Genomic DNA, 69,715 nt, shown 5'->3' on the forward strand with positions numbered 1-69,715 from the left:
ACCCTGCCCAGGCAGGGCCACAGAGCTGTGCCCAGCTTGGTCTAGTTGAGGAACTTCAGCCTCATGACTATGCTATTTGTGTAATGGTTAATTTAATGACCCAGTGTCCAATAAATCTGACTTCTCAGCACTCTGCCATCTCTCACTTACAGCTTTCTCTGTTTAAATTACATTGTCTTCTGCTTCTCACATTTTCTATCCCTTGCAAACCCCTTTCTAAGACCTGATGAAGAATTTATGTTTATAAACAACCACAGCAGAGGATGTAAACAGTGTGCTGTAAAACATTCTTACAAACTAAACAAATAAAACAGTGAATTTATCATGCGGGGGTTTCGGTGCAGCATCTTATGCCAGAGATAAATATTTGTAAGGAAGGGATTCAGATTTTTTTTTCTCCCTGACAACAGCTACAATAAATATACTGCTAGAGAAGATGAGAGAAGTAGATTTTCACTGAACACCAATAAAACATGTTTGGACAGAGTACTCGCGGAAGAATCTTAGCTATAAAAATCTGGAGCTCCAGCTTGCTGCCTGTGTTAAAATCTCAGAACAGCACGCCCTGGGTGAGTCCTCCTTTGAGACGCACTCAGATGGAGTTTCCAGGCTCCATACTTAGCAACAAAAGGGAGAGAAAGGAGTTCAGGGAGGCTGGTCCTTAGCTCAGGAGCTGACTGGGCATCACTCTACCCATGGGAGGTGGGAGTGGTTGTTTTCTTTCACTCTCCTTCCACTTCTCATTTGCTTATTAAGCAATTTTTATATCAACCCAAAATGTGTTTGGTCTTCCCTCTTCCTTTCGTACTCCTAAGGAAGAGCAATTGGGGTGCAAGTGAGTGAGAGCATGGTGCTCAGCCCTCTTCCAGAGTTAACCTGCAGCACCCACCTCTACACTGTGGGACAGGAGTTTGGTCTGCCTGTTGCTGATGTCAGGTTTAGGTGCCTCTAGTTTAGATAATCTCTCCACATACATGGTATAGTAGCTGGCGTGAGCTCGTCACTTTCAACCTCTATGCTGCAGCTCATCGTCACACTGATTTTCCAAGAGATCAAAGCTGTGCTTTCACAATCATTCATGCCACATTTGGGTAACTCCTGCTCTCCCAGCAAACAACTTCAGTCCAGGCAGGGTGTGAACACGCTGCAGCCCTTCTTCTGCTGGACCACTGTACGAGCACAAACGTTTAAGGATAAACAGTAGCTGCTGTGCCATAGCACCTAGCAGGGTGAAGGTATCACGCTGGCATTTGCACATACCTATGGATTAGCTACTTGAGTTTACACTGAACCACCCTGCAATTCTAAGGCTACCGCATTCTGAGTTCGCGTTACTACTTGTTATCAAATGGCAGCCTTGAATGTGTTAAAAACGATACCTTCTCTCTTCTTCATTCCCATTCCATGAGAAATGTTCATCTATTGAAACATCAAAACCAACAAACACAAGTGAAATTCAAAATTAACTCACGGTCCAATCTACATTTCAGTTCAGATTTTCGTGTGAAAGTACTTCACTCAGCAGAGGTATTGTTAGAACTGTCCCATAATAGGAGGAGGGAAATAGTACCCTTGTTATAAACCCTGAGCTTGTGATCTCCCAGAAGGATTCACTTCCCCACTGATCTCCCTCCAGCTGCCTGCACCAAGTCTCCACATCTTCTCCCACTCTCTTACACAGGAACAAGTTTTAACACCTTTTTTTCAGGACACAGGAATCATGTGGTCTCCTCTTCAGCTTGGGTCAGGTGTGGCAGTTCAGTTATCATCGTGTTAAATAAGACTCAAATCGCAGCCGGAACTCACTCTAAAGCAAATATGATCCAATTAACTCAAAATCAAGAAGTGCTGGCATCGTGGCACCTGCCTCTTTAAATCTCAGGAGAACCTGGACCTGAAAGTTTGGGTTAATCTCTTTCAAGGTTAACCTAGGCTTGCAAGAAAAGCACTGCTGCTCTATGGAGGACGAATGCCTCAGCAACCCATCGAGATCTCTACAGTGTCCAAAATGCACCACCGAGTGGCAGGGAGCTGCATCTGCATCGAAATTCTGCACAGCACTCCAGGCACAATGGGTGCTTTCTACAAGCCCTTCCTTTTCCCACACTTCTTGAGAAAGATGCAAAAACACGGATTTTTTTATACTGCATCATGCAGGCTAATCACACAAAAATGATGAATACTCCAGAGCCTAAAAAATAAAAATAAAAATGTATACAGTTGTTACAATCAACATAAATGTTTCCCCTAAGATCTAACGCATTTCTTCCAAATCTTCTGCTTCTTCTCGGACACTACAAAATTCCTCTAATCCAGATTGCTGTCAGTAAAATCTCTTCAATCCCCATAGGCAAGAGAACAGTTTTGTCACTGCTGTATGTGGGAAACAGAGCATACTTGGAATAGTGTGCAAGGATCAGATATTACCACCTTTCTGCTGTTAGGAAGTGCAACGTGCTCCCATAACCTCATGGGACAGCATTTCACTTTGGTTTGAGAAAGCCCTTCATTAGAGGTTCTTACAGGAAACGAACAGAATAAAGTCGGAATGATGTGCAAATAAATCATTGACTTATGCAGCAAAATAAGGCTTCTGGCAGGATGTACAGTGATCTGTGCTGATAATATAAGTTGTCCGGAAAAAGGAGTGAATATCATGATGAGTTTTGCAGAAAACACATTACTATTCAGAATGAGCAAGTACAACTCTGCCAGCAAGAACTACGTGTGGATTTCAAATTTCTTGAGTGATGAAAGGTGGGAATTATGTGCAAAATAAAGCAGGTGGAGGGGATTATTCTTTACTATACAGAATCATAGAACGGTTTGGGTTGGAAGAGACCTTTAAGATCATCTAGTTCCAATCCCTCTGCTAGAGGGAGGGACGCCTCCAACCACACCAGGTTGCTCACAGCCCCATCCAGCCTGAATGTGGGCTGCATCTACAGAGTGATGAGCTATATATCTATATATACACACACACACACACAGAGTACCAGAAGAAACCTTGGAAAAAATTGGCTAGATCTCTGAAAATAAGAGTTCAGTTATAACCCACAGTCAAGAAGTTAGGAAAAATTAGTTACTGTGGAAGGAGTCATGAATCCTGATTTATAAAATCCACGTGGCAATTTAACCTTGAATAATGAAACCCTGGTAACCCTGACTTATTGAAATACAGTAGAAAGAGGAAAAAAAGAAACTGTGTTCGATGAACATGTGGTTTGCTGCCTTATAGCAGCTAGGTTTTTAATCCATACAAACTGCACTATTATATGCTTGTTATATTAAAGACACCAAACCCATAGGAAATGCTAGGAATTGTGGTGAGCGTATTTCAGCAGTTATCCATCCATTCCAACAAGCTGCCTCGACCTGAACCTGTTAATCTAGACAGTCTGGTTTTGAGTGGCCTCTCTTCTTTCACAATGATTACAGCCCAGGGCAGTAAGAATTCATAGATAAGCAAAATTTCAACAGTAGGCTGAGGATGAAAGAAACTGAAGACTGAAATCTTTGCTACCATTTTAGCCTATGTAGCACAGAAGACACTACAGAGAAACATGCTCTGTCTCTGACAAGGGATCTGCCCAACTCACTGCAAGCATCCAATGTGGACACCTACGTAGATGGATTGGTGGTTGGACTAGATGATCTTGGTCTCCTCCCACCTTAATGATTCTATTCTGTGATTCTATCTGAGCAAGCTGCAAATTGCTCCACTGCAAAGTGAGCCCAGAGGACTTCAGAGACTACATTCAGAAGAGATCTCACTTCAAGCACACGTATCCAACACGTATCCATCTAATTCACAATGTGAACCCTGCTGCGTGTGAGAGCTGAGGGAACTGGCTCAGATGTGGAATTATCAGATGAGTTGAGAACAGCCCCACACCAGGTTGCTTAAGAGATGTGATATGTGATACTATCAGAGGAAGTTATAAAATGGGCTGCAGTAGGTACACAGTAACACGTAACACCACTGCTGGATGCAGCATCACCTTCTTGGAAGGCTGGCAGATTTGCTAGAGCTTTCTAGAAAGTGCTCAGTGCCAGTGACTGCAACGGGGGGAAGTACCATTTCCAATAGTAAACACTGATGTACCAAGAGTAACAATTCTCACAGTGGTTTACTTCTAAAAGAAACAAATACAAAACTCTTTTCATCAGTTCAATTTATTGTTCTCGAGTGGCACAAAAAAAAATTTCAACTTCTCCTTTTCTTTTGCCTTGCAAAACAGCAGAGTACAATTTGGAGCCATCAATCTACAATTAACACATACTTCAGATGGTCTCCAATTACATTTTCACACTTCCTGATGATAAAAGAGGCATGTGTGCCAGACAGCAGCTGAAATTAGAAAAGCTGAAGCAGTACTTGCTTAAAAAGCTGCATTGCTATTTAAGGCAGATTTGGTGAAAGTCTGACAGGCAATTTCCTCAGGAAATGATAACAATTTTGCCTACAGCAATACATTAATCTTGATTGAAAAGAGGCTTTTAGAAAATACTTCACCAGTGTGAAATCATATTGGTATTAGACATTTCTGAATCTTCTTATTTAGAATTCAGGCCATTACCTTGCAGGAATGGTTGTATGTGAAGGGATTACAGTGATGGTTTACCATCAGAAAAGCCAAAGCTTTTCAGAGAACTGGTAATTCAGGCAACGCTGCCAGCTCCACAACTTCTCAAGCTGTGTTCTCGATGAGAAGAGCAATACCTTGTCCACCTCCAATGCAAGCTGACCCTACTGCGTATTTCCCACCACGACGCCTGTGCCGAAAAAGAAACAGTGAAAATGACTTGTACTCATTAAGCCACAGTAAGAGTGGTCCTGATTTTATAAACAGAAACTGGCTATTGACATTTCAAAGGTACTACTAATGATGAGGTTTTGTATGTGTATGTTCTTTTTTTTTTAGAAAAATATCACAAAGCCTCCACTGCTGCAGAAGTATTTCTGTAAAAAAAAAAAAACAGAGTTCTAGGTCTGGGCCTTGGACCTTTTAAAAGATGGTACATCATATTGATCTTAGATGTACTAAATGGCAAGGAATACCATCAGGGGTACTTACTGCTTTAACTCAGATACTACAAAAGGCAATAATTCAAGTAAAATTATACTGCCATGGGAGTTTTTAAAAGCTCCTTCTTCTACAGCCACAAGCAAACATTTTTTCTTTGCAAGTTGCAAGTTGAGGCTTTATGGCTGAACTCTTGTGAGTGTTGTAAGCACCAGCAAAACACTCATAGAATGAAACACAGAATCATCGAATGGCCTGGGTTGAAAAGCACCATAATGATCACCTAGTTTCAACCCCCTGCCATGCGCAGGGTTGCCAACCACCAGACCAGGCTGTGCAGAGATCCCATTCAGTGATCTCTGCTCTGAAGATAATGGAAAGTGGAAAGAGAAAGAAAAAAATTGGAAAATTCAGGCTAAAATTGTGCTAAGCATTCCAAAACAATCAAAATTTCTGGAAATGGTCTAAAGGAGAAAGGTGATAACAGGGTCAGTGGACTGGCAGATTTTTAGCCGCACAGTATCTGTGTTAAAACTCCTCTGCAGCTGTAAATTCACTACCAGCAGCTCTAAGTCATGAACATACCTTAATTCATAAACCAGGTGAGCTGTGATTCGTGATCCTGAAGCACCCAAAGGGTGACCCACAGCAATAGCACCTCCATTGACGTTGGTTTTTTCAGGGTCCAGGCCCAACACTTTTTCAACAGCCAGATACTGAGGTGCAAATGCCTCATTCACCTGAAACGTGGGAGAAATGACACAACTGCTTGCACAGACTTCCCACAAAAGCTTTCAGCAGTGCACACACAAGATGAAATGAGATGCACTTCTCCAAGCCATCCTGATTGAAAAAATATTAAACGTTGTCTTTTGACATGTATTCAGATGACATATAAATCATCACGTCAACAAAACGAATTCACATCCTTCTGGCATACTTGATACAAAGCAAATATGTATTATACTTCATTAAAAAAAGGGTTCTACTGCATGTGTTTATGACATACAGCCAACAGAACAGCCTCGTGTTGTAGCTTTTTTCCTACGGAATGCTATCAGGCCATTTTCAGTCTTCACATGTCTGCGACTTTAGTTATGACCATGCAACTGCGTGGCTGAAACAAGCTGGACAAAGGTCAGACAGGCAAGCAAGGACAGGTGGGCTGCAGGCATGCATAAACACCTACCTTGTGTTAAATGGAAACACACTGAGTGTAGCGTTCCTCCTAAAAAGACCAGCAACCCCGCTGTCCATATTAAAGACTCTTACCTCTACCAAATCCATGTCCTTCAAAGTCAGTCCTGCTTTCTTCAGAACCTCAGTAATTGCAGGAACGGGGCCTGTTTGGAAAATGGTATGCATAGTTAGTTAAATGAAACATAAATAAAGCCTTATAAACATGCTACACATAGGATAGCTTCACAAGGCCTCATCAGACTGCCTCTCATAAGTGCCTGCAAAGGCAGTGAACTCTGGATACGTCACTCACCTGCTCCACTATTGTGGTAAAAGAACTGAAAGATCTGAAAACTACGTGGCAGCCTCACCCACAAACTGTTGAGGAAAGCAAGGAGCACCCTTACTGCTGAGCTACACTGTTAGACACACCCGTAGGTTTCAAGTCAAGAAGCCAGCCACTAGACAAAAAAGACCTCAAGAGCATTGTGAGGCAACTCCCCCTCTCCAGTACTCCTGGCTTCAGCTTATTCTTTCCTCACCACTTGCAGCCTCCAGATACATATAAAAAGACACGTTTAGAGGTCTGGTGCTAATGTGTTTAGTTATGGGTATTGATGTTTTTGTGTTGATCGTAAAACTTAACTTCTACTTGAAGACTGTATTTTTTTATTAAAATAAAATAAAATATCCCACATAGCAAAACATTCCTCAGACCCAGACTGAAACAGCCAACTGAAGAATGAAAACAAATAGGATTTTTTTGGATAATATTGCAGAATTTGGCAATAAAACTGTCTCTAGAAGAAAGCTACAACCTGATATAAGTCAGTAGGGGAGATTAATCTCAAAGCACAGCTACCCAAGGAAAGAGATATTCAAAGAGAATTTGAAAGGGCTGTTTAGATATGTGGCTGTAGGTCAAAGATTACAAAATCAGATGGGAGCTGATGGCTAGATGAACAAAAGCCATCATAAAACATGACTTGAACATTTCACTACCAAGAAATGATGCTGACACCACACAGCTCAAAGAATAAAAAACATAAAAATGAGTAAATGAGCCAAAAGACAGAAACATTAAAAGAAGAAAGGGCTCAGGTCAAAGCTCAGTGGATCATTAGAAAGGCTTAGGCTTAATACCAGACCCTAAATGTTTCTCTTTATAGACTGATTTTAGTATGCTCGTTATGTACCAGAGTAATGGGAAGGTCTCTTGTGGACAATGCAAAGACCATCAACGACAGCCAAGGGCACCTCCCTCCACAGCCTCTTTTTCTAAATAATGCATTCTATCACTTAGACATTGTCTGCCCAACATTATCAGTATGTGAAAGGGCAGTTGCTCCATCTGAGCTCCTCTGTTCTCAGATCTGTTGCTGTCATGTCTATGAATCTCATCTGGTTTTTTTCAGTTGCTGTGGAGTTAAGGACTGAAATGTTCCTCCGTATGATTTATGAAGTTTTTAAACAGGCTAAAAGAGCTGCCTGACCTGCAAACAATGGTCTGGTTTACAAAGCACAGTGACTCCAGAAGCCTAGCGAAAGAAACCCTCCCTCTGCATTTGCTTTGAAGGTTGGCTTAGTCAGATAGCCTGAGCAAGAAAGCAAATCTGACAATGCTTCATTTGCATTTGCACTGACACATGAAACCAGCCAACAATGAGTTCTCTGAAGAAAACAGCAGAAAGGAAAAGTAATGGTGGGGTACAATGCTGTCTGCAAACCCAACAGAAGGGAAAAACCCTGGCACGTCTGGATCAGCTCTGAAGGTTTGTTTGAATTAACAGCTTACTTGATTAGAAAACATAAAATATGAGAATAGGAAAAAATGATTAGTGGGCTTACCAGAGTACTATCTGATGTTGGAACCCAGTCTTAACTTAAGCAACAGAGTAAATAATGAAAGGGGTGGACAAAGCCAGTACTCCTTCAGCAAAACAACTCATAATTAAACATTAATGGGAATGTAAGGCAAACTTCAGGATAAAATCTGTCCCTTTTTGTTTGTTTGTTTGTTTTAAATGAGAGCACACCTATTTTCTTGACTTACTAACAGACACAGTAAGAAGGGGGGGGGGAAAAGTGGTGCAGGGACTGTGGTGCTGGGTCAGGCATGGTACATGCTCCCTAAAATGCCCAACAGAAGAAGAATTTAACTGTGCTTAATGCTGTAACAGAAAATGCATTTTCTTGCAACTTACCAATGCCCATTATGGAAGGGTCACAGCCAGATGAGTGGTAGGCAACTATTCTTGCCAGAGGAGTGAGGCTGTGCTTTTTGAGTGCTGATTCACTGGCAATGATGACTGCACCAGCTCCATCACACACCCCCTTGTAGCAACACAGAAAAGTACTCTTAGTGGACAAAGTACAAACAAAAAAATCACATTTCAAGCTAAAAATGTCCCTCAACAAAACAACTGAGCCCATGACACTGCTGTTAAAATGTAATAAACTGCTGTATTGGTGTTTATTCAAAACATACAGTGATCTTTCACTACTCTGTGGACTATGAAGGTCAAATAGATGATTAATTAATTTTAATGTTTTCAGAAAAGTAAATTTTTTTTCCACTTAAGTCTCCCTTACGTTGAAAACATAATTCTGTATATTTGCAGGGGCCCAATTAATATTAGATAATGGATGTACAATTATAAAAGATACATTACGGACACTCACACTGTGGTTACGACCTATTTTAAGCAGGAATTTGGATTATATCATTACAACAATCATTCTGGCCCAAAGAACATGAATCAATGAATTAAGATCATGCCTGGAAGAGGAACTGACCCTACCGACATGCTGCTAAGCTCCCAGTCTGCTCTGAGCAAAAGCAAAACATGGTTTGGACTATAGAGGATACTAATTGTGCTACAAAGACAAGCAGCAGCAGGCCCAGAGAGAAAATACAGGACAGTACAGGGACAACAAATTAGGAGAGCACTGAAGGTGACACCATCGTAATCCAAGGCAGTGACGTACTCACTGAAGCATTCCCAGCAGTGACTGTCCCATCCTTTTTGAAGACAGGTGGGAGTTTTGCCAGCTGTTCTAAAGTGGTCTGGGGTTTCGGGTGCTCGTCCTTTTGCATACTTTCTTTCCCTTTTTTTGTTTTCACTTCAATTGGAGCCATCTCAGCATTGAAATGACCAGCATCTTGAGCTGAAACCACAAAAAGAAAATAAAAGGTCTCTTACAAAAATAGCAGGAGATGACTGCCCGGCATGACCAATAATCCCACTTCTGTGTGCCCACAACTTTTGATCTGTCTTAGCTAGAGCTTCAGAGACAGTGCTGTTATTTTGTTTAAATAAGCCAGCTGGGGGCTTACTGCTTAGTTTTCAGAACACAACAAAGCCTGTACAAACACACTCCAAAACTTCTCCACAGAAAGCCTCCAATATTGATGTGTTATTTCAGGTTTAAATAACTACACTTTTCCCCAATCCTTAACCCACTAGATTTATTTCTCGTATACATTCATGTATTGTTACTGTATTCTGCAGCTCTGGAGCTTATCAGAGAGCCAAGAAGCTCCAACTCTCAGAAACTGCCACGTTTGATGTTGTTTGGCTTCTGGCATTTTTAACAAGTTTTACAAGATTCTTTTCATCCCAGAGTAGCCATAGGACTGTCTCCTTAATGTGAATGCACAAACATAAATAAAACCAGCAAGCTGGAGTCTTATACATCATACATAAAACAAGAAATAAGCAAAAGTCTCTTCAGTGGCACAGTTTGTAGTGAAGGCTCCAGGAATTCATTTAGATCAGCAGGGAGGAATAAAAACAGCACTCCTACTCACATTAAAAAAAAAAACATTAAGTCTGTTTTCAAGAGTAGCAGCTGTTAAAATCAACATTATTAGAACCTAAAAGTATGCTTAGATCTTTTCTTCTTGTGGGTTGCAGTATATGTTGAAATCCACAAAGACCACTACACATCCTACTTTCTTTTGCCCTACAATCCTACTTACACTAACAATCAGCTGCAGTAATGCAACGTCCCTGAATTATGGCTTTGGTCATATCTAAAGTGTCCAGCAAACAGTTTAAATGCAGGTCCTGAACAAACGTTCCCCCTTCAGATACATCTTGAGATTCTGTTTGCTCTAACTGTTCAGTATATTCCAAATCAGCCCTGCTGGAGCAGGCTCTATCTACCCAGAGCATGAATTGGAGTCTCTGCAAATCAGAAGACAAATGATGTTCACACGCACGAGCTACATAAAACTTAAAGATAATTCCAATTGCTGCTAAAAACAAGATTTGAAACTGGCCTCAAACAAAATACTTCAATTCCTACATCTACTAACCAGCTTTGCATCTCTGTTGTGTTTTCAATGCGTATCGGTCGCAGTCCTCTCGTGTGATGTTGTGTTTTGCAGCCAGATTTTCAGCTGTAATTGCCATCGGGATTTTAACGTGCGTGTCAGTTAGACTTTCCCACAACGTGTCTTCCAACTGCAAGGAACATTATTTAAAGAACACGTTAAAGTTGAGCAATATTAAAATTTATTATTGTTAATTCCTAATTATTCCACCGGCCTCTTGGGAACTGAAGTCACCTCGTAAAATTAACCCAAGTCACCTACAGATACTGTACATAGATTAGAACAAGCACACCACAAAGCAGTATGCAAGCTCTCGTTTGCTATTCTATTTCACACCAGGCCCTACAGTGGTTCTTTCCATTCACACATGGCCCTGAGAAGTTTGAGAAGAGCCTTTATATTATAGACAATACTTTGATGGAATGCATCAAATGAAATTTGGCTCTAAGACTTTACTAATACACTAATCTTGGAAGGGGAATTCAAGCGCTGTTTTAGAAGTGGGAGAAAAGTGGCATTCTTAATAAAATTGTGAACTTACAACTTAGGTGATGTTTGGATACTGGATATACCCTTTGAACATTTAAATCTGGACCTAATACACAATGACTTCACTTCCAAGAGTCTAGTGCCTATATGCCTCACAGCATATGTTCCTCTGTAAACACAACTTCATTTGCAAAACAAATTTATAACAAGTATCAGACCTTGAGTTCTGCTCCTAGTCTGGTTCCAAATCGGATGTTCCGAACTGCATAAGGCGCCTGGCTCATGCTTTCAGCTCCACCACACAGAACCACTTCTGAGTCATTAAGGCATATTTCCTGTTAACAACAACAGAAAACAATAAATCCAAAGACCTAGGATGTAACACTGCTTTTGTAAGGTAGGAACAACCTGTTTTACAGAAATACATTGCTATCTATGAAGCCATGCTCAGAATGAACTCATGCTTGATTGCATATATTTACAAAAGGTTTACCATAAGGATTGGGGTCTGTCTCTGTCTCGCACATTTCTCACCTCACCCGTCAATGAGGAATGGACATACCAGTGAAGAGGAAGAGAATTTGGGTTCACCTACGTGACAGGACTGAGAACCTGATGGCATCTCTATGGTTGTATGGTTACGTTAACAGATGTTTGAGCATGTGGTTTTGTTTTGGCTTGGTTTTAAACATCCCTACCACAAAACCAAAGAAACTTCAAAAGAAAAAGTTTTAGAAAACATCAGCCAAGTAAACAGCCAAAAGAAACCCTAACCACACACTAATTCATCACTGCTACAGTCTGCAGAGCCTGAAAGTCCTAAACTGCAAACAGACCATCTGACCACTAAAAAATTCCTTAAATGATTCACCTAGCTGCTATAAATTATCATACCCATGAAAGAGTTTGGGTCTTTGAAGGAAGAAACACTTGAAAAGCACAGATTGCTGCTTACACAGCCAACTAGGTGGGAATATAAACAATGGAACAAAAGATAAAAGCCCTCATCTGTGGTTCTGACGCCCAGTAATTATAATTCATGCCAACAGGATCACAGAATACAACCACTGTACAGCTGAACTCTATCTCACTGGTTAACACTTGTTGCATTCCTTACACTGAACTCAAAATAGCTGCAATGACCATTTTTGAAACCAGCCATTAAAAATGGCACTTTTTTGTGGAGGCTGAACTCTGGCACACAACCATGCACGTGCAGCGTGAAGCCTCTACCAGCGGTACGTGGAAACCCATAGTAAGACTCATCTCAAACACACAGTACAAGCTTCTACACATCTCTCTTATTAAAGACGTGATAAGTTACAACTAATGAAGAAATACAAGCAGAAAAGAACTTAGTACCTGGCATCCGTTAGCAATGGACTGGAAACCAGAGCCACAGAGCCTGTTGATGGTGAGGGCTGGAACTGGGACGGGGACTCCCACGCGTAAACCAACGTGTCTTGCAATGTAAATAGCATCTGGAGAGCTCTGCGGGAAGAACAAACAGTAGGCTTGTTATACTCACTCTTTCTGAAAGTAAAAGTTTTGGTCAGAAGTTGAAATGTTGTGACAAATGTCCAAATGTTGCGACAAAATTACTGGCAGAAGACAGGTGGACATTCAAGAGAAATCCTGCTAGTTGTAAGGAAAGTTCTGATTCACTTCAAAAAATTAAACTCATATTATCAGAAAGGACTAATGTCTGAATATGCAGAGACTGTGACAGAAGAGACATCGTGACAAAAATGGTGCTACAGACATAAAGGCTCTGAAGTCACTAGCTTAAGGTCTTGCATTTTCTCTTCTTGCTTATTTCCCAGCATACACACAAAAGAACGACATAAGACCAGATTCTGACCAGGAAGCAGCAGTTAGTTCAAGATAAACTGGAATTGCTCAGATTGACTCAGGGGGAAAAAAACTCCAAAACTGTGAAAAATGCAGACACAACTGCTGCTTTGCAGTCACTGAACTATGAAATGTTGCAAGTGTGATGCTCTAATTGCACACCAGCCTGTTCTAACGACGAGATTTCATTCCAGCTCAAGGCATGAAAACAGGAAAAACGTGCTGGGGATTAGCAAATAGCCACTAAATTAATCTGTATGGTTGTAGAGATCAGCCTCTCCTGCTTAAAACTGTTATCTGCGGTCCTAAAAAAAGAAAGCTAAGCCTTGCTCCCAGTAATGTCCCAAATCATGCAGGCTATGTCCCTTAGACACAAACAGGAAACACTACACTGTGAATGCTACTCGCCCATTCCATCTGCAGCCCTCTGGTTTTATTCTTGCCTACAAAGCAGAAATAACCATGTATGGCACCACAGTGAAGGAGATACTGAAACATGCACCCACCAGCCAGATTTCCATGCTACCAACCTGCAAGACATTGCCAACGATCACACTGTCAATGATCTCAGGAGGGACCTTGCCAGCAGCCAGCGCAGCCCGAGCAGCATGCTCTGTCAGGTCAGTGGCTGACAGGCCCTTCAGCAGCCCTCCATAGGTGCCAAAAGGAGTCCGCTTTGCTGCGACGATGAACACACCTGCAAGAGAAGCAAGAATTATGCAGCTGCACAGAACAGGGAACAGCTGGTCTGCATTTTTTGTTCCTTTCTATGAGTTAACAGAGAATGAATGAGAATGAATACGTTAAAAAAAATGTACAGGTAAAGAGTGTATTAGGGAGAAAATGAGGAGGTTATCCTCAACTGAGTAACATCCTAAATTTGCAAGAACCCAAGTAGTTCAAGTGATGCAGCAATACTTCAGGTGGGGGAAGTATGCCAGAATTAATGGTCAGAAGGAAAAGCTGGGAAGAGTCCAGGAGCATCCCTTTTCCAAGAAAAGGTTTGTAAAAAGGAGATAGCTTGGCTATGGAGAAGACACACTATGTCAGACATTAATAACAGTGTTTTACAGGCAGGAAAGGAACATCTGTAAGATCCCGCAGTGGACACACCTGTGAAATAATCTGTTGTTGTGTTGTTGTCAATGCTTGACCAGACGGACCCCAAGGTGATTTCTGCTCAAGCAAAGCTCTGCCCCAGCCAGGACACCTCCTGCTCACCACAGCTCCGTGCTGTGCCAGCACAAGTGGGAGCAGGCTCTGAACTTTCCCCTAGTTGAACAACAGAGCTCACACACCCACCTGCAGCTGCCACCGAATGCCTGCTGGTATTTTAAGTAATGCAGGAGAGATACATACAGATAGAAAAATAACTGCAAATGGAAATGTCTGTTCATGAAGCTGCTGGTGAACACTGCTCTGATTGCTTCCAAGGATTCTCATCCACTGCCTTTGTCACTCTGCTGTCAGAGTCAGGGTGCTCCTCCATCTCTCATGCATTCAGATCCCAGATCACATGCTCGGCAGGAAAGGACTTTCGGAACTGCTGAAGGGCAGCCATGCTGCACTGACAAGTCACACAAGAATCACAAGAATAGTCCTAGCACTGCAACAGTTACGCTCAGATCATTTGGGAAATCCCCTAGCGCAGACTGAGCAAGGTCCTTATCCTTGAAGCTTCAAGAATGAGGAAGAAAGTGAAAAACAACATGGATTTTTAAACCATAAAAATAGGAAAATAAAATGATCCCTCACACCATGGGCTTATTTCTACAGTACTGAGGTGACCTTAAAAATAAGTCTTTTCTAAGCACAATTCTGCTGCTCCCTTAAAGTGCTGATATGCTGTCCACTCAAAAACTGCAAGACGCAGCATTTATGTCCTGCAAGGAGTAAGCATGATTACAAAACCACAGAATGACTTGGCTTGGAAGTGACCTAAAAGATAATGCATCCAAAAAGCCCACTCCTCAGGTTTTTAAGAGTAGCCACTAAAACATGTATCTCTGAAGAAGTCCCTTTGTGTTTAGAGGTCAAAAAGGAACACAGGCATTGCTGTGGGCTTGGGACAAACACTACAACCTGCATGCACACACTAGAGCAAAATGAGGCTGCCTGCTATATCCACTGTTGTTTTTCACTTATTTAATCAGAATTCAAACTCTGTTTTAAAGGCCTGCTGATGTTCTTTAGCCTGCTCTCCCAGCAGCACAGCTCTGACTGTGCCTCTCATTCACCGCTCCACTGATTCCTGCCCATCTCCTCCACGGTTGTGCCCGCACAGCTGCTGTCAGCACAGGCTCCTGACCAAGTCAGCAGAATTTTCTCTCCTTTTGACCAGCAGGTTGGATACCCTCACCGTCTGCTGAATCACAAAGCATGGCTTTACAAACAGACTGGGGTTAGGGACTTTGCACTTCAGCCTTGTTTTACAATACCTCTCTTTCAGCCCCACTGTCCACATCTCCCAGCTGCTATGGGGCAGCTCCATAGAACTAATTCCAGACAAAACGAGAAGGCACAGACAAACTAGCAAGGAAATATGGAAACCACAACCTCACCCAGCAGCCAAGTTATGCCAAACTGAACCAATCGCAACAGGGTTCTGAGTGAAAGTACTCCAATTTTGGAAGATGTGAGAGACAGCTCCTACAGATGCTCCTAAGCTGCAGGAGGAATCAAAAGCTCAACTGGAAAAACACCCGGATGCGGGTTTAAGCACTCACTGCCTGACCTGGATCACAGAATAGGTTTGGGCTGGGAGGGACCTCAAAGAACGTCTAGTTCCAGCAGCCCTGCAGGCATGCTTGCAAGTGGGTGGATTCCAAAGGCAAAGGCAGACGTTGCAGATCCTCTATGCAACTGTTACTGCCGGGGTAGAGCGATCGTTCCGGGCCCGTAAGCAGCTAAAAGCAGCCCTATGAGAAGCAGAGAGGGAAGAACGGTGCGGTGCCGGCAGCTGAGCGCACAGGGAGGCGACCACCAACGCCCACAGCTCCGCGCAGCTGCTCCGAAACGTCCGCGCAAACCACTTAGGAGCTGACGGAGCTTCCTGCAGCCGCTCAGCTGTCGCTACGACCACGAGCAGAAATTACCACACGGACGCTCCCAGGCCCGGACCCCGGACTGCCCACACCGGGACCTTCGGGCCGCGCCGAGGGGCCCACAGACGGCAGGGAGCCGCCCGACGAGAGCCCACAGAGGCCGAAAGGGGCCGAGAAGGGCCGGAAAGTGTCGAAAGGCGTCGAGAAGAACCGAAAGGTGCCGAACGGCGCTAGCGGAATCCTCACCTCTCAGCAGCGCCATGGTCCGCGCCCTCCCGCTCTGCCGCCGGCGCCGCCCGCCCCGCCCCTCCCGCCCCGCCCCTCCGCACATTCGTCACGCTGCGAGCGAAGGAGGCACTGATTGATTCACAGGCGCCGCTTTAAATCTGATTTTAAATCTGACTTCATTTGTTCGTTTTCGGTCTTATTTAAATCTGATTTAATTTCTTTCCTTCCTTACCGGCCACCCGAACCCGGGGGCGAATCGGCTGTGAGGCAACGGCGGCTCGCAGCGCGTTGCCTAGCAACGGCGGTGGGGTAGGCCGCAGGCGGAGCGGCCTGCGGGGCGTTTGGGAGCCACGGGCCGGTGGTGGAGTGGTCTCGGGCTTCTGTCAGCCGCCTGTACCTGCACAGTCGCCACAGAGAGCAGCAGGGATCTCCAGACGGCTTCCCTGTGCTCCGCCCCTGTTTTGGGTGGGGAATCCTTCGAGCGCCACTCGAAGCTCTGCTGTTTGAGGAGAGGTGGCATCTGCGTGAGTAAAAAGTGCTGGCAGAGCAGTTGTGGATGTTGCAGAAAGGAGGATTACACTTTATTACGTGTATTGCCACATGGCTTCAGCTGAAGGCTTTGAGAATTAGAACATTTATTTGAGGTTTATCCTAGGAAAATGAGCGTTTTTATTAAAAGAAAAATCTGCTGTTTTGCTTGTAATTCCATTGATTTCGTGATTCTGGGTGCAGTGACATATAATAATCTTAAGGAAAAGTGGGGACAGGAATAAAGAAAAAGATATTTTGTATTTTCCCTTTTTGCCACCAACTTACCTCTGATCACTTCAGTCCACAGAATCACAGAATGGCCAGGCTTGGAAGAGACCTCAAGGATCACGAAGCTCCAACCCCCTGCCACACGCAGGGCCACCAACCTCCACATTTCACAGTAGCCCAGGCTGCCCAGGGCCCCATCCAACCTGGCCTTGAACACCTCCAGGGATGGACGGGGCATCACAGCCTCTCTGGGCAGCTGTTGCAGCACCTCACCACTCTCATAGCACAGAACTTCCCCTGACATCCAACCAAAATCTTCCCTCCCTCAACTTCAAACCATTTCCCCTTGTCCTGCCGTTATCTATCCTTTCAAATTGTTGACTCCCCTCCTTTTTGCAGGCTCCCTTTAGGTACTGAAAGGCTGCCATGAGGTCACCCCACAGCCTTCTTTTCTCCAGCCTGAACAAGCCCAGCTCCCTCAGCCTGTCCTCGTAGGGGAGGTGCTCCAGTCCCCTGATCATCTCTGTGGCTCCTCTGGACCCTCTCCAACAGCTTCCTGTCTTTCTTGTGCTGGGGGCTCCATACCTGGACACAGCACTGCAGATGGGGCCTCACAGGTTGCAGAGCAGAGGGGGACAATCACCTCCCTGTCCCTGCTGGCCACTCATCTGCTGATGGAGCCCAGGATGCCATTTGCTTTCCGAGCTGCAAGAGCACACTGCTGGCTCATGTTCAGCTTTTCATCTATCAGGACCCCCAGGTCCTTCTCTGCAGGGCTGCTCTCAAGGACCGCTCCCTCCAGTCTGTACAGCCTTGGATTCCTCCAGCCCAAGTGTAAATCCTTGCACTTTGCTATGTTGAACGTCACTAGCTCCATTCAGTGCTGAGACCACAATACCTAATGCTCACTTCTATATGTAATTTAGAAATAGAGTGTTTCCAATATATAAATACTGAAATGTGTGTTTCATTCCCATTTTTAACCAAAAATCACTGTTTCTTCTAAACTGTTTCTTTTACAGTTCTTTCTCTAACCATGGTGGAATACTGCAGTAACTGTTATATCATTTTCCTGTTAACAAAGGCATAGTGTGCAGATGTGTAAAAAATGGAAAAGTATTCAATAAGCAGTATCTCATTGCCAGCATTCGCTCCTATTTATCATTCTGCTTCTGCTGAGAAAGGGAGCCCTGCAGCTTCTCAATTGCCAGTGAAGGAAGTGTGAAGAAATGTTGCAAGCAGTGTTCTCAGTATGAAGAACTCCCGTGCAACGGAGTGCAGCACTGCACATAACCATCATTACAGAAATTGCTTTGTTTGCAGTTCTCACAGCTAAAGGAAAACAAAGCAATCTTTGGGTGGCTTTTTTTTTGCTGTGTGCCTTGTCTAAAACAAACACAGTCTCAGCATTTTAATCCAACTTACAAAACGTTTTGCAACAGTGATGCCTCTTTCATTTTGCCACAACCTCTGTCATTTTGCATCCACACCTCTTAACGAGCCTGAATAAAATACAGGGATTGATGTGAAAAAACGCTTCCTCCTGCAACTCACCTGGGGGGTTTCCTGTGCTGTAAATGCTGTGCTGAACTGTAATGCATTTCTCCATCCAATGTATTTTTTTGTAAGGTCTGGATGGTATATAAGTTCCATCATACAGAAATAAACACACTGATCAGCTCTTCAGCCTACTTGGCACGGAAGCTCAGCGAAATGCCACTTTATAAAGTTTAATTTGCAAACTGAAATGCTGTGACTAAGAATCTCTGCAGTTAGTAATCAATTCCAGGTTCGGAGCTGATGGTAAATCGCCTCAGAGCCACGCTGCAGTACCGCACTGCATCCGGAAGGTGGCGCAGTTCAGCACTACCGGCGGGGGGCGGGAGTATGCAAATCGACCTCGGCGCTAAGCCAATCAGCTTCCAGAGGGCGCGGAGCGGAGACAGATGGGAGCAAACCGGTCCGGTGTCGGGGCTCGGTCTGGAGCGCGAATGAAGAAAGAGAGAAGAGACAGCGTAGAGTCTACGGGGAAAGGCCGTCCAGAGCTGTTGGTCTCGATACTGCTTCCCGCTCTGACTTGGAGGAGAGGTCTCGAGATGCCAAGGTAGTAACGGGAAGACGCAGCGTGGTAAGTGTGGTGTGGTTACGCTGGGTCTTAATGAGAAGTTTTACAGGAGGAGTGCCGCTTGTGCTCAATACTCCGGAATGTGCGCGGTCAGCTTGCTGCTAACGCAGGGTGTTTTTTGACTCATGGGGTGAATGGCTGTTGGAACAGCGAAGTGTTGTGCCCTGTCGTTCCGAATCTGCAGCGGGCTCTCTCTGTGGTAATATTCTCCAGGGCCTGCTACGCGTGCTCCTGTGTTCCCGGAAGTAGCGTCTGATTGTAGTGGACGCCTACGCCACCGGTCCGCTGTTATCTATGGTTTTCAGTCCTCCAGAAAGTGAAACGCACGTGCTCAGTTACGCGGAAGTAGCGTCTTTCTGTAGGGACAGCGGCACGCTAGCAGCACGCTGAGCTCTTGAACCAGGGCCTCCTGACTCTAGTACGCACGCGCACGGCAACGCGCAGGTGCCGCCGTTCCGGTACGTGCAGTGTCGCACCGCAGTCAGCGGGGAGCAGCAAAGAGCCGTTGCGCATGCGCGCTGCTTGACCTTCACTATGGTTTAGCACGCGTGCGCGATTCACATGGAAGACCAACGGCCATAGAGTCTGCTGGAACCCGGAGCCTAGCGCGGCCTGCAGGAAGTCGCTATGTTTACTTCCTGTTGCGGCGGGTCGCAGCTACGTGGCGGCGCGGTGCGGATCGTGAGGTCCGTCAGCAGCGCGGAGCCTTGAGCTCCTTCTCTCGGAAGGGCCCCGGGCCCGCCGGCGGTGTGCCGTTCTGCACCCAGTCTGACCCACCGGGCCCGGCCTTGTGTTTTTCTTCCCGTGCTGATGCTGCAGCCGAGGCCCTGTGAGCAACAGTTACACTGCAGCACCCCTGCTGCCCAGGACGGCCTTCCAGTTAAAACCTTTCTGTATTCTTAAAATGCTTCTTGGTAAATGCTTCTAAGAAAGATGAGTGAATCAGTTTTAAACTAGCAAGCTCAACCACACCACGTAAACTCATCAGAAACGCTGACGTTGGATAGCATATTGCCGCTCACCGCACGTCCCCATCACGTTCTTCCTGGTCTTTTGTCCAAGCAAATCTTCCTACCAACAACATATCTGTCTCTCGCTTCTCTTCTCTCTCCCTATATGGACCTGGGTCTTCTTGTCCCCATGTGCCCATCAGCTCCACAGTGTGCTGTAGAGCACTGCAGAGACCTCTCAGTGCGCTCTTAAGTGCATTTCCCAGGGAAATCACTTCCCTGTCAATCAGATCCCACCACTTCAATCTGCTCTCATATTTCAGGGCAGCCTTCCTAGATTTCCTAAGTCTCCCAAGGGTCCCAGTGTACTTTAAGGCACCCTACAACAGTACCCAGAACCCCAGGGGACCACAGTATGAACCCCAGGGCCCTCTGTTGTGACACAGAGGTCTTTCAGGGCCCTACAGTGAGCTCTAGGAGAAGCTAGACACATCCCAGAGCTATTGAGTGTGGTCTCAGATGCTCTAACACATGTACGTTAGAAGTTACTACTGAATTCCAGGTGGTGAAGCAAGCTGATTCTTTACCTGTGTGTCTATATGTATATGCTTGGGTATGTGTGTGTAGAACTACATCCATATACATGGTGCTACCAGCGTAACACTCACCAAGCCATCCCCAAGGAAGCATTTCACACAAGAGATAATCCACATTAAGGAGTCTGGAGTGTGCAGAGCAATCCTTGTGAGGCCCCTGTGTGTTCAGATCCGCAGAGGAGCCTTCTTCTATCTCCTATGAAGAAAGGTTGAGGGAGTTTGACTTCTTTAGCCTGGAGAAGATCTCATGCAGCCTTCAATACTGAAGGGAGCTTACAAGCAGGAGGGGGACTGACTTTTTATACAGTCTGATTGTGATAGGAGAAGGGGGAATGGCTTTAAACTAAAAGAGGAGAGATTTAGGTGAGATGTTAGGAAGACATTTTTTGCTCAGAGAGTGGCAAGAGCTGGCAAAGGCTGCTGATAGAGTCTGTGGATGCCCTATCTCGGGAGACATCTGAGGAGCCCTGGGCAGCCTAAGCTGGTGGTTAGCAACAAACGCATGGTGAGGGGGTGATCTTTAAGCTTCCCTCCCACCTAAGCCATTCTGTGATTCTGTGATTTCGTACAGGGGTTTGTTTTTGCTGAAAGTGAATTGCTCTTCATACCTTTTCGAGGTACATATGTAAACAGGCTTAGGACATGAATTACTGGCTTTGTCCTTCAGCATGGTTTCTTGCTTCTGCTTCTATCCCTTATCAGAAATGTCTCGGGCTCCCATGGAGGTCTCCGAACTCATACAGAACGCCTTGGAGACCACTGGCTAAGGAGATACCCACTTCTGTCAGTAAACTTACTGGATTGTCTTTTGGCTGTTCACTCCAAACTCACTACTGCTGTGCAGCCAGGGATTGCAGCTTCTCCTCTGCAGAACAGCACCCAAAAGGCAGTTCATAGGGCCCTTAATATCAGCCAAAACATCTAAGCCACTACTGAGAGATGCTCTAGAATGGCTGCTGCAAACAGAGGTCTTAACTACTTTGCTCATTTTGTCTTTACTCAGTAGCACAGAAAAGTCAGTACTGCCTTGCAGCCAAATAGATATTTCTAGTTACAAGCTATGTATTTTTTTTTTTATCTTTTCTTTGCCATCTGCACAAAAACTGCAGATAGAACCTCTTTAAATAAAATGTTTTGCAGGTGAATTGCCATGATTTGAGAGTTGAGATAAGAACTAGAGGTCTTTATAGCTAAACCAAATTATCAGTCAATTAATCTGATTACAGGTGAAGCTATATTTCTTATGATGGGAAAGGTGAGCCTTCTGTTACTGACTATAATTACAAACATGGAGTGTATCTGCATCCCTTCTAGTGAAAACTATAAGCAGTTACCACAATAGGTCAGTGAGAATGGCTGTGTTTTATGTTGCCAGGAGCAGTGCTGCAGCCCTCAGTGGTTCTTGTTCTCACAGCCATGAACTCTGCATGGGGAAGAGCTGATCAGTCTGCTCCAGTGGCATGGTTGTAGGCATTATCCCCACTCAGACCTCCATGTGTGCAAACAAATCTCTCCACCATTCACAACTTTGGTCACTTATGTTTTCCCTCTCTTTCTCCCTCTCTCCACAAACTTTCCTTTCTTGTCCCTACACCTCCTAACACCCTTCTGTTCGTTTTTCCTTAAACAATTTGACTGCAATCGACAATATGGGTCAAACAGCTGCTCTTCAAGTTGCTGGATCTCAGGAGATTCTCCTACAATGAATCAGACTACTAAGATCACTGGATGATTCTACTTTTAAAGCATTCTTCCTAAGTTTTGACTATGGTTCCCTATTAGGTTCTGTGATAAAAACTTTGTCTCCATAAACTCAAAGCACGCATAGACATTACAGCAGGTGGAGAAAGCCCTATTTTGTCTCAAAGTGATTAGGCCACGTGACAGCTCAATGAGATAGCTTTTTGCTGCCTGTTTTCTTCAGTGGTGTTGCTCCGTGTCCCTGGTGCATATCTTTGAAAGCAATATGCACTGAGTATTTTCAAAAAAGGAACCATCATCCTATTGCTTGCTGGTTTCCACTGGTGTCACAGCTGTTGCTGTCAGAAGAACAGTTGCTTTCACTCACTGCCTCTAATAACCCCTCTATATTTCACATGCCAATACACAATCTATAGACCTGGGTAGCATGCAAACCCTTCCCGTCATAGTATTGCATTAATCACTAGCTTTCTTCTCCTGCCATCACTCAGCCTACCTGGTCCTGGATGGTTCTGTGACATCCACCAGTATGTGACGTGAATTTCAGCCTGCATTCACCATAACCACCTTATTGTTGGTGATGGGGAATGAGGCAGAATACCAGTGTCTGCATGCTACTGGCTCTGCGTGGAACAGCTGATCTGCTTACAAGATGCAGGTCTTTATATCCTAACCTAGCCCTACAAAGCATCTTTTCCTCTTCTTTCATCCACCTTTAGTTCCCACAGGCCTTCATTATGAAGATTTCAATTGATTGCTGCTAACATGCACTTGAGTCCAAATATCTGTGCTATTCATAGCCAAGCACTCATTCAGCTAAATGCTTGGCTGTGTGTCAGTGCTCCTTTGATCAAACTGAATAAAAGACTTAACCAGGTGTTCCTCACAGCCCCAGGTCATCGGAAGGAATTCAACACTGCAGGGATGACGTGCAGGAATAAAATCTCTCTGAAGTATGCAGCGTAGATGATGCCCAGGGCTCCAGCAAACAGGAAGAAAGATTTTGCCAAAGCAGGACTTTATCTGCTTAAGAAGCCTTTCAAAGGTATCTGCTAAGCGGAAGGCAAAGAGAGATGCTTACTTACGTGTGCCTAAGACTATTCTTGTGCTGCAGGGAGCAAGGAGTGGGCTGCAGACAGACACGTTACTTTCTGGTGGTATTTCTCTTGCTCTTATGTGATGGGGCAGAGATTTTTCCACCTCTTCTCAGACTCCTCTCTGTGCCTGAGTAATGCACGACCTTACAGCCACGTTTTTGCCAGGATAACATGAGGTTCTGCTCTATGGATGCACATGCCTCTTGGTTCTCGTTGTGCTGTTCTAGTGCTCTGCCACACACCCTCCTGGCTTTGTCAGCCTCCCACTTTCGTGCCACTTTTTCCACCTTTCATCGCTGTGAAGCCTCTGCGCAGGCGGTCACCGATTCCCGCAGAACTCTTACAAGTCTCATTGCAGCAACAGGGGGCACTCTCGCACCGCAGTCTCTGCACGGCCGCATTAGAGTCTATCAGCTCCGGCAAGCAATCATTTGTCACCGCGTGGTTAATTCTCCACTTTGCAACTGACTGCCAATGCTAAGAATACTCCTTGAAAACGGATAGCAAAGATGCGCTCCTCGGCTGCGTGAGCTTCCCTAAAGTTGCTTTATGCTGTCTCCAACTCAAGAACAGATGAGCAATTCATTCCATCAGTAGCTGAGAGCCTTTCATCTTATCTCATCTCATCCTTCTCTGCTTCTCTTTCTGTTTCCTCCCGCACATCAGCACTACTATCAGGAGGGCACGGCGTAAAGAATTTCATCAGGGGATTTGAAAGTAACCTGTCAAAGCAGCTGCTTTTAGTCCATCTCAGTTCCTTCACGTGCAGCATTGCTTGGCCCTGCAATCCAAAGGAGCAAGCACATGGCTGCTGCAAAGGAGCTGCCAAACACATCTGCACAGTGCAGCACTGCCTGCTTTGCTGCCTCAAGGTGCTCGCTGTGGGCCAGCAAGGACAGAACCAGGCCAACCCTGCCGTGGTTCTTCCTTAGAGCAGCACGGACTTCCCGAGGAACACGGTGCCCATCCCATTGCCCGACAGCTCTGCCAGCCTTCTGCCCTTTCTACACCATTCTCTCACTTCTCTTCTTGCATCTGCTCTGCAGACACAGGTTCTGCTGTTTGTTCTCGCTGCATGCCTGCTGAGGAATGAAATGGTGTGTCACTTCAGTTGATCCCTGTTGTGTTCTTCAGTTGTGATTCTTGCTGATCTTACCTACGCTTCCTTTCCTGTGCCTGTCTTACAGGCACCCATCAGAGGTTACATCTATGTACATTCTACACTGTCTTCAAGCTGTCCCAAGGCTTGGGATCAGCACTCATACGAAGCCCAGATTTTCAGAGCAGCTCTCTGTAGCCATGCAGTTGTACTGCTGGATTTGCCGATTTGCCATGTGCAACTAGCTCATTTGGTGAACAAGCTCCTGAGCTGCTCGCTCTGTCTGATACTCCCTGGACCAGAGGGAGAAGCCAATCCTACAATCCTACAATCCTGGTATCCTACAGGAAGGCCATGAACCTTGTAGAAAAGGCTCCCAACCCCTGCCTCTAGCACTGTATTTCACACGAACACAAAATATGGGAGCTGTTCTAGGAGCAGAGAGAAAACAGCTCCCAGCTGAAGGGTCTTGTCTGCCCTTTCTGACTTCCTGCACAGTGCCCTACTTCAAAAGGCAGTGAGTGAATGGCCAGAATCATTTCTTACCCTTTCTCCTAGAAAGACATGGTGTGGTGATTTGAAATGTGCATACTTCCTACAGACTAAAGGAGAGTTGGACAAGCTATCTTGCTTCTTGAGCAAGTGCTTTGGTCACTGGACTAATGGAAACCCATGAGTGAATGCTGCTGAATGTTCAGAAATACACAAATTTGGCAGCATATATTATGCTGAGAAAATACCTGGACTGGGGCCTTCATGTGGCTCAGAGGAACATTTGCTATTTGCACAATGACTGGACTGAAACTAGCTTTTTTTAAACCACCTCCACCATTCTGAGCTGACCTAGAAGAGGAACAGGACTTTATTGCATGTTCTTATTGCAAAATAAGCCAATGCAGAGAAATAGCTTCACTTTGGGACCTGTCACTAACACTGCACAAAAACACCGTGTATCAGGAGAGGGCTCTCATGCCCACTTGAAACCCAGAATTAGAAGTCAGCTAACAGGCAGATATCCAAACCTGAGTGTTCCTGCCAGTGCACCAAAAACCTGCAGCAGCAATTGCTTACATCTATAAAAATAAGGATTAAAGTTTTGTCGTACTTTAAGCCTTGAAGGAGAGCTGTAGTTAAAGCCAGACTGAAATTTTTACCCCAAATCCTAACTGAAGAAAAAAAATCTCTCCCTTAAGATGCTGTATTTCCCTTGTGTGCTTCACAGGGAAAGCCCAGTATTTTGGAAACATCGGTAGTCCAAAAACCCAAAGACTTCTATTTGCTCAAGAATTCTCATACATTCCTTCCTGGGGTAAAACAAACTGGAAATCCTCATCATTAGAGAAACAATGTTTATCAATACGCAGACTGTTAGTTTAAATATAAAATAAGGACAAAGCTTAATTTAAATCTACTACAGTTAATGAAAGGCCTCAGTAGCCCGAGATCCAGCTTCTCATAACCCAGAAGAGCAGAGGCAACATTAGCATCGTCACACTTCTGCCCTTAGCCATGACCCCTTTGGCACAAGGCTGAAACGCAGAGGGAGGGCAGGCTGCACTGCAGCAATGCAGGGTACAGGCTGCTGGTGCAGATGCAGGACAACCACTGCACACCGCCTCCTGTATGAACCTCCCTGCATTTTGTGTACAGAAAATCGTCGCTGTGGGAATGCATTCTTTTGTTGTTGTTGTTGTTGCTTTTTCCATGCTGCAGCAGCAGTTTTCCAGTACTCCTTTCGTTTTGTTATTCAGTTCTGCTCTGGGTGAAGTTTTCCCCATCTCTGTGAAATGTTAAGAGTCTGGTGGCTGGGAAGTATTGCACAGGTGTGGAGGAAGGGTAAAACGTGGTCATGCGTGGATGGAGTGGTTTCTTCCTGACAGTGATAAGAACCCAGTTGTTCTTGCAAGTGAAAGGCTCCGTCTTGTTGGCCATAGATAAACAGGTCTCATCTGGACTTTGCGTGACTGTGACATACAGGATGAGACCCTGCGTTAGCAAAAGGAACCAAGCGATGGGGTCAGAACAGGACAATGGGAAAAACTCTGTTACGGCTGGCCGTCGTGTTGATAAATGCAGCTTCATTGTTTTTTATAAACGAAATTAAACTTAATTTGCTTCACAGTGGCTAAGGTGCCGTTAATTCAAAACCCACCAAATTACTCACTGGACACAGTTAATAGTCAGCAGACCACATAGACCAGGCTTTGAAAGCATTTAATATTCACTGAAGTGCTGCTTGTATCCAATTATAACTCACTACTTGCCATCTTAATAATTTAAATCTGTCCACTCTTTAGAGAAGGGGAAAAAAAGCACTAATCAAAGACATGAATGCACCTTTTGCTTTTGACAGCATTAAATTAAAACTAAATGGTAGATCTTGAATGAGTTACTCTGCAAGAATAAAGGCATTAATGAGGTAATTTCATTATAGAGGCTCATCCAAGCCTATGTGAAAACAAGGGAAGTAAATGGAGAGGAAAGCCACCGAGGAAATTAGGGTTCCTTCCACACTAATTAATGTTTTGGGGCATTTAGTATAGGCACCAAATTAACTGCTCCAAAGAACTCCATTGAAGAAAAAAAATACATTGTTGCCCTGCCATGTAATTAGAAGACAGTACAAGGAGAACACTTAATGAGTATAAAGCCAGCCTTTAACTTATTCTGCCCAGCTTCTGAAAACATGCCATTGTGGAGGCCTAAGTTTAAGGAAGCAACAGGCGTACAATATAGGATTGTTTAGGTCCTTCTGTTCGGTGAGCTGTAAACAGGTAGCCCTGAATGAGAGACTCTGGGACTCCTGGGAGGCCCGGCTTCCCAGCAAAAAAAAGACTTAAATGCATCCAGAGGGAAGTAAAAAAGGTGAATAGGCCCAGCGCAGCTCGCCCAGTGAATGCTCACTGCTGTCTTAAAAGATTACATGATGTTGTGCCACCCCCTCTCATTGAGTTATCTTTACACTGCTTTTGTCTCCTCTAATTGGAGCTGATGAGGTGCTAATTGGTTGCTTTTTAAAAAAAGCACTGCTTAAGCACTGGCAAGCAGAGTAAGACAGCGTGAGTGGAGTTAATGAGGGCTTAGCACCCCACAGACCTCAAGCAGCCCCACCGCCATGTATAGGCATGCCTTCCTGTCGGCACAAACGAGCACGTGAAGGGACGGGGCTGAATTTAGGTAAATGTCAACGGGAGGGTTGTAAGAAAAGGGGCAGCGCCAGGCACGGCGGAGCCCGGCTGCACGGCGGGCACCCGATGGCCGCCTCTGGCCAAAAGGCGTCTTGTTCCGGGAGGGCTGACGGGTCGTTTGTGCTAAGAAAGAACGTGAAGAATCTCTGCTCTGCTGCTGACGTTGCCCGGCAGTAGCGAAAATAATCCCGCAGGTTTATTGGACGTGATGCTGCAGACGTACGTGGTGAGCACAATCTTCTGCCGTGTCTGAGTCTGCTTATATGTCGTCTACGCAGACGTGTGGCACAGAATGATCTTTCAGCATCCATGAGGCTGTGTTTTGTACATACATGTGATGCCTTTGGGGCTCCAGGAAGAAGCTGGCCCATCGCAGAACCACCTGGGTTGGTAAAGACCTTCAAGCTCATCAAGTCCAACCATCAACCTGACACTGGACTGTGTCCCTTACTGCTATAGGCAGGCATCTCTTAGACCTCCCCCCAGGGAAGGGGGACTTCCCTGGGCAGCTCTAAATACCTTACGTCGTGAATAAAAATTCTGCCAAGTGTCTAAAATGCTTATTTAACCGAAGTCCAGCTGAGCTTCTGCACTGCTTGGTGCTCCCAATTTCTACCTGTCACTAAAATACACGGACCTGAATAACAAAAAAGGACTTTCGTGCAGCACTTTAAATTCTGTACTTGGTGACTGTAAGATTTTAAACACAAGCAGCTGTCATAAAGTCACGCAGTAAATAGAACAGATTCATAGAATGGCTGGGTCCATCCATAAGCTCCCCTCCGAGGACCCTAAAGGTCATCCAGTTCCAACCCCTGCAGAGGGCTGGTTGCCCCCACCAGGTCAGGCTGCCCAGGGTCCCACTCAGCCTGGCCTTGAATATGACATTACAATTAAATATGATATCGCAATTAGACTGAATGTTAACTGATGTTTGCTATCTGATGCTAGGAAATGACTTAAATACAGTTTGTTTAGACTTCATTGGAGTGGGAAAGAAGTCTTGTTTGGAAAAGAGAGTTAGGCATGGCTATGGCTTTATTACATGAAAAAGATTCATTTAGAAGGTAGATTTTGCATACCTCCATAATCTGTGGATTGTGTTTTCTAGCCAGCACTCTCACTGCTGTGTGGTAAAACCCTATGTTGATATATGAACTCCAGCAGAGGATGTGATGTGACATTGCCAACTCTTCTCCCCTCTTTCACAGACTCCAAACTCTTCAAAATCCCTCTGGGAAAAAAAAAAAGAAAAAAAAAAAAAGTGGTAGAAGCAATTAAAACTATAAAACACACGGTCAGTTCAGGAACATGATACGCCCCTTATCAAGACAACTCAGACGGCCTATTTATGCTGAAGAGAAAATAACAGTCAAGGTCTCTCCTTTCATCTTTTTTTCTTTTTCTTTTTGGCCTATATACCTAACCATAGTTAGAAAAACCAATTAGTTTGCAAACAGACAGTTACTTGGATGTGTGTTTATGCTGGGTAATTTGTACCCCTATTCACTTTCTAAATAGGATTCTGTTCACTCTTATGCATGGGCACTTGCTTTTCTTTCTGTTGTCATGAAAACCAGGGTTTTCTTAAAGGCTGGAAAGAAAGAAACTTCCTAGTGGATGAAGTTAGGATTAATTCCTCTCAACATTTGTTCCCAGAGCTATCCATCTATGGACGCTCATCAAAGCACAGCCCTTTGCTTTAAGAGGTCCCAAAGGATGCGGAGCTAAAAAATCTTTCAGTTCTTTCCCTTTAAGTTTAAATGAACAAATGTTTTATCTTCCTCCTGCCTCCGATTTATGCACTGAAAAATCTTCACGTGTTTTCCATGGTAGGTATAATTGTGCCTGCAGAGATCTGCACTCTCATCACGGTTACCTGCTGAGTTCTCACAGAATCCTTGCAGGAGGTAGTACCTTGGGTTTCCTTTGTTTCCCATGGGATTAATAGCTGCTGATTTACCCCTAGCCAGTGTGACTTGGGTTGTAAAATCACATGCTGTGCGTGCCAAGATGTAATCCTTAAACATATTCTACCCTCTTTCCATTTCCTCCTCCAGTTCACTTTTTGCCTTACTGCTATTAGGCAAGGTGCTTTCTGGACCCCCTCCCTTCCTAATGACCATGGCCACAAATTGGTGCAAAACGTGGCCAATTTAAGTAGAAATTACCTTCATTTTCTGAAGGTGATCCTATTCTTAAGAAGAAGAAAAGACAAGCAGGCTGGGGTGTTTCCCCAGCTCCTGGTGATCCCAACCCTACGAGGAGGGAGCTTCGTTGCTCTGGATGCTGCTTCATCAGCCGCAGCTTAGGGATACACACAGATGACGAATGCAGCCCTACTACACCAGAGGAGCAAGATAAGTAGAAGCCACTTAGCTCACCCTATAGGATGGCATATCTCACCTTTTGCTAACGAGGAGTCTGAAGTGCCTTGAACCACCCCCCCTTTCGGTGGATTTGGGTCTGGAAGCCTTATCTTTTCCTCTGGAAGTGGTGAGCAGTTTAGTGGTTGCAAAGTGCACGTAGCAAATGTCAGGTGGTAAAAATCACATTTCTCATTAATGTTGCACCTGCTAACGCAGAAGTATCTTTCTGTTTCTGCTGAAACTTGTTGCTTGGGGTACTTCCACGTCAGATCATGCGTGAGTCCAAACTAGTGGCTCCTGCCTCCAACTGCTGATAAATCTCTTATCTCTGACCTCCAAGGGGATTTCTCAGCTATTCCTTTATATTCCCAATACAGTGGAACAGCACCTTCTATAGAAAAAAAAAAACGCTTTCCCACAGCCACTGCCATCAGTAATGCCTGCAGGGAATGAAGCAGCAGAGGAGAGCTGGGTGAGTGAAAGGAGAGCTAGATGTGCTCTGGAACCCTCCTGCAGTGACCCAGCGCTGGTAGCATGTCTCAGAGTATGAGCATATGTTTTCCTCTGAACTCTGAGTGTTGCTTCTGCTTCAGGCAGTAGTCTTAGTGAAACTCAACTGAGCAGAGCTTTCGTCTGACTAGTTATCCCTTTGGGTACCAACATTGCTGAGGATTCCTTCCTTCTCACACCTAAGAGCAAAAGTGTGCAGTGCACATTCTTATGCTGAAAGTGATTGGGATGGTCCTCTATCCAACAAGTAATGCTTTAGGGACTGATCATTCTTTAAATTATCTTATCCATTACAATTAAGAGCTATATTGCATTAGAGAAACAATGAAGTAACGAAAAACATGCCCAGCTGCTGAAAGGAAGGTCAGTTGTCAGGAGGCAGACAAGTACAATGGAGAAGGCAGACAGGTTAAGTAACATAAATGAGATAACAGGAACGTAGCAGAGGTGAGATGAATAGCATGGGGCAGACACCTGACAGGCGAAAAGGGCTCACTGAGTGGAAGAGAAGCAGCAGTGAGAGCAGTGGCTGGTTCCTGTTGTGCTGTGATGAGGATCACACGAGCTCCAGTTGCCAGAAGTCCAAAGCTGGGGATGCCTCTGTGTTTTTCGTGATTCACTTTCAGGTCATTTGCTTTTGAAAATTCTAAATTGGATGACTTCTAGTGCTCAAAGCAGTTCAGACGTTTCCAAATCAGTTCTGCTCAGTGTTTAAAATGTCAATGGAATCAAGGAACAGCTGACTGAATGTCGTTACTTTGCAATTCCAAAACTGAATAAAGCACAAAGGGAGGAGAGTATGACTGGGGTCGAACTGCTGTGCCACTCCACTTGCCTTTTGGTGACCAAAAAAGGATTCTTGTGTGGTGAGATGCACCCACCAGTTTCCATCAGATGTTTATGAAAGCTAAAACTGTAATTAATTACCACCGTGGGGTTTCTGCAGCTTTAGGCCACACTTAGGTTAAGTCATTTGACTTTTGAAACATGTTAAGCCCTCGGCAGTTCATTAATTCTTGTGTCTGTGGGTTTAGCCACCCAATTTATGCATCTTTTTGAAATCCATCCTCTTTTACTAAGCAGGTCATAGTTGGTGACTAATCATTATTTCTAAGGTTTAGTCTTGCTCTGGGAATAGTAATTAGCAAATGATGTATCCTCTTTTATTTTTTTTTTCCTAAATCTGTGATAGCATCCCTGAACTGGTGTCTGAGAAAGATGTGCTTTGCCTTTATCTCATCCCTGTACCTTTGCTAACTAGCCTATTGCTTATTGTGAGAAGTTGAGTAAACAGGAACCACAATGTGTCCGAACAGTGCAAAGTATCTGCTTACTTCTCTTGCATTTTTTTTTTCTGTGTCATTAACAGTAAGTATCTCCTCAACAGAAGCGCTGAAAAATCCTGCAGTCATTTTGGAAGTCAAGGGCTTGCTGAAGAGTATCTGATACCCATTGTGGAAGCTGCAAAGCCTCATCATAACCTTATTTGCATGTTTCCCACCTCTTAATCTGAGAAATACCTAAATTAACCCCAGGCTTCGTTTGTTACCGTTGGTAAAGTTTTGTCTGGTACATCTGTTGCATCAGGTGCTGAACTGCAAATCAGGCTAGGCTAAATGCTTTCCTGAAGTCTCAGCGTCTCAGTGGGGCTGGGATTCTGCCTAAAACCACCAACATGAATAAGAAGATAAGTACCAACATTACTTTGCAGCCTCAGCTGTGTTCAGTCAGGCAGGATATTTTTATTTGTTTCACACCAAGAAAAAATAATACCAGAGAACCTCCAAGTGGTTTTTGGCACATCTGAAAGCTTTCTGTGGGCTCACTCAGCAGTCACGTGTACTAGTGCAGCATGCACCACAGCACTGTGTGGGAGACATGCAGCTCAGAGCAACACCACAGAACCCTTTCTGGAACAGAATGGCCTCACCATAACGTTTGAACCAGGATACACTATTCGAGAGGCTCTGATGTTAGTGCAGGCCAGGGGCTTCAAAAACACAGCGTGAATGTTGGGTTTTCCAGATGAACTTCATTACAGCTCATTATAGTTACTTTTGATTCTTCACAATTAAAATAAACAAAGAACCTTATTTGTTCTTGTTTGTCCCCAGCTCAGTCTGTAGGGCATTTTCACATGCAAACAAAGTGTCACAACGCTGCTCAAGTCCTTTAACAAATAAGTAAGACAGTATTGTGATTCTTTCAGTTGGAACTGTGAAATTTGAAGAATAAAGCAAAGCAAGGCTCATCACAGGAAGCAGGCAGAAATGAAGGGATTCTGAGGGTGAACAGTCCTGCTCAGGGCATGGAGGCTGCTCCCAAAATTGCTTGTGCAGGTACTATGGCCTTGTCAACATTATGTGCTCAGCAGTTGCAACAAACGCAACTGTAATGTTTTGCATGAATTCTATCTGCAATTGTTTAAACCCACTGCTTTTTTAAAGACCATTACCCTTTTTAACAATTACCTCCAGCATAACTGGCTTTTTATGGCAGGTTCTATGGTATGTATTAGAGAGAGTGGAGTGTGCAAATTCCCCCCGCGCCTGTAGTCGTGGTCTGCTGCAGAACAGCCTGCCTCTGCGCAAAGGCTACACATGAAAATAGCAGAGGGAAGGTGAAATCAAGCATCAGTTACACATGCACAGTGAAAGAGCATTTCCAAAATGCATGCTATAGAGGTAGGTGTAGCTGCATTCAAGACGCAAGGATGGCCCAACTGTTAAAATGCATCGTATGACAACGTCACCTGATGGTAGCAAACAGTAGAGGGCACTTGCTTGTTCTAAAGAAAGCTTTGGAAAACACCCATGGTTGTTTCTCTTAGAGATCATAAGGAATCAGTAGGGTGCAAATGAACTGAGAAATCATTTCATGTCTAACAGGCCACTCCTATTTAGGTTGGATATTAGGAAAATATTCTTCTCAGAAAGAGTGGTGAGGTTGGAGCAGGCTGTCTGGGGTGGGATCAGCATCACTGAAGTGTTCAAGAAGGGGGTTGTGTGGCTCTGAAGGACGTGGCACACAGTGATCACAGGCACGGGCCTGCTATTCTCATAGACATAAAAGAAGGAATTTCTGAAGTTAGAGGGCTTGGTTTCAAACCAAAAATCTGACCATTTCTCCGGAGGGAAAAGAAAAGCATTGCTTTCCCTTCATAGCTCCCAAGTGAAAAATAAAAGTGCCCAGCCAAGTAGCCGGATCTCCTGGCCGTGCCGGTGACGTTAGCTCTCCATGCTGGCAGTGAGAGGAGAGCTGCCCGAGCGCAGCGTTACACCTGAGCACGGTGCGCAGCCCGGGCTGCCTGGCTGGCGTCGCTCCGGCCCAGCAGGGCCCACGGATGCGTGCGTTAGCAGCCGCAGTTACACAGACGCCGGCGGCCTCATGGCGAGAGCGCAGCAAAATCCCTCGATGACGATGGAGAGCCATTTCGGCTTTGAAAAAACACAGGCTTTGCCGAGCGTCATTGTTTTGGACTTCTCTTGACCTCGCGCGGCAGAAGGCTCCCGCTGGCCGCAGCTTTCTGCCCAGCATCCCAGTGATGACCAGTTCTGCAGGCGTTTGCTTCTCGCACCGATTCGCGGGGTGGAAGCTCTGCCTGCCCTCCCGCCCCAGCGCCAGCAGCCCTCTGCTCGGGTTGCCCTGGAGACAAAGCTTCCTGTGCGTAATCCAAGCTTATCCAGCTCCTTATCCTACATGTGACCCTTAATTACTTGCTAAATTAGAATGGTTTTCTGAAAATCACAAGGGGAGGTTAATATGTTCTTCCAGAGCTGGTCAAGCTAAGATGACACTAAATTCACAGGGAATTCAAATTACATGATCCCTGAAGGCGTCTCTTTCAGAAGGAAGATGAACTTTCCCAATAGGAGGCAGTGTGCCATGATAATGCTTCTGTCACTCACTTTCCTTGTCCTGCTTGTCTAGCTACAGCTTAATCTGCTATGAACAATCTAGTGAGTAAGTATCAGGTTGATTAATTATGGTGCAAGATTCAGTAACTGCTTGTCTTCTATAATTATCACGGTTATTGAAATTAAGTAACACGCTTCATACATGGATTCCTGGACTAAAAGAAATAACACAGGAGAATCCTCAAAGCTGTCACAGGGAAAGTGAGGAAATAACAAAAGAGGGTCAGAATATTAATTATCTCCTTAGGATGACTGTACATTTGAAGATATTCTTCATACGAGAAGTGACTTCACTACTTCTGCACGTCCTCAGAGACAAAACAAAGTTGGTCTGTGAAAGTATTGCTTCTGTTTTCTGACAGCACGCCTTTCTTTCACCACTGTGACAAATGGAGGTTGCAGATAAGCTCACCTATCTTCCTGCTCGGAATTTCTCAGTACAAAACAGCATATGTCAGAATTGTGCCGCTAGAATGGTAAGCAATGGCTTCCTCAGCGCTTTTTAGAAAGGCAACACCATGACCTCATTATTATTTTTTTTTTCCATTTTCTTTCTTTTCTGCGTTTGAATTCATGTATTATTTGCAGGACAGTGCCGAAGGAAGTTCTAACAATTAAGAAATGATTTTTGTTTCCTTAGCAGGAAGGAACTCAGTGAGCTCGGCACTGAGCTCAAGTAGTCAGAACAGCTTGAAGGGATAGCTTGCTTTCACAGCGTTTTGAGCACTTCTCCCAAAAGTCAAAGTTTTCACAGAAGCACAGAATTTTGAGATGCTTGCTAAAATATAGATAAATAAGAGATATACAAGTATGTGCTTTACACATGCACTGTAAAAAAGAAAGCATTTTCTTAGGAAATCCATGCTTCCCTTCTTTCAGATTCTGCATTCAAACTATGAGGATGAAAAACAAGCTCGCTGCACTCAGTGATTTCCTCTGCCTTCAAGTTCACCATGCAACATTAGGAAAAAGCCAGGGACCTTCCTGGTACCACTGCCTTCTTTGAAGAAGGGTTCAGAAGTGTGGGCCAGATTTTCACACTGCTTACAGGAAGCTCATGACTGCCATAGGAAAAGAGACTAAATACATAAATAAATGAATGGAGAGCACAGGGTCTGGTGACACAGATTCCCCTGGGGACAAAGGAAAGACAGTTACCGTTCTCTCTCAGTCCACTGAGAACGTGTAAAAGAACCAGCAAAGTGTCATGTCCTCTGCTATCCCCTTGTGTAGACCGGACCAGAGCAGTGTCGAAAGGAAGAATATGCTACGTAATCTTTTTAAGTGCTAGGCTACAATGCCGCAGCAAGCTGTGACTGGTTTCTCTTACAGCAAAACCAACAGGGGAATGAAGGTATCTGAATAAGAGATCCCTTCTAAAAATACCGATCCTCTTGTACGGCTGGATTGACATCACTACCGGGAATTAAGATAATTAATTTGAGGGGGGGAAAAAAAAAACACTTGAAATTGTGCCCAGCTGCTCTTAAGATATCTGCAATCCTTGTTTATTTCTTTGTTTTATATCCTTTTGATCTCTAGCTTAGAAAAATAACAGAAAGGAGTCATACAATAATGCTTTGTAGCCTATGGCATATTCCATTTCAGGATCCTAACAAAAGGTCGGTAGGCATATAAGAATAGTTTCAGTGTAAGTTTAGTTCAGTCTGGAAGAGCTTTTCAGTTCCCTATGGGAAAATAGAGCAAATTAGTTCGAGAAAGAGTAACAAAACAAAGAGTGCTTGAGGGACCTAGGAAGGCAGGCAGCAAGATCCTTCAGTTAGCCAGTCTGGCAATTAACTCATCACAAAAAAAGACTTCTGCGGCTTTCCCGGTGACTAACAGACCCTGCCAGCGAGGTCTCTTAAGCTGCAGGGTATGGCAGGTAAGCTCTGAGCATTTCATGGGACATTTCAACCCACGGTCATCACAGGCTTTCTCTGGGCCTTCTGTGATCACTGCTGCCTCAGTGGGGAGCAGCAAGAGCTGTGTGCTGGCACGTCAGCTGCTCCAGTTTGTAGCCCAGTATATAATTTCAAATGTGGCTGCTTTGTCAGCAGTTTGCACTAAGAAACTTCTCTGAGGCTGCAGTACACACTCCTTCTGGTCGGCTCCTCTAGTACCATTATAACCTTTCCAAGTACCAGAGCAGGCTTGCCTGCAGGGCTGGAACTTTTGCTTTGTTTCAAGGCTGAAACAGACCACAGACCATGGAATATTTCTGTTTTCTAAAACATGCAACTAGGGGTCACTGCTTCCTTTTACTGCTTTCTTTGAGTCAACAGCAAAAAAAAAAAAAAAAAAAAAAAGATATCAACAGATCTTACTGGAAGCACATCCACGGTATTTTTTTTATGTGGCTACTAAGGATTGATGCCAGAAAGTTGCTGGAAATTAAATGTGTTAGCGTCGTAATTAATGCTAAGAATTGCATTTTGACAGTTTTTAGTCTGAAGAACTCTTTTCCTCTGGTGTTTAAGGAGTCTGCTAGTGATCTAACTTATGCATAAAGAAGGATGTGCAAGCCACAGATTGCAAGAGCATTATCCTGCTTAGTCTAGGGAGAGAATACAGATTGTTGTTATTTAATGACAGAGAGGAAAAATCATCTTCCCTGATGCGCTAGTGATGCTGTTCTGTTAGGGTGCTGTTGGACACCTTATATTCAAGGGAGCTTTTGCTGTGCTATGACTTTGTTGTCCACCAGGACCTGAAGTCATTCTCAGTAGGGCTGCCTTCCATCTGGTTGCTCCCAGCCTCTCCTGGTGCATGCGTTCCACCCCTGGTGAAGGACTCTGCATTTCCCTTTGTTGAACTTGAGGAGATTTTGATGGCCCATTCCTGCAGCCTGCCCAGGACTCTAGAAACAGACCTACAGTTATAAGCCAGGCCTAAGAAACTGACAGACTTTCTTCTTCTAGATAGAATAAGGCTAAGAAAGTTGATGGAAGTGTGTATGGGGTAAGTAGAGAAAAACTGGTTGTTCATGTTCATGACACTCCTTATTCTGAGCATTTAGAGCCTTAGTTGTGCTGTTCTAAGCATTGCTTTTTGATTATGTAATGCTTAGGGGTTGTTTCTGTTTTTGGACTGGGTAGACAAAAACTTTACACTGTTTGAAAAGCCAGAAAGGGCCACGAAAGCAAATCTCATATAAAAATGCAGTCTGTGATTTTCTTTTTTTTTTTTTCTAGAAAATTGTAAATAACCGTAGCGATATTTGTTCTGCATTTGCACAGGTACGCATAAAAAGCTCACTGGGACCACTCACATCATTTTCAGTCATTACCATAGCCAGTGGCAGAGAGTAACTGAAACGTGCATGCTTTGTAACATCTTCAAATGTAGGCATCTGTAAACTGAGATTCTCTTTTGGAAAGCTGGTACATGATTAAAACATGGTTGTTGGAATGTCTCTGACTGCTTTGAAGTAATCTAAAGGCTTGTATAATGGATTAAAAAGATTCCTTTTGTGTTTGAACAAATACAGATGGTGTTGAGAAGCATCTTCCTGACTGCTCTAGACTGCAATAAACAAGAGAGAAACATGTAATGCTGCTGAAGGACGGTGAAGAGAGGAAGATCAGCTACCAAGCCATATGATGTGAGTGTCAGATTAAATGAAGGCACACGTGATAGAGATGTCTACCACAGACCTTGCTTTCTCTATCATTTATATGAGGAAAATGGTACTTCTAAGGTCCACTTTGATGTCTTTCAGGAATCCATTTAAGAAAAACTTGGGGGTCTGAGAAGAACTTGTGGGTTCTGGTAGACAAGAAGCTGCACATGAGCCAGCAGTGTGCGCCTGCAGTCCGGAAGGCCAGCTGTGTTCTGGGCTGCATTAAAAAGGGGTGGCCAGCAGGGAGAGGGAGGTGATCGTCCCCCTTGATTGTCCCCCTCTGCTCGGCTCTTGTGAGGCCCCATCTGCAGCGCTGCGTCCAGGGCCCCCAGTACAGGAAAGATGTGGAGCTCTTGGAGCAGGAGCAGCTCTCCTGTGAGGAAAGGTTGAGGGAACTGGGCTTGTTTAGCTTGGAGAAGAGAAGACTGCAGGGAGACCTCATTGTGGCCTTCCAGCACTTGAAGGGAGCGTATAAACAGGAGGGGGAACGGCTGTTTGTGAGGGTGGATGGTGGTAGGACAAGGGGGAATGGTCTTAAACTGAGAAGGGGAGGTTTAGGTTGGATATGAGGAGGAAGTTTTTCACTCAGAGGGTGGTGAGGCACTGGCACAGGTTGCCCAAGGAGGCTGTGGATGCCCCATCTCTGGAGGCATGGATGTGGCTCTGGTGGTTGGCAACCCTGCACACAGCAGGGGGTTGGAACTGGAAGAGCAGTGTGGTCCTTTTCAACCCAGGCCATTCTATGATTCTATGATATGAAAAGACCCTTGCTCACTTCACTATGCTTGCTATACAGGGAATCCAGAATGGTAACAGCAGAGGTAAATTCCTATCCTGTAGATGTAGATATGCAGGAACTGAAGTTAGATTAATCTATTATGTAACCACAGACAAGCCAATTACTAACTATCTCAGGCTAGGGCCACATTCTAAAATTTTGCCTGTGTTAATGACAGGAAGCGGTACTTTTCTGCTCCTGGACACAGGGGCCTGGGCACCCTGCTCTGGCTGGCACCAAAGGCGCAGTGGTTGGACCAGATGGACCAGAGGTTCTTCCAACCTCAGACAGTCTGTGATTCTGTGACAAATATGTTCTGGTTGTGTCCTCAACTAAATTATCGCCAACTTTGCCATGTATATGCAATTCTGAAGTGTAAGAAAACTTGCAAAGTTTACTGACAGTTCTTGCTGTTAAAGAAGACGCCTTAGATGTATCAGTGAGATCCTTTGTGCTGGTACACACTGTGCATAGCACTGTGCTTTCTGTAGAAAAACTTGGATGTCAACACCTTTGCAGAACTAATACAATGATAAATAAGCTCATGTTAACATTCCGCAAAGCACAAGGTGCTTTTGTAGAACTAAAGAACTTCAGCAATGAGGGTATTTTCTGGGATAGAAGTTATAACTGAGACCACAGTGGTCTCAACAGTAGTTTTTGCAACCAGCGCGGCCTTTCATGATGTTCTCTTTTACCCATCAGTACTTGAGCACAAGTCTTACAAGGAGCAGCTGAGGGAGCTGGGATCGTTCAGTCTGGAGAAGAGGAGGCTCAGGGGAGAACTCATTGCACTCTACAACTTCCTGAAGGGAGGCTGAGATGAGGAGGGGTTTGACCTCTTCTCCCCGGCAACAAACAGGACCCAAGAAAATGGCCACAGGTTGTACCAGAGGAAGTTTAGGTTAGACATAACAAGAACTGTTTCTCTCAGTGGTCAGGCACTGCAATGGCTGCACAGGGAGGTGGTGGAGTCGCCATTCCCAGCAGTGTTCAAGAGGCATCTGGATGAGGAGCTGGAGATGTGGCTTAGTGCTTGTGGTAGCAATGGTGATGGGAAGGCAGTTGGATTAGGTGATCTTGCAGGTCGTTTCCAACCTTGTGATTCCATGATTCTATGACTCTATAAAAAAACTTTATGTCATGAAGTTCTGCAGTCCCATGTTTGTTCTCTTAAGTTATGAATTATTCCATGCTTGTGACTTTAAGCTGTAGAATTTCAGATATGCTTATGTGTGGGGGTAATAAAGAGATTTGTTTCAAGGCTAGTGCTTTTGGCTTTTTTGTCCTTTCAGTGTGGCTCGGTTATTTTACTGTCATTGCAAGTTCCAAGCTTACTGCCAGGTGCATGGTATGTTCAGGGCAGGGCTTCATGCTGCTTTATTCACGTCTTATTCACGACACTTATGATGTTTTACCCCCCTGAAGTAACTGCTGTGCATTCTATGCCAGAATGTTCTAGATTCTATCGGCAGGATGCCCCATCCCTTGAGACCTTCAAGGCCAGGCTGGATCAGGCCCTAGGCAACCTGATGGAGCTGTGGCGTCCCTGTGCACTGCAGGGGAGATGGACGAGATGGCACCCAGAGCCCCCTTCCAACTCAAAGGTTCTATGAATTCTCTTCTAGATCTTTATGGAGCTGAGTTTTGTCAAGGAAGAAAGAGCCAATTCCCTTCATATCGCCTATTCCCTTAATTCCCCAATTCCCTTAAAACACCAGTACCCAAGACACAGCCTGATGTTATTACAGCACTTCCTTCTCAGCCAACACTTATCAAGAACACAAAGGGTATTTAAGTTCTTCCAACATTCATCTCAGAAACACTTTTCTACCACACCAACTCAGCAGCGTCTACGCCTCGCCTAATGGGGAATGCACCTTTCCCAGCTAGCATGCACAGCTCTAACTCCACCTATCCCCACAGAAGAACTGCAGAACGGATCATCTCCCGCCCCACGCCTCGTCAGGCGGAGGAGAAGGCGGAAGCGGAGGCGCGGCCGCCCGGAAGCCCCGCCCACCCCTCCCGGAAACCCCGCCCACCCCTCCCGGAAACCCCGCCCACCCCTCCCGGAAACCCCGCCCACCCCTCCCGGAAGCCCCGCCCACCCCTCCCGGAAGCCCCGCCTGGAAGCCCACATGCAGTGCCCTTGGCCCCGCCCCCTCGCTCGGCCAATCGCGTGGCGCCCTGTTGGCGGCGCGCGCCGTCCCGCAGCACGGTGCAAGATGGCGGCATGCGCGCAGCGAGGCGGGCTGGCGGTAGCTTTGGTGGCCGGGCTGCTGCTGGCCTTCGGGCGGGCGGCGGTGGCGGCGGAGGGCTCGGCGGGCTCGGCGGGGCCGCACCGCCGCTTCGAGTACAAGTACAGCTTCAAAGGGCCGCACCTGGTGCAGGCGGACGGCACGGTGCCGTTTTGGGCGCACACGGGCAGTAAGTGGCGGGGGAGCGGGCTGCGGGCGGCGCGGGGCCGTGTGGCGGCGTGTGGCGGCGTGTGGCGGCGGTCCCCCCTCCCGGCGGCGGTGCGGAGCCCCGGTCCGTCCCCGTGCGCGGTGCTGATGTGTCACTGCGGGCGGAGGGGGCTGCCCCTGCAGCGCTGCAGGGCGCGCAGCTCGGCCCCGTTTTGCTGTCGCTGAAGTCGTTTTGTCTGCTTTTTTTGTTTGTTTCTTTTTTTTTTCCCCTTTATTTTTGTGAAGTTGATCCGGGCCCGCTCCCTGGGTGCTGGGTTGTGGCTCACAGTTATGTGGCTCACAGTTATGTGGCGTTGTGCTACACGTGTCAAAAGGGCAGCGCTCTGGGGATGAACAGAGGGGGGGGAGGCCGTCTGTTTGTGTGGAGAAAACAGTGATTTGTGTAAAAAAAAACAGCAAAAAATGCAACACGTCCTTGCAAAAAAACTTTAAAAAAAAATCTGTGTTCGTATTTTAGCCATCTGATCAAACTTCTCTTTCAGGTGCGTGTTGTTGTACCAAACAAATGGTGAAAAAACGCTTTGAAAAGCAGTAATAATTATGCTGCTAAAAGTAACAATCCTTTCTGTTTTCATGTTTTGTTGCTTTTAGGTTCATTTTTCTTTTCCTCCCTGAGTGTTTACCTAAAATGTTTGTTCCTTTCCCTTCCAGATGCTATACCGAGCGCGGATCAGATTCGTATAACAACGTCTTTGAAGAGCCAGAAGGGATCGGTGTGGACCAAAAACAAGTCAATATTTGAATACTGGGAAGTCGAAGTGACCTTTCGAGTTACAGGCAGAGGCCGCATTGGAGCCGATGGGCTGGTATTGAGTTTGATCTGATGTAAGAAAGAGGCTTACTCAGAAAAGTGGCTGTAGGCTTACAGTTTTTCCTTCCTTTCTGTAACAGGCAATCTGGTTTACAGAGGAGCAAGGCATGGAAGGTCCCGTGTTTGGGGCAGCTGACAAGTGGAATGGTGTTGGGATTTTCTTTGATTCCTTTGACAATGATGGAAAGGTTGGTTGGAAGCAAACTCTTCTAGTAAACATAAATTTCCTGCTTGTTTGGCACTCAAGGCTTTGTAGAAAAAAATAGCACGTCACTTTCCTATTTCCCCCCACCTCTTACTTAAAGGGCTGCATTAAAACAATCATATTTCCCTAATACAATTTAATCTAGACCTTTTCCATATGCTCTTTTGTGGAAGGTTGAGGAGTGGGGAAGGGGTTCAAGCTAGAAAGCAGAAGCATAACTCATAACTAGACTACCAAGTTTTGGTTCATCTGTTAGCTTTGGAGGGAAAATGATTTGAACACACGTAGAAGCTGAAGTAGGGGATTTCCATAGGCAGCTCAAAATGCTGATAAATCTGAAGATTTATGTTTTGGAAGCAGCATATTGTACAAAATATGCCATAGGGAAACACATTTCCATGTCTTTCCTTGGAAATGCTCTTGGAACAAATCTGACTTGAGTGATTAACAGCAAAAAGTCAGTGGCAATGAGGATGGCAGTGCTTTGCGTTTTTCCTACCCAAAATTCGGTAGCTTTGCTGTATCTACCTGCTTTTGGTGCTCCAGAATGATTTGAAGATCCTCAGAAATAAAACAGTTTATCTGCTTTGCTTTCTTCTGTTACTACTTTGTCTTTTCTTTTATTTTTCCCCAGTGTCCTAGCTCTGTTTTTGTAGGTATAACAATTTAGGGTGTTCTGCTTGTTTTTGTTTTTTTTTTTGTACAGATGTGTTTTAAAATACAGTCAACATATATAGAAGTTGACAGGCTGAGGGTGGCATTCATATTTCCCATCTTAAGAAGGCTAGAAATGGAATGTTGTTCTACCTACTAAGAGTTTTGAAATACTTTCTTTTTTCCCCCCCCCCCCTCTTCTGACTTCTATCAGGGACACGGACCCCAGCATTGGCTGGGTAAAGGTGCCATCTGTCCAAAGCTGCATGTAAACAGTGCTGTTGGCCAGGACTTCAGAACTGTGTCTCCAATCATGAGTTTAGTCTGTGTGATATGAATTTAGCTGTTTTTAAGAAAATGATGGCAACCAGCTGAAAGAAAAGCCTTTGCTGTGCCTGTGTTGATCTGACCCATCTTAAATCCTGGAGTTGTGAGAGTTGGTGTTTGTTTTGTTGGTGTTGTTTTTTTTTTTAAATGATAGCCTACTGCTTTCATCCAACTCTGTGCAGAAACTAATTCTTCTTGGTACTGTTCTGAATTGATACAGAACTACTATTGTTGTACTGAAGCTAACTGTAAGAAGATGACATTGAAGTATTTGGATTGTACAGAGTGCGTAATACTGATTTGAAGCAATCTATCTAACCAGGCACAGTGGCTGAGGAGTAAAAACTGATGTATTCCTTGGTGTTGGTTGCAGTTCTGTTATTGCCACAATATACATGGTGAAGTAAAGCAGTTGCTTACTTTAGCTGTGCTGATTTCTTATGGCATTAAAGGACCACCCTGCCCCACGCTGTGAACTGAGCATCGGGTTTTTCTTGAACTCCTGAGAGGCAAGGCTTGTCATCTTTTCTATAGGACTATGAGACTGTCCAGTTGGACAGTATATTCCTTATGGAGACGGTGAATGGAAACGCTGAAGGGGAGATTATCTCTGTAATCTTGTGTTCCTATGAAAAGAAGAGTTAGCTTTCTAAACTCAACTGACAGAACAGTAAATCTGTTTTGCTCTTACTTCAGCTTGTTCTCGTTTTTCTGTTGGTCTGAATAACCAGGGGTGTGTTTGGCAGATGGCTCAGTCTCTGGCAGGATAGCTACTGCTGTGGTCTTTGTAATGACTCGTGAGGTCAGAGGGATGCCAGCTGTCTTTCCAAGTTACACAGCCAGAGTCAGATGTAGTAATCATCTGTGCTTTTTAAAATCAGTGCATTTGCTACATACACCTTTCTTCTACCTGTGGGTTTTACATTTGTGTTTGTGAAATGATGCTGATTGGTTGGATAGCCAAGAACCTTTTTTTCCCCACTCCCAGCAGCACGAAGAGTGTGGCAGCCTCTTGTAAAGCGTGCAGTGTGACACACGACCTCAGACATTGAAAAAGCCTGTCGCTGGGGTTGTATATATTTCACTTTGAATTAACCTGTTTCATTTATGTGATAGTTGTTGTTTTTTTTGTTTATTTTTTAGAAAAACAATCCTGGCGTCGTTGTTGTGGGCAATGATGGAAAGCTTCTGTATGACCACCAGAAGTAAGTTTGTTTTCAGCCTTGACTTCGTCATGAATCTTTTCTTTTGGATGATGAGATGTTGCGTGGAAGTCTTTGAGAAATGCTTTTAAGGTTTCTTTTATTATGAAACTTCTTTTCCCATCCCTCACCCTATGTTTGGGTTTTTCTGTTTGTTGAAATGCTGTTTTGGCAGTAAGAGCACAGGAACAGGCAGTGGATGTTGAAGTGGGCTTGGGGATGGGTGAGCTCAAATGAGTGGATGTACAGACTTTTTACCTCTTTATTGCTAATAGATGTGTTCCACACACGGCTAGTAACTGGAAGGAGTGACTAGCTGGAAACTGATCTCTCGTAAATTGATGTATTTGGTTTTGATTTGTGGTGGTTTCTGGTAAAATTAACATATTTTTAGGTTTTCTGAGAGGAGAACTATTTAGCTTAACTACGGTTGTTCCAGACTATAGTTAATTGATGAACATGGGAATGACTTAAAGCAGACTTCCCCATTACTGTTTTCCATCTGTGCTATTCTGTGTAAAATATGTAGCACCACTCAGCCCAGAGTTAAGTCACCACAATGGAAACATATTTTGTTATGGCTTTTATGTTTTGAAAAAAGTGTGATGGTTCTTAGTGATACATTGATGCTTTTTTGCATTAGCTGGTAAGTCATAAGATACAGTCTTATGCAAGTTGTCTTCTTGCATAGCGATGGCTCCACACAAGCATTGGCCTCCTGTCAGAGGGACTTTCGTAATAAGCCCTATCCTGTTCGAGCAAAAATCACCTACTACCAAAAAGCACTGACTGTAAGTACTCTGAAATAACACAATTACTCCTGTTGCTCAGCTTTTTAAGTGTGAGGTGGTTGCTGTTTTTTTCAACACCTCCCCACCTCCTGTGTTAAATGTTGAGCTTAGTAACTCAGGAGCTGGAATGAGGTGCCCTACGTTCAAGTACTGCACGAGTTCTTACAGTGCATCCTGAGCTGACTCAGCAGCTATTGCTGATTTTTGTGGTGTTTCTTAGAGGTCAGTTTCAGTTGTGTCCTACCTGCCCCAAATCCCAAAGCCAGCGTATGTGCCTCATCTTCCAAGTGGTCGAGCAGCTGTTGAATTTGGACAGTGTTGCTCAAGCTGATTGTTGAGCTGCGGAGGGTTTTCCAGCTGATTGTTGAAGATTATTGAAAAGCAATTAATTAAAAAAAAAGCTCTTTGGCAGCACACTTAAATTTGCTGCTTAAGGCTTCCTGTCTCCAAGAAGTGGCACGTCTTAGAATGTTGAAGAAGACATTGGTGTAAGGAAGTGCTCAAGACTTCTTAAGTACCATTCAGATGGTTGTAGCACCTCCCAAGTAAGGAGAGAAAAATACAGGTGTGCTGGTTTCAGGCAGCCGTGAAGAAGTTGTTTTTTCTTTCTTCTGGTTTCTGTGAAGAAGTTACCATTGTAGTTCAGACACTATTTGTACTATTAGCCAGTTAAAGCACGCAGCTGTCATTTGGTAAAAGTTTCTCCACAAAATAAACATGAGGGCACCTAGAGGAAAGTGGACCTTGTACTGTGTGGTAATGTTAAAGGCTATGCATTTGTCTTGAGTTGAAATTAAATTTCTGATGCAGCTCTCTTCTTTAATGTGCCTGATTCCTACTGCTTTACCTAGAACTCCTGACCCAAGTGGTGCTGCTAACCTTAACAGTTCTGCAAGTGAATCTGTGGAGAAAAAGAGAATCTCTCTAAGCTTTGATAAGCTGAAGAACAAATAAGGGTGACTCTACTGGACTGCACCAAATATGTGTTGCCCAGAATCATAATGGGATTTGTGCTTGAGAGTCTAACCTTTATTGATCTCTAGGTCAGGAATTTCAGGAGGTAGAGTTAATATTTTTAGATCTGGATGAATATTTCCATATATTAATTTGTTCTGCTGCTTCTTGTAACTGAGATAAATATATTTTAATATAAAAATGATTTCTGTGCAGTGTGTCCTCGGGAGTGATGAATAGAAAACGTGGAATTCTGTTCACGTTGAACTTTGAATCAGCTTATGAGTTTCCCCAGTGGAAACTTCAGAGATTAAGTAGTCTTTGGATTCTGGTATCAGCTACAGGTTTATCTGATGAGTTGCAACTGTGACCATTGCTATAAACTAACAACCAAATGCAGATACTGCTCAAGCAAAACTGCTGGCACAAGTAGATTTTTGTGGTTAATAACTGTAGGTGTGTTTCTTTGTAGGTATTAATTAACAATGGATTTACTCCAGATAAGGAAGATTATGAGTTTTGTGCTAAAGTGGAAGACATGGTGTTGCCATCACAAGGATATTTTGGAATATCTGCAGCAACGGGGGGACTTGCAGGTAGTGAATGTAAAGCATTATGGCAGACAGTATGGAGACTAGCAAGGCTTACAGGAGAGCATTTATTCTACTGCTAGCATTGATCAGTTATTCCAGTTTTGGATCATGGTAAAGTAACTAATGCCCTGCTGCTCCCGAATTTCTGATGTGCTCAGGCCTTTTTCTAACTAGAGCAGAAATACCTTCAGTTTGCCCTGAGCGGGGTGTTAATCAGCCTCAATCACTGCTGGGTGAACTTTTGGGAGGACTGTGGGAGGATACTTTCAGCTGAAGATCCTTTGCAAGTACAAGGTTGACCTGGGAAGTTGCAGGATGTTTCATGATGCATGGGAAGATCAGTTCACAGCATTGATTTTTGATTTTGTTTTATCCAGATGACCATGATGTCCTGTCTTTCCTGACCTTCCAGTTGACTGAGCCTGGGAAGGAAGTAGTAAGTGTTTTTGTGCATAATTTGTAAAATGTTCTAGTGTATTTTATATTTAATCCTCAGATCTTAGCATTTGCTGTGTAGTCATATGTGGAATTTTTGTGTGTAGCTCTGCTGTTGCCCATTTTGGAAAAAATCAGATAAATACTGCAGTGTTTCAGTATCGTTTTACTTATGCTTGAGACCAGAACTCTTGAAACAGCACTGAATGAACAAAAATAGTGATACTAAAACAAAACATGCAAATAAACTAAAAAAAGGACACCGTCTTCGGAATGTGGACAGATAATCTGGTTTTGCTTTCAACTTCCCACTCCTGTAGAACACTTCTCTACTGTTAACAGCATCTGTCCTTGTAAAAGTCCTTGATTGTGATTCTAGAAAGTGTACTTTTTAGGAAAAAGCTAGGATTTTCCATGGGTTTGTCTGGTTCCTCACTTGAACTTTAGTGTGCTTCATTAATTGTGTCGTGTCATCAAACCTGAGGTCTAGACAGTGTTTGCTGCACGATGAGTCATGTATGGGTGGTAGAGAGCATTAAAATCCTCTTCTCCCTACTTTCTTCTTACTTTGGTAATGTATTAAAGCCCACATCAGATGCAGAAATTCCTGAAAAAGATAAGGAGAAGTATCAAGAAGAATTTGAACACTTTCAACAAGAATTGGATAAAAAGAAAGAAGAGTTTCAAAAGGAGCATCCTGATGTGCAGGGACAACCAGGCAAGTTATTTGAGCAGCTTTTCAGTTGTCAAGGAAAATGTTTGCTTCCAGGGATGTTCAGAACACAAGCCTGATGCTGTGGTGCACTGACAGAATGAGCTGATTGCAGGGAGTGTTGGGATAGCCCTTTTTTGCATGCTGGTAACATGCACCTGCAACTCTCAGCAAGTATTGGTTTGGAGAGTTTCTCCACTGGTTTCACATGGAAACTTTTAACACTACAAGGGTGCCACAGTCCAATAAATTAGAAATGCATGTGTGTAACAGCTACCTGTGCTTTGTTTTTTCCTGCCAGCTGATGATCCTTTCGAAAGTGTAAGCGATCGTGAGCTCAGGCAAATCTTTGAAGGGCAGAATCGAATTCATCTTGAAATCAAACAGCTCAATAGGCAGTTGGACATGATTCTTGATGAGCAGAGGAGATATGTTTCTGCAGTCACGGAGGAGATTGCTAAAAGAGGAGCAGCTGTTTCAGGTCAGCAAGGACAGGTATGTTCAAAATACACACTGCAGTTGGCAGCTCAGCCTAACTTCAGAAAGCACAGTTACTTTTTCCAAGGTACATTGATTTGTTTTTCTCACCATTCCCTCCTCACTCTACACCAGGTTTCCCAGCAGGAGATTGATACAGTTGTGAAAACTCAAGAAGAGGTCATTAAACAAGTAAATGAAATGAAGTGAGTGCTTTCTAAATATGTTCTGAATTTTACACCTCCCACTTCCTGAATGATATTTATTGTTTCAGTAGGAGAATATTGACAGAATTCACATTTCTGTACGTTAACTCCTTAGTAGTGACTGTTTCCATTTCTGTGATAAATACAAAGTAAGTTTGTGTCTGTAAAGTGATTAAGTCTCCCTAATGGGCTTCAATTTATCGTGAGATTTCACTGCAATGACAAGGTGAGCACAGTGCCTTTGAAGACAATCTCTTCCCATGGAATGGCTGGTTTGGTAACCTGCCAGTCACTGTTGGTGTGCCTTAGGGGTCAATAGTGGAGCCCGTCCTCTTCAGGCATCTTTATTAATGATACAGGCAGTAGGGCTGGGTGCATACTCAGAAATTTTACAGGTAATGGATATCTGGAATGGCTGTGCAGTTGGTTGGTTCAGTGGCTGGTTCAGTAGGACCTAGAGTTGTTAGATTCCAGAAGGATTTCATGAGATTCCCTCTGGAACCTCATGAGATTCAACATGGGCAAGTGTGAGGGGTACTCCAGAAGTCCCCAAAACCACCTCCTGTGTAATGATATTGGCCCATGAGGTCAGAGGTGGATAGTGGTTCTCTGGCAGTAGAGGTTGAAGCTTCCTGCCTGTACTCTGTTACGTGTTGTCACCTCACATCAGATGGCAGCAGAGGGGCAGTGCGACAGAATGGCGTCTGACTTGGAGGTGTGTTTGGAGCTAAGGTATGGCACTGAATTCTTCCATTCAGGAAAAAAGGCACCCACTGACTTTGGTTAGTGGTTGCTGAATGTTTATGGAAACCAAAGAGTGAATGTTAGCATAGTAAGATGGTAGGTGGTGTGTTTCAGCAGTAGCAATCGTGGCTCGCTTCCTCTGGTTCAGATTTTTATGGGCACAGTGTGTGGGCTCTTGTTTACTACTACCAAAAATGCAGAGCTAATGATAGCGATCACGTTGGAAAAGTGTTTTGCAGTTTTAGAATTTACTGTATCGAATGGTGTCATTATGCTCTTTGTATCTGTTGTACTTTGTCTGGAAAGAGATAGGAATCATTACTTTTGAAGTCACCTTCATTACTAAGTCCTGCAGCTGTGAAGCAGTAACTCTGCCCATCAGTACAGGCAGGGAACTGATCAGCTGGAATGCAGCTTTACAGAGATGAACATGACTGCTGGGGGACAGGAAGCTGAATGTGGAACAGCAATATGCCCATATGGCGAAGGCCACCAGCTGGGCTGCACCCTGGGCTGCATTAGAGCATTGCTAGTGACCCAAGGGAGATAGTTGTATTTACTCAGCACAACTGGTACCAGTCTGGAGTCCTGGGTGCTGGGAGAGTCTGTAGTACAAGGCAGATATGGGCTTGCTGGAGGTTGTCCAATGAATGACCATGAAAATGGTTAAGGGTTTGAGTCTGTTGTACAAAGAAAGGTGAGAGGCTGGGATTGTAAAGCCTGGAGAGAAGGGGGGATGTTACCAATGGGTATAAATACCTGCGTTTGACATTGGTGGAGGTAATAGTTTGAAACTCAGCTGTGATGAAAGTGCATGTTCTTTATATACGGGGTACATGGTGTCATTTGAAGGTATTTTGGATATTCTAATGGTTTAAATATTTATGTTCTAGTGCCTTTCATCTGATAAATCAATATCCTTTGCTACTGAAGGTGGCAGCATCCGATGCACAGACTGAGATGTTTTGTTTGTGTTTGCTACGATCCAAATCGTTCATTACAAGTTCTCATATCACTTATATACCTTCACAAGTTTTCTTTTTCTAGCTTTCCCATCCACCCCTACAACTTTCCCATCCACTTTTACACGCCAGCAGAGCATTCCACAAACACTCTTCAACTGTTCATGCAGGCGCTTATCCAGTCAGAGCCGTGGGAGGTTCTTTCTTCTTCTAGAGGTGTCCTTGGTTCTCATGCTGTTTATCTTCCCCCCACAGCTGTTGTTCTGAACAGTTTTTCTTGCATTCCCACAGAAGGCTATCACAGTAAGAGAGAAAGCGACAGTTGGAGATGTTGACATGCCTGGTTGGGTTCATTTGTGTGAGAGTTTTGTGGGGCTGGTCTGACTCAAACATTAAGACTCTCAGCTTTGTGCTGGTCTTGCTTTGTCTTTAATCAGGGACTCGTATCATTTAATGCTCTCATGAAGGTTCTGCAGGGTGTCTACAGGGATGCTTGCAATGTTCCCAAACGACTCATAGTTGTGCTCTTTAAGGTGATGTCTTAAAACTGATGGAGAAGTATGCTTTTCAAACAGAGTTACCAAATGAAGCAAAAGTCTTTGTCTTGAAGGTGCTGTACTGCTAAAATGGATTTGAGAAAGTTCCTGTTTGGTGGTGATATTTTATATACTGCTTCCAAGATGTTTAATGGTTGCTGTCGTTAGCTGCAATGGCTTTGAGTTGGTTTAATACTTCATTCACAGTAGTGAATGAATATAATGAAACATTTATTATCTTCAGCTTTAAAAAAAAAAAAAAAAATCCTAAAAAATCCCAAACAGAAACCATTCCAACAGCTGGATATTGTGGTGCATGAGCAACTGTGGGTTTTTTGTTTTGCTTTGTTGCTTTTGTCGTCGTCGTCATTGTTGCTTTTTCCAGTATTAGTTCAAGGGCAGATCTTGTAATTCATCTAAGTAGGTCAGCTTCTTGTAGAATAAAGATTAGTGCTTGCATTTTTTTTTTTTTTTTTGCACTTGTTCTTCCACGAAAGCTTTTGTTAATATTCTTGACAAATCTTTATACCTTGCAAGCAAATTAGATTTTCTTGTTAACATTGGCAGTCTGCCCTTCCAGTGACTGCTTACTAGGTATGAGTTGGTGTAACGCCATCTTAATATTTTTCTTAGATTAAAAAGGAAAAAAAAAAAAGAATGTTGTAGATGGAAATGAACAGCCTGCTGTTCCACTGCTGGTCATCCCAGAGGAAAAGGACTTAAGGTCCAAGTAATTCTCTTGTCAAGATTTGTGGATTTCTTAATCATCTGATTACAGAAGAATCTTGTATGTTCGTACAGTAGAAACTTAACAGCATGATATTGTCAATGCCAGAGTCACGCAAATTAAATTTGAGGCAGGCCGTGTCTGTTTAGGGAAGTTATTTTGCTTGATCAGAGAAAGTGGATCATCCTGGGGGAAGGCGGCGGCCTGGCGGTGCTCGCTGGGCAGGGTGGTGGTGCTGGGATGGAGGTGTCCTCATGTCCTCAGCCACTCTGCTTCTGTTTTAGCACGGGGAGCAGCGGCTGGGGGTAACAGCGCTGTGGATGCGGATGGACAGAGCTGCTGTCAGCATTAATCAGACAGTGTTGGTGTTGGGGTTTGCGTGGGTCGTTCAAGGAGTCTCCCGTGGAGTATTTCTAAAATCAGTTGTTACAGCACTCATTCACAGCACTGGTAAATGTTAACCGATCAGCTTTAACCCATACAATAATATAAGAATATGAAATAATTCCTTGGCTATATGCTAATGCTACCCAGGCTGTGTTAAATTAATTCATGGCAGATTTCTTTTTTTTCTGCATTCATTTTGTCTGCGTAAGTAGTACAAATTCAAAGCTGGACATGTAGAATGAGAGCAAGTGAAGGATGCTTCACCTGGTTCTGCTTGCAGTGGCATGTGGAAGCAAGCAGCTGCTTTTGTTAAACCTCCTGATAACTTTTCTAATATTGCTACAAAGCTATTAAGGTAAACACAGAGTTTTCCATAAATCTGAGTGTCTGCAGTGCAGCCCTTTACCTGGAATTAACAGAACTGGGAAACTTTTTTTTTTTTTTTCCTGATATGCTGGAATCACAGAATCACACAGAATCACAGAATGGCCAGGGTTGGAAGGGACCTCAAGGATCACGAAGCTCCAACCCCTGCCACATGCAGGGCCACCAACCTCCACGTTTAATGCTGAACCAAGCTGCCCAGGGCCCATATGCTGGAGGTGGGATTGAGTTTTCAGAAGCATGACAAGGATGAGGGAATTTGTAGGACATTACTGGAAGTGAGGAGAGACTTTTGTTGTTAACATGGGAAGTGTGCAGGGTACTGATATTGTAGTGTAGATTAAATCAGCATGCAACTCTGATTTAGTCTGTAGCTACAGGTAATTAGGAAGCGTGCCTAATTACTGCTTCTATCACAGTGAGACTGCAGTTGTAAACTAATAAGCATGTCTATGCTTACAGTTTTTAGAGCTGTAACAGTGCCTTTGAATATGCATCATACCTTTTAAAGGTTTTTTTTATGATTGTTTTTCAATTATTCCTTTTGATTCTGTGTCTTGAAGAGCAAATGATGGAAAGTTGAAAGATGGGCATCATTTTAATGAAGATGCTTAATGAAACAGGCTTTGGTGCTTAACCTGGAGTTTTCCATCAAATACAAACTGCTTGAAGTCACTATAACGTATAATAGCACTTAAGATGATGCACTGTTACTGATTTACCCAATGACATTCAGGTTTTGTTTCATATTAAATTGCTGACTGCTGTTCAGGGAGGCAGGACTTCACCTCAAAGTCATCCAAACAAGCTCTCATCTGCACGAAAATGTAAAGTTATAAGTGAATTAAAAAGGAATCCAAAGACATACATTTGGATCCGTTATTCTGTTAATAATGGAGAGATTAATGTTCACATGATAAATATTTTAGCTGTAGAATAATCCTCTTTGCAACTGAAAAGAGACATCACAGCCGGCAAAAACAAACTATAAATGTATTGATTAGAGATTAAGCATTTTTCTCTCATTGATTAGTTTTGTTTGAGGTAAACTAGGTATGGAGCCCGAACTTTTTAGGGATTCAATTTGATTTGTTGTAGCAGGAAAATTAATTCACGTGAGGGCAATATTAAGTATGATGTCAGTGCGTATGGGAAATGAGTTTCTCGCATAAATGATAATCATGAAACAAGGTTGTATCTAAATCTTTTCTTATCCCTAAAGCCTCTCTTCTTTATTTTTATTTCTTACATGACTGCTTTTATTTATTTATTTTTTTCTGGAACAGCTTTGATTTTCTTCGAAGATTGTATTATACTCTGTTTATCCTAAAGCCTTGGTGGGAGCCGTGGATGAAAGGCTTGTTTTGGACTTCATCAGTCGGGCAAAGCAGATGTGTAGCAATAGAATGTTTGCCAGGTCTTCCTTTCAGCACAACTTTAGGAGATGCTGCACCGTACAGATTGAATCTGTCTGTGGAATCAAGCATTTAATGTGGTAGTTTGATTGAGGAATTACATCTCGATGGGTATTCTTGGAAGCTACAAATTTTTGTTTTGGGGCAGTTAGGTATTTTAAGCTGATCTCAATAATATTTGCGGCATAAACGCTGTTTGTGTAAGAACTGCTTTGTGTTGAGTGGTGTTTTGTGGTCTGTCTCTTTTCAGAAATGCCATGGCTGACACTCTGAGGCTGATCAGTGGAGCTCAGCATCCTGGCCCTGTGGCGGGAGTCTACGAAACAACACAGCATTTCAATGACATCAAAGAACACCTTCACGTAGTGAAAAGGGACATTGAGCATCTAGTGCAACGAAATATGGTAATTTATGTGCTGATAGAGTAAGGCATGACTGTAATACTTCTTTATTTGGCTGTTAGTAAAAAGCTGGGATGAGCCAGCATGCAATTTGCGGAGCAATTAATCCTTCATTAAGCTGCTTTGCTAAAACTGCACTGCCCTGACCCAACTGTATGATCTGTGTCTTGATGAGAAGTTTTGCACAAAGAACAGGATTTTTACTCTAATTCCTGTGGAAACAAGGTCATGCAATGAGTTTTTCTAGGTGCTTTTTTGGGTTTGTCCCACTGCTTTGCAGCTGTGTGCGGAGGAGACTTCTGAACTTAATCACAGGAGGGGGAGGTTTAATCAGGGAGAACTTAGGCAAACGCTACTTAAGGTCTCTAAGTGTGAAAGATGACAGTGTTAGCATTCAGGAGCACCTTTAGTCTTGCTTAGGTAACAATTAAGCTGAATTAGCTTGTGATCCCATGCAAGCTTTTTAATTTCTGCAATAATTTACTAAAGACTTACTCTTTCCCCTCTGACCTCAGATTAGTGTTACTCAGCTTGCTGTCAGAGTGGCTGTCATTTTTGTCTGTATTTTTCTGTTTGTGTTTTAATTTCTAGATCATGTTACAGAGGCCTTGTTTTGTATCCTATTTAGCAGTCTTTTAATGGTGTATCCTGTTTACTCTTTTCTCAACTGCTGCTTCTCTTGTCTTTTTAGCCATCTAATGAGAAACCGAAATGTCCAGATTTGCCACCATTTCCATCATGCTTATCTACAATGCACTTCTTCATCTTTGTAGCAGTGCAAACAGTGTTATTCGTTGCTTATATCATGTATAGGTAAGTATGTATTTTTTTAAAGCCATCAGGCAAGTAATTTTAGAACTTCTGAGGGGAAATGGAATTGCAGTGATATGAGCAGTCATTCAGACTGGAGGAGACTTGGGAGGTCTTTAGTTCAGCCTTGTTCTCAAAGCAGAGTTAGCACTGAATTCACACCAGGTCATTTAGGGTTTTCACTGATCAGATCTTTCAAAACCTCAAACTCACTAGTCCTCTGGGATCCCTTTTTCCATGTTTCATTAGTGTAATGAGGCTTTGTTTCCCTCCTCCTTGTATATCTAGTGGAAACCTTCCTTGCTTCAGTTTGTCTCTCTGTCTGATGATACGTATCTCCCTAAAAAAGCTCAGTTTCTTTAACACTTTCCAGTGTGTCAAGGCCTCTTGAGGCTGCTTTTGTCCAGCATGAAGTCCCATTCCCCTGTCCTCTGCTCCTCAGTCCACCTGAGGCCTGCATTTCGGTCCCTGACCATTCTTGTGGTCCTCTATTGGATTTACTGAAGTTCATTAATATCTTATCAAGATCTGATGTCATCTGAGTTTGTACTGCGTGTATCTACCAGCTCTGACAAAATTGACAAATGCCTCCATCAACTTTTTCTTAATTATATTAATTATAAAGGGTCATTGATCGTTGATGGAGCTCTGAGTGTCATGTAGGGTTTTTGTGTGTGTTTTCAAATTGGAATGTTTGCTCTTCTCTCTTCTTCCTCCCTGTGATGCTGTAATGTTTAAATTAAACATTGATGGAAAAGAAAACACATGGAGTGTAAGGACTTGTTTGGTTGTCCTCTCTCCTGTTTCTCTGCTGCATACTCCTATCAAGATGAATGGACCAAGATAGTTGCAGTATTCTTCAAAGAGAAAATGCAGTTTGCTGTCTCTGTGGAAGGATAACTGCTATTAATATGATACTGACATAGCTGGTGGCACTTTTATTTGTGTGTCTGCTTCTCCACAAAGTGGAGGGAGTACATTTTTTATGTATGTCACGTTATGCCATCAACGTGGCATCAAGATGGCTTCCCAGATTAAATGAGCAAATCTCCTTCAGTTCTTCTTGATGCTCTGTAATTCGAGCTTTTGTGCACGATAGATCCACTGCCTCCATATCCACTGAGAAAAACAAGAATGTTCTGTGTCAGAGGGAAAAGGAAGGCCCATTTCAAGCAAGCTCATTAATCACTTCTTAATTGCACGTTTCCTTTCCTGTCAGGCAAAGGAAAATCAGATGTTGAGAAGCTTTAGAGAATTTATTTTTAAGATCCACACACAGTTTGTTTTCTACCCAGAATTTGTTTCTGTCTGTGATGCAGAATTGGAACTGTATAGAGGAAATTTCTACTTTCTACTATATGATTTAAGATATGAGTTTTTTACTCAACTCTTGGGAAGGGTAGATAACAGCAGGACAAGGGGAAATGGTTTGAAGTTGAGGGAGGGAAGATTGAGGTTGGATGTCAGGGGGAAGTTCTGTGCTATGAGAGTGGTGAGGTGCTGGAACAGCTGCCAGAGAGGCTGTGATGCCCCGTCCATCCCTGGAGGTGTTCAAGGCCAGGTTGGATGGGGCCCTGGGCAGCCTGGGCTGCTGTGAAATGTGGAGGTTGGTGGCCTTGTGTGTGGCAGGGGGTTGGAGCTTCGTGATCCTTGAGCTCCCTTCCAACCGTGGCCATTCTGTGACTTGTACTCCATTTCCCTAAGCTTCCATTGAGGAGGAATACTTTTAATCCTAAAACAAAATAAATATTTGTTTAAACCTGGTAGCTAGTTGTTTTTTTTTTTTTTGTTTCTTTTTCTATGTGCTTAATGAATATTTTTCTGATTTTTCTTTCAGGAGTCAACAGGAAGCAGCAGCCAAAAAGTTCTTTTGATGACCTCTTCCTTTTGTGTGTACATAACAGCAGTATGTATGCACAGAAAACCATGCAATTCTGTACATGAGGGAAAATTTAGTGTTTGATGTACTTCAGGACTGTGAATTATGTAATTTTGTCAAACAAAACGTGTTCTTATTTAGGCTGTTAATTCTAGAATTAAAACAGACCTGGGAGCAGCAGAGCGAATGCTAGGCAGGGGGTGACTACAAGTCCTAGCTAGGTCTCTGTTTTCAATGAGATTTCTGATCAGTGCTGGAAGGCAAACACTGAATTCCTCCTATTTTGTCAGAATTTCAGCGGAGGGATTTGAAAGACCCCTGTTAGGTGGCTGTTGATGATGAGACCTGTGCAGAAATCTTGCCACTGAGAATCCGTATCAGATTAGGAAAATTACAAACAATAAAACCACTGCTCTCTAAAACCCTCCAAAACAAGGCAAAATGAAAAACAAAGCAACAAAAACAAACAAAACCCACTAAAATTACACTTTTCTGTTTTTTGTTTTTCTGGTGAAAATTTGTTATAAACATTTCATTTTTTTTATTATTTGGATCTAATAGCTCAAGAATGATTTTTGGAAATTTAGCTCTTCGTCAAGTATAGAGTTTAAGTTCTCTGTAGTGCATGGACACAAAGAGGCCTTTTACAGGCTAGTAATACCTGGAATAGAATGCAGGCTGCATGGGACAGGCTAACAGATGTTTGTCTCCTTATTCTGGGTTCTGTTCTTAGGCAGTGAGAGAAAACATACTGTAGTTTCTTCTGGTGTATTGAAAGATTTTTTTGTAGTTTCAGGTCTGTCTAATTTTAGAAAATTTTGGAAGATTTTTAGGAAGGGTGCCATAGTTTGATACCTCTTCCAATCTGGATTTGTTAAGGGTGTGTTTAATTGATGAATATGCCTTTATTGTTATAAAGCTGTCTCGTGTCTTTCGTGTATCGAATGCTTTGATTTAAATGCTGACCTGGCAAGTATTCTGAACTACACATACTGACTGTGAAAGGGTTTCTTCACAAGCTGTTGATTCAGGCATGTTTGTTAGCCCAGCAGCTATTGCAGAAGCAGTATTGTGTGTCAGTTCCCAGTTTAATACCAAGAGCATAAGGCTGGTCACATGTTGATATCATTAGATGAACGCTTTGCTTCAGGAGTGAAACAAATGAGAAAGCTCAAACTAGAATCGTGAAATGAGTTTGTTTTGACATGTTTACTTACCTGTGGTAACTCTGTCATTGAGTTTTGTGCAGAATGATGATATTTCTGTGTTTTTTTCCTTCCAATTCTGTGAAAACACACAGATGTGTCTGGATGTTTCACTTCTGAACAATGAGTCTGTCTGAAAATCTACAAAATGTGTCTGTAATCTAGCATGATGCTCCTGCAGTTCCACAGTCTGTTCTCTTGGAGTGCAGTGCTTGCTGCCAAATTCACTGTAATGAAGAACACTCTAGCATTGTGCCTGACAATTTGAAGACGTGATAAATCTATGCAATATGTTTTGTTACCAAAACAGAGCTCCAGAAGTGGGTGTTCGTGCTGTACCAATAAATGGATACTACCTGCACACCTATTGATGTACTTACAGTATGTAGCATGCTGTAAATGATAGAGCTTTATGCATTCACTTCCAAATTTGAGACTTTGCTGTACTAATTGGAGAAACTACTGCTTCAGGCTCATCTTGCTGGATAAGCAGGACAAGTCAATGAAAGAACCTTTTCAGAGAACCCAGAACAGCACAGGAATTTATCCGTTCAAACACCAGCAAATATTTACAGGTGCCTTGAGTCTAAGCAATTACAACTGGGTGTATTCTCTTAAATTGCTCTGAGAACAGTGTTGTTCGTGTCAATTGCTAGCTTTCCTGCACAGTGCAACACCTCAGTGAGCTCCCTCTCTGAATACAGGCTTTGCAAGGCAGGAAGGCTAACAAGCATATTCTGAAAAGTCAGGTGTGTCCATCTGGCATGATGAGGAACAGCTCCAATGTGTCAGTTGGAGGAAGCCTGCATTTCTTGTTACTGTGAATTTCTCCAATTACAACTTTGTTTCAAAGCTGGACAAACAATGCTGTTGTCTTTTCTTGTAAAAAAAAATAAAAAAAAATTGGGGATAGAGGCTAGCAACATACTTGAATCTACAATTGTATCCTCAGTATGGGGCTCAGCTTGTGCGTTGATGCTGCTAGTAGATCTGACCTGTGTCTGTGTGCATCTGGGGATCATTTGTGTTAGTGAGCAGAGGGTATGAAGTGCACCATCCTAAAAGTGATAACTTTGCTTCATTTCACAGTCTTCGCTCCCTGGAACATCAGTAATTGCCTCGCCACTCACTGGATCAAAGGAAAACTCCCAGTTACCCAGCCCAAACCCTGTCCCACCTGAGGTGATAGCAACAAATTCGGACTTTGAGGATATCTGTCAGTCAGTATGGCCTCTCTTTGTGGTGGGCTACTCGAATTTTCTTTCAACACTGATATAGGGCGTTTCATTTTGTCAAGTGAAATTTCGGGACTTGCAGATGAAGGCAACTTGGAATCCAATATGTTTGACAGTATGGAGGAGACCAAGAAAATAACAGTATTTGAGGTAGCAAATATTTGGCAGTGTCAAGGGGATCTCATTGTCTTAAAGCTTATTAAATAAACGGTCATACCGGAATCTCTCCAGCAAATTTCAGTCATTTGTGAATTACTTTGTTGGTTGATTGGAGAAAATGACATCAGTACTGTAACACTGACGACTTTCTGCTGTTTAAAAAACATAACACACAGCTGACATTTCCTGTTGTTTGTTTCCGACTGATGTAAACAGAGGGTGGGAGTTCAGAGATAACCTTATTTGAATAAAGATGCATATTTTTAATAAACTTCTTTCTTGTAATCTCTTATGTGTCACTGAGGTCCAGGGGAGCATTCAAGGGAGCTTCATGGTCTCAGCTCAGCCCTGCCTGACGCTGGGTGTTTAAGGTCAAGTGAAGAGCAACATGCCAGCTTGGAGGTTTCTTAGCAGTGAATTAAGTGACTTGCTGGCTGCTTTGATTAAACAAACGACCTAATTGTTCTGGGCTGAAGGTTGCACATATGCCTGTAGCTCTTCCAGGTTCCCTAGCTGCCCTTGTCTTGGTGCTCTGCTCTGGTTTCTTGGGGTACAACAGCCCAAAACAAGTTAGCCAGTCTCCTCAATCAGCTTTCATGGTTTGTGCGTGCGTGTCTCACGTTTTGTTTCATTTATCCTGTCCTATCCAGTAACTGTTTGCTGTAACCTGCAAGAATGTGAGCGATCTCATTTGCCACCGGCTTTCCTCAACCAGGAGCAAACTGTTACACAGATGTATCTCTAAGTGAAGCTCTTCAAGCTGAGAAAGACTCCGAGATCCCATTTATCTCTTTATAGGTGACCTTGTGTTCAGACTGCTGCATGAAAGGCAGGAGGAATTTCATTCTGGAGGAATGAAGAGGACCTTTCAGAGATGCACAGATACACCTGAGCTGTGTGGTCAGAGTTGTCTGCTGCTGCTGTTTTGGGAGCACAGTCTTGTTTGGATGCTTGCACATCTATAGTGGTTTTGTGTGTCTTCTCCACGGGCCTTTGGACTTTGATTTGCTTGTTTCAGGACTCCTGAGTCTATTCTGATGTTGGAGATGCCTCTGTTCTTTGGATGTACAAATCAGGGGCTTTTTTCTTTTAAAGAAAAAAGCTCAGCTCCACCAGGTAACACAGGAACAGAGCCTTTAGTCTTGATTGAATTTAAACTGAAAGTAAAGGGCGTTGATTTAAGCCTGAGACAGCAGCAACACCAGCACTTACAAGCACCTGGCTGTAAGCTTTTATTAAGTCAGTGATCTGTGTAAACAGCAAGATACAGTCATTGCTTTATAACTTCAGTACCTTCCACAACACTTCCGTCTTCAGTTTCAAATCTAACGTTAAAATCCCTGTTCTCAAGTTCACGGGACCCATTTACACACAGTGCTGAAAGCACATAATGAGCTTCAAAATCGATTTTGATTAAAACAAAGGAAGTACTTGTTATCTGCAGTCTATCAAAGTAATTTTGTTGTGATTCGGAGTTCTTGTTGCCGTGATAACTCCATCTGAAAAATAGATCCCAAGTTTCTCGTTTAATCATTAATAATCCAGGATTACAGAAGGTCCTGTTTATTTTTTTTATCTTTTTTTTTTTTTTTTTTCTTTTTCATTTTTAAATAGTAACAGGGCTGCTTTAATTAGAAAGGCTCTAATGCAGATTAAGGCATTAGGCAGACTGGAATCCTCCCATCTCAGTGAAATTATGAGAGTGCTGAGAGAACCATTTAGATAATCAAGACTACAGAATATTCCATTAAGCCACATGCAGCCAGGCACAGTAAAGCAAGCATTCGAAACCCCAAATCATGAACTTCTAGCAGGTGATGTTCTTTTCCCCAGGTGATCTATGGTGCAGGTAGCAGATCCTGCAGACTTTCACCAGAACGGAGCCATGGTGTAAGCAGAACTGGGAAAAATGAGGAGGCTGCACGGAGAATCCACGTGAAGGATGCGTTGTAGCTCAGATTCATTTCTCCTTTACTGAGAGTGAAGATCCAAACCAACAGGCATCGTGGGCAGCACCGGTCATGGTGCAGGATGGGGAAAAGTGGAATGAACCAGCACAAAGCAGGAAGGTGCCGTTTGGTTTTGATCAGGATTTATTTCAGGTCCTGGGGATGTCTTGGTCCTTGGGAAAGTGAGAGTTTTAAATGGAAGAAGTCAAAGTGCAATTGCACACTCTTCTTTTTTCAACTGTAATTAGCTTAAGGTATTAATATAAAAAGTAGGTAGCTGCATCTAATGATTTCTGTGTGTGTGTGCGTGTAATCTGAACCATCTGCCTCTAGATATTAAGGAGTTCACTCTTTAATCCAGATTATGGCTGACAAACTGGTTTTGGCATTCACGTTTCACTAGCACTGTGCCCCTGAGGAGCTGCCGTGGCTGTAGAAACTCTCCTGCTTGCGACTGTTGATTTTGGAAATTACTCTTTTGTTTGTTGGTTGGTTTTGGCTTTCCCGTGGTGGTTTGCTCATAGCTCCTCTCTTCTTAAGGATGGCCTTCCTGATGAAAAGCATGCTGAGCAACCAGGTGAAGAATTTGGGGCTTGGAGGTGGAGGAGAAGAAAGCAAAGAAGAAAGCACTCCTTCCGACCCAGCAGCTGCTGCAGGAATGACCAGAGAGGAGTATGAGGAGTACCAAAAGCAAATGGTTGAGGAGAAGTGAGTACCAGTTCCCTTATCAGCAGCATGGGGCTGCGTCTTTGTGACCTTGGGCAGGTAGAGAGATCCCAAGAGGAAACCCAAACGTCAGCTCTCCCCTCCACCTCTGTTTTAAATAGGGCAATCTTTGCTAGAGGCTTCCCAAACAGCAGCTCACCAACTGCAGATGGTAAAATGCTGTGTTTGCCCTTCCCCCCCCCCCCCATTCTTCGACTCTCCCTCTCTCCTCTGCTCCCTCTGCCCTCTCCTCAGCTGGATCCAATCCGAATACAGGTTGTTTTATCTACCACATTTTCCCATAGGTGTGAGGATGGTTGTGGTGCTGGAATGAATTCTCACAGGGCATGATTTGTTCTCCTACAACTCCGTGCAGAGTAAACTTCTCTTTATCCATGTTGATCGTGGCAGATGTAGAAAAAGTAATGCGTGCTGTGCCACAAGGGTGACGTTGACCTAGAGGAAAGTTGTTAAATGGTTTCTTTCTATTGCTGCACTTTTCATTACTTTGTGTAAAATCAGCTTAAATCGATCAGCCCTTCACAACTGGTTACATTCCACAAATGTTATTTATTTTTCTGTATGAAAACGGGAGTAAATCAGAGGACTTTTAGCATGTGGGAGTTCAAATCGTGCATAATTATGGAGAAAACAACTGACTTTTAAATCTGAGATGCATCTGTTCTTCTAATGATCAATTACATAATGATTGTGCAAATCCTCTGTGTAAGATGATTATAGGTGAAAGGTTAATGACCGATGGAATCCGAGGTATCCAGGTCTGTATTTAGCAGCAGCCCTTTCTATCATATCACCTCAAACAGGTATCAGTTGATCTGGAATAAAATACAGGATATTTTGCTTCACATTTTTGTCATCAGCTGCGGGTGGAAGGGCTCTCTGCTGAGGCTGGAGAGCAAACCAGGGTCGCTGGGATGGGGAAAACTCTTGTAAAGAGTATTATTTGTACCAGGGTGGCGTGCCTTCACATACAGAAATGTGCTGAGGAGCCAGTGCAGGAGTGCTTCAGTTTGGAAGATGGGAATTACTGTCAGAAAGCAGTTTGCTGAGGACAGTCCATGCTGTGGGGTTATATAAGAGAAGTCAGGGAGGTGACGAGCTCTGCTGGAGTCATGGCCTTTGATACACGGATGTCCCGGCGTTGGCCAGGATTCTGTGTTTTGTTGGCCTTTTGATGTATTCATTTATTTTTATAATGCAACAAAGCTCACCAGAAAGGCAGGGATTGCTGTTTCTTAGGAGAACATGCAGTTCAGAGGAGCAAACAGGTGTTTTCTGCTGGCAATCTCCAGCATTGAGGGCAAGGAGCCACCAGTTAGTGCTGCACACCTGCTCCTGGCTGTCATGCAACAGCCCCTATACCTGGCTCCTGTAGCTGCAGCACTTTGCCTCCCACAATTAAACCCTGCAGCATAACAGGACCCGGGTGATGGGGGAAGGTTGCCAAGTCTTCCAGCAACATCAGAGCAAGAGAAAAGCTCAGGTCGAGCAGAGAATCCCCCCCCTTCCACTTCTCACAGGTGTCACTGGAAGGGATGTGATGTCCCAGAGGGGGCATTCCCAACGCTGTACGACCACTGACTGCTCCTGTGGAGGAGTGGCTGAGGAAGAGAAAGGCTGAGAACGAATGGGAAAACAGGCCACTAGCATACAAACCTTCTCTTCACAACCACCCCCCTAATTTCTGGCTGAATGATGCTTAAGTTGGCTTCCAGCTAATGAGAACCAGAAAGGAAAAAAATCTGAAAACTCATTTGCAAAAGGGGAGGGAAAATAAGTAACATTTCATCTTGCAAGTAGTTTGGATGTTGGCTGGAGCAAAACAAATTTTGGCTGAGGATTTCTATGAAAAAGGAAGAGGGGGAGAAGGTAGGGGGGAAGAGCATTCAACATCACCTCACAGAATGGCCAGGGTTGGAAGGGACCTCAAGGATCACGAAGCTCCAACCCCCTGCCACACGCAGGGCCACCAACCTCCACATTTCATAGCAGCCCAGGCTGCCCAGGGCCCCATCCAACCTGGCCTTGAACACCTCCACGGATGGACAGGGCATCACAGCCTTTCTGGGCAGCTGTTCCAGCACCTCACCACTCTCATAGCAAAGAACTTCCCCTGACATTCAATCCAAACCTTCCCTCCTTAAGCTTAAAACCATTCCCCCTTGTCCTATCACTATCTACCCTTTCCAAGAGTTGATTCCCCTCCTGCTTATAATAAGTTTTAAAAACAGAATTTACACGTCATCAGATATCTTTGAAGACATACAGTGTGCAAATAGATATAAGTGATCTAAGCAAGAATCTCAAATTTAATGAGTGCATTTTATAAAATCGCAGCTAGAGGAAGTTCTTTTCCATAGAGGAGAAACTGGCATGTGCTGTGATAGGGAGTTCTGGGGCAATAAATGGGTTCAGAAGAGTCTGGGAGGAGTTGGAGCTGGCAGAGGGCACCCAGGGCTGTTAATGACGTAGGGACAATTTCCAGCTCCAGCAGTTCCTCAGCTACTGATTTTGGGATTAAGCCCCCGACATCACTTTGTTGTTATCACTTCTTTTGTGCCTTTGGGCAAGTTAGATAACCTTAGGGGTAACTGCTGCACCCAACCTTCTGTAGCCCAGCAGCTGCCTCAGTGTAAAGGACAGCCATTTTATCAATATCTCGAAGAAACAACTTTTTTTCCCTTCTTATTTTCCAGGATGGAAAGAGATGCGGCATTTGCACAAAAGAAAGCGGAAAGAGCCTGCCTGAGGGTTCACCTGAGAGAGAAGTACCGACTCCCCAAGGTAAGGTGCAGTGCACAGCCCTGTCTCAGCCCAGCGGCTGCGCGTGGAGCAGACAGCTCTGCATCACAGAGCCTGGAAGCAGCTCCTGCCTTTGTCAGTGGGATGACACTGCAGTATGGGACACAAAGGGGCCCCAGGTGACATTTCTTGTAGAGTCATCACAGAACGGTTTGGGTGGGAAGGGACCCCTAAAGGCCATCAGGTCGCACTCCCTGCAGTGCACAGGGACACCCAGCAGTGCTCAGAGCCCATCCAGCCCGACCTCGGCTGTCTGCAGGGATGGGGCACCATCACCTCTCTGTGCAGCCTGTGCCAGGACCTCACCACCCTTATTATAAAGAACTTCTTCCTTGTATCCAGTCTACATCTCTCCTCTTTCAGTTTGAAACCACTTCCCCTTGTCCTATCGCAGCAGACCCTACTAAAGAGTCTGTCCCCTTCCTTCCTATACTCCCTTCAGATATTGAAAGGCCACTCTCAAGTCTCCCTGGAGCCCTCTTTTCTGCCTGGTCACTGCTTTAGATCCGTTTTTCCCACTCAGTAGATGAATTGTATGCTTGTAGTTATCTCCGTAACATTAGGTCTGAAATAAGAGAGCAGACAAGCTGGATCTCTGCTCAGATCCAGCCCTACCAGCAGTGTGCATGGCTGTAACTCAGCAACAACGCTGGTTAAAAAACAAAACAATGCAAAAACACCCTGAAAGCAAACAGGGAAAACCACTGAAAGTCTTCTACGCTTGCAGTCTCCAAAATTCAGAATACAGATTTGTACCATTGTCCTCCTAGAAGTGGAAGCAGTCCTGCCCTGTCCTTTTCTTCTTTAACACTGCTGATACTGTAAAGTCCTCCCAGGGAAACCGAAGCACAGAGAGCAGAAATGGCAAGGCACAAACCTGCAGGTTTCCTAACAGCAAACAAAGCTTTGCTGGCTCCCAAATCAGATCAGAGAGCTGGGACAGAAAGCATGGGAGCGATCCGTCCTCACAGCAGAGAGGACCATCAGCAACACGCTGACAGAAATCCATGCTGCTTCGTGTCATAATTGGCCAGAGGAGGAACTCAATGGCTGTTCAGGGTGTTGAAAGGAAAGCTCACAATGAGGAACGGGAGGGAGAGCTGGTGATGTGGGCAGTGCCTTGATGTGGGGTGGGAGGGAAGGGAAGGAAAGCCCTCTCCGTCTCTGTGGGGTGTGGGTGAGTGGCTCCAAATGGACTGCTGCTGCCCAGGAAATGGCCTCAGGCATCGCAGGTGGGTTGCTGGAAACATCGGTGGAGCCATGGAGGGGAAAGAGGTGGTTGAGGAATCATTAGGAAGGGAATAGATGGCGAAACCAGAAAACATCATTGGATGGCAGCAGCTGTCTTTAGCAACTTGAAGTTGTAATGCGGTTTTGATTGTTCTGTCTCAAAATAACGATAAGAGAACAGCAAAAGTGATGAAATACCAAACAACCTTGGCACAGGAGCGTCAGATGTGAGGGGATATGATGGATGTGTGTCAGACCAGGAGTGTCATGAAGGCACTAAATAAGGAACCGTTACACCACTGTTTCCAAACACCAGATGAGATGGAAAGTATTCCGCAGGACGTCTCCATCAGCAGTGGCAGTCAGGGTGCTAACATCAGGCTAGGTGCCTGGCTTTTGCTGTTCTTTAGAGGAGAGGAATCCCATTCCTGTTCCCTCTGGAAATACAGAAAAATGTGAAACAATTTCCCCATTCGTTATTCCCTCCCATCCCTCCCCCCAAAAAAACCCCCAAAACCCAAAGGGCATTGTTTTCCACTTTCTGCAATATCTCCACGTTATCTGCAATCATTTAATCGTGATATACTGTGCACTTCGGGACTCCCCACAACCTGAGATTCCCCTCTGGGCCACAGAAATGAAACCCTCTCTGTTCACCCAAGTGGGTCTGTGGCATTTGGTTTTGCTTCTCCGTTTTGTTCGAACCTCCCTGCACTGTTAGCTCTGACACAGAGCACTCAACCCAAAGCAGCCATGTGGGGACACTCATCAGTGCAAAGAGATCAGCACCTCAAGTCTCATCCATCCAAACCTCCTGAGAACACCGTCATTATCCACTCCACGTTCTGATTGCTCATCTTCCTGCTTCTCCCTTTGCAGATAATGCCGTGACCTTGTGTTCTGTGCAGTCTCTGTGTTTTTCTCATTTCATTTCTTGCAGTCAGCTCAGTTCAGGGCTTCCTTTTCCGTTGATCCCATGAAGATACAGACTTTTCTGTCTAATGCCCTTGTTGTATCACCCTGCTTCCAAATAGGATGAACTGGGATGCGTTTAACTGAAGTCCTGTTCCTGGCTCTGCTGTGCATAACTACAAAGGTCCTCATGTGCTGAACATTAGGGAATTTCAAGAATATGAATCATAGGATCACCAGGGTTGGAAAAGACCTCTAAGATCACAAAGTCCAACTGTCCAACTACCACCACTACTGACCATTAAACCCTGTTCCTTAGTCCCTTATCTACATGCTCCAGGGCTGGTGACCCCACCACCTCCCTGGGCAGCCCATTCCACTGCCCGACCACTCCTTCAAAGAAGAAGTATTCCCTAAAATGCAACCTGAACCTCCCCTGGTGCAACTTGAGGCCATTCCCTCTCATCCAATTGCTGGTCACACAGGAGCAGAATCCAACTTTGCTCCCCCTGCCATCACAACGTCCTTTCAGGAGCTGTGGGGCACGATGTGGTCTCCCCCCAGCCTCTTCTGCTCCAAAATGTCCCATCCCATTCCCTCAGTTGCTCCCATAGCACTGTGCCCCAGACCCCTCTCAGCTGCATTCCCCTCTCAGGACAAACTCCAGGGCCTCCATGTCTTTCTTGCCGTGAGGGCATCACAGAGCCCATATTCCTTGTTAATTCGGAGCCCAGGTAGTTAAAATCCTGGCTTTTGTTTCTGTGTAATTACAATATTCTATTAGTACGTGTCTCACATTTCCCAGCCCCTCCTGTTTTGTGGTGAGGCATTTAACTGGGGTGATGGCCCAAGCCAGTGGTGAGAACAACCCGTGCAACTTTTTAGTCTCTACATTAATTCAGCAGCAGTAACAAAATTAACTATCAAGAGTGTGTCCAACACATTCAAGACGTTCTCAGTTAACAAATTATTAATACTCCAATGTATTTCATTCATAAAGGCTCAAGGGCTGCTATCACAGCAGGGAATAGCAAGACACCCCAAAACCCGTGGGCATCTGCCCCATTGTGACCCAGGTCGAAGAAAAACCAAAGGGAAACCCTTCTGGGAGCTGTCAGCTCTCATGATTTTAGCTTTGACAGAGCACAGGCCCTGCAAAGTGGTTGTGTGAGGCTGCAGCGTGGATCCTGCCTGCTGACACCACTGTAAGGGAGCCAGGGAGACAGAAGTGAGGTTGTATCCTGCTGCGTGGACAGGCTCTGCCATCTGATGGCTGCTGCTGTCCTAATCCGTGCTACATCCTTCACTGACCATCGATTACCTGAAAAAAGTGCTGCAGTTTTATCTGATCCCCCCTTTTTTTTTAAATTCCATTTAAAAGAAAACTTGGTGAAGTCATTTTCCTTATGGAAAGAAAAGATATCTAAAAGATATTATTTAAAAAAAACAACCACATGTATTATTTTAAAACAGGTGGGGCTTTTTGATGCCAGAACCTTTAGGCAGTAAAAATACCCCATGCCCTATTTCTACAGAAACGGGTTGTTATGTGTGTGTGAAAAACTGCTGTCAACCTAAGCAGCAACATTAAGCACCTTTGTGCCAATGGTTTGCTGTTGCCTTTTTGAACAGAGGGAAGAATCCCACCTGGCCAAAGGCAGCGAAGGTGTTTTGTGTATTTTCTTACCCTTAGTATGGAAGGAATGTGAGAAAATGAGTGGCCAGGATCCCTCAGCAGCTTGGCCTTGTGTCTGCTGTTCCTCATGAAGGGCTGACCGCCTCTGGTTTGGCAGAAACATCCCTTCACATTGAGATGATGGGCCTTGCTTCCCTGCACGTAACTGCAGGAGAACAAAGGTGTGACTCTGGCTGAGATGAGGCTGTGAGAGCCGGGGGGAAGAGCCCAATGGAACTCGTGAACTGGAGCAGGAGCTGCAGGAGGACCTGAGATCAATGGAAGTCCTGCTATGAAGAATGCCTGCACGACGTTCTGAATAACAGGAGAGACCTCGGTGCTGCCCTCTTCCAGCAGTCTGATGTGGCACTGCTCGCAATCACCAAGCGTTGCTCTGAAAACGGCATTTATTTCGATTCCTGTCCTGATTCTCCGCAGTCTCACCCACAGGAGCCCAAACATTCGAGTTTTAAACCACCTTTTTTTTTTTCCGACGGAGTTGGAGATGCCGAGCCCATTCCGGAGCGCCCAGCAGCCCTCTAGTGCCGTGCTCGTGGAACTGCATGGCTCTTCCCCGCACAAACAGCGCAACGCGAAGCGAAGCTGCCGTTGGGTTGAGCAGCGAACCAGCCTCGTGACTTGGAGAAAGCAGTGCCATCTGTACTGAGACAGCCTGGAGCCCTCGTTGGTAACCTGGGATGGAAAAGACGTTTTTCTCTAAGAGAAATAAAGAGGTTTTTGCAGAGCGGACGTTGCTCACTGACTTCCCAAGGGATGGGAGTGTTATCCCTAGAGAGCAGGAGAGGATGTTTTGAAACAGGTATGAGGAGGAAGAGAAGAGAAGAGAAGAGAAGAGAAGAGAAGAGAAGAGAAGAGA

At 44.2% G+C, this 69,715-nt stretch overlaps 3 protein-coding genes and 1 long non-coding RNA gene across 6 annotated transcripts; 3 read left to right on the forward strand and 1 right to left on the reverse strand.

Annotated features, from left to right (window-relative positions):
• Nucleotides 1–4,158: 4,158 nt before the first annotated feature.
• On the reverse strand, nucleotides 4,159–16,225 carry ACAA2 (acetyl-CoA acyltransferase 2). Its single transcript, XM_042862335.1, has 10 exons — nucleotides 16,176–16,225; nucleotides 13,416–13,582; nucleotides 12,397–12,525; nucleotides 11,253–11,369; nucleotides 10,528–10,675; nucleotides 9,199–9,374; nucleotides 8,411–8,540; nucleotides 6,300–6,370; nucleotides 5,613–5,767; nucleotides 4,159–4,776 (listed from the first exon to the last, which is right to left on the reverse strand). The coding sequence occupies exons 1-10, from the start codon at nucleotides 16,189–16,191 to the stop codon at nucleotides 4,692–4,694; spliced, it is 1,194 nt and encodes a 397-aa protein (XP_042718269.1). The 5' UTR covers nucleotides 16,192–16,225; the 3' UTR covers nucleotides 4,159–4,691.
• A 2,652-nt stretch (nucleotides 16,226–18,877) lies between these two features.
• LOC122175044 lies at nucleotides 18,878–39,609 on the forward strand. 2 transcript variants are annotated; one of them, XR_006177299.1, is made up of 5 exons: nucleotides 18,878–19,020; nucleotides 35,348–36,353; nucleotides 37,225–37,429; nucleotides 37,959–38,072; nucleotides 39,574–39,609. It is a non-coding gene; the product is annotated as an uncharacterized LOC122175044 (long non-coding RNA). The 2 variants fall into 2 exon arrangements; XR_006177298.1 differs by lacking the exon at nucleotides 39,574–39,609 and adding an exon at nucleotides 38,190–38,280.
• Nucleotides 39,610–41,093: 1,484 nt separating this feature from the next.
• On the forward strand, nucleotides 41,094–59,815 carry LMAN1 (lectin, mannose binding 1). 2 transcript variants are annotated; one of them, XM_042862402.1, is made up of 14 exons: nucleotides 41,094–41,295; nucleotides 41,985–42,139; nucleotides 42,225–42,332; nucleotides 44,474–44,535; nucleotides 45,224–45,323; nucleotides 46,750–46,873; nucleotides 47,248–47,306; nucleotides 47,891–48,023; nucleotides 48,319–48,512; nucleotides 48,630–48,700; nucleotides 54,106–54,259; nucleotides 54,948–55,069; nucleotides 56,904–56,972; nucleotides 59,240–59,815. In XM_042862402.1, exons 1-13 carry the CDS (start codon nucleotides 41,094–41,096, stop codon nucleotides 56,938–56,940), a joined length of 1,521 nt encoding a protein of 506 aa, XP_042718336.1. In that variant the 3' UTR covers nucleotides 56,941–56,972; nucleotides 59,240–59,815. The 2 variants fall into 2 exon arrangements, with proteins under 2 accessions (XP_042718336.1, XP_042718334.1); XM_042862400.1 differs by having other exon boundaries at nucleotides 56,904–59,815.
• Nucleotides 59,816–62,034: 2,219 nt separating this feature from the next.
• LOC122174973 (complexin-4-like) lies at nucleotides 62,035–68,829 on the forward strand (the record flags this gene model as incomplete). The annotated part of the gene is made up of 3 exons (XM_042862307.1): nucleotides 62,035–62,201; nucleotides 64,916–65,003; nucleotides 68,796–68,829. Coding segments are annotated over exons 1-3 (289 nt in total), but the record flags the coding sequence as incomplete, so codon positions are not given.
• Between the last annotated feature and the right edge of the window lie 886 nt (nucleotides 68,830–69,715).

Source organism: Lagopus leucura, unplaced genomic scaffold, assembly GCF_019238085.1.
Source record: "Lagopus leucura isolate 7727_CA_CO unplaced genomic scaffold, USGS_WTPT01 Super-Scaffold_650, whole genome shotgun sequence".
Taxonomy (NCBI): Eukaryota; Metazoa; Chordata; class Aves; order Galliformes; family Phasianidae; genus Lagopus; species Lagopus leucura.

Bases quoted from the DNA above. Each gene is read 5' to 3' on its own strand.
- ACAA2 (XM_042862335.1), bottom strand. The intron at 8,541-9,198 runs GTGAGTACGTCA...TGTTGCTACAAG, and splicing joins TCACTGCTGGGAATGCTTCA to GGGGTGTGTGATGGAGCTGG. The intron at 4,777-5,612 runs GTATGTTCATGA...TTTTCGGCACAG, and splicing joins CACCTGGTTTATGAATTAAG to GCGTCGTGGTGGGAAATACG.
- LMAN1 (XM_042862400.1), top strand. From the start codon at position 41,094: ATGGCGGCATGCGCGCAGCGAGGCGGGCTGGCGGTAGCTTTGGTGGCC. The intron at 42,140-42,224 runs GTATTGAGTTTG...TTTCTGTAACAG, and splicing joins GCATTGGAGCCGATGGGCTG to GCAATCTGGTTTACAGAGGA. The intron at 45,324-46,749 runs GTAAGTACTCTG...GTTTCTTTGTAG, and splicing joins ACTACCAAAAAGCACTGACT to GTATTAATTAACAATGGATT.